At 33.6% G+C, this 72,089-nt stretch overlaps 3 protein-coding genes across 3 annotated transcripts; all 3 read left to right on the top strand.

The window, feature by feature from the left end:
* The first annotated feature begins 41,010 nt into the window (after positions 1–41,010).
* LOC127869577 (calcyphosin-like protein) lies at positions 41,011–41,424 on the top strand. Its single transcript, XM_052412231.1, has one exon. The coding sequence runs from the start codon at positions 41,011–41,013 to the stop codon at positions 41,422–41,424; it is 414 nt and encodes a 137-aa protein (XP_052268191.1).
* A 4,190-nt stretch (positions 41,425–45,614) lies between these two features.
* LOC127866190 (calcyphosin-like protein) lies at positions 45,615–49,341 on the top strand. The gene is made up of 2 exons (XM_052406615.1): positions 45,615–46,134; positions 47,528–49,341. Exons 1-2 carry the CDS (start codon positions 45,768–45,770, stop codon positions 47,770–47,772), a joined length of 612 nt encoding a protein of 203 aa, XP_052262575.1. The 5' UTR covers positions 45,615–45,767; the 3' UTR covers positions 47,773–49,341.
* Positions 49,342–54,174: 4,833 nt separating this feature from the next.
* LOC127866187 (dexamethasone-induced Ras-related protein 1-like) lies at positions 54,175–58,445 on the top strand. The gene is made up of 2 exons (XM_052406612.1): positions 54,175–54,510; positions 57,667–58,445. The coding sequence occupies exons 1-2, from the start codon at positions 54,252–54,254 to the stop codon at positions 58,215–58,217; spliced, it is 810 nt and encodes a 269-aa protein (XP_052262572.1). The 5' UTR covers positions 54,175–54,251; the 3' UTR covers positions 58,218–58,445.
* The last annotated feature ends 13,644 nt before the right edge of the window (positions 58,446–72,089 follow it).

Below are 72,089 nucleotides of genomic sequence, written 5' to 3' on the forward strand. Positions count from 1 at the left end.
AGGTTTCCAAAAATGCTCATAACTTCTATGTCCCTTGAGATATAACCTTCATATTTGGTATGCATGTGTATATGGACAAGGCCTTTCCTTACGTTTTTTTAGCCCTGTGACCTTGACCTTGAACTAAGGGGCCGCGTTTAGGTTTCAAAATCTGCGTTTAGGTTTCGAAAAATGCTCGTAACTTCTATGTTCCTTGAGATATAACTTTCATATTTGGTATGCATGTGTATATGGACAAGGCCTTTCCATACGCACACATTTTTTTTACCCCTGCGACCTTGACCTTGAACTTAGGGTCCGCGTTTGTGTTTCGAAATCTGCGTTTAGGTTTCGAAAAATGCTCATAACTTTTATGTCCCTTGAGATATAACCTTCATATTTGGTATGCATGTGTATATTGACAAGGCCTTTCCATACGCACACAATTTTTAACCCCTGTGACCTTGACCTTGAACTTAGGATCTGCGTTTAGGTTTCGAAATCTGCGTTAAGGTTTCCAAAAATGCTCATTACTTCTATGTCCCTTGAGATATAACATACATATTTGGTATGCATGTGTATATGGACAAGGACTTTTCATCTAAATCGGAGTTTAGGTTTCGAAAAATGCTCATAACTTCTATGTCCCTTGAGATATAACATACATAATTGGTATGCATGTGTATATGGACAAGGGCTTTTCATCTAAATCGGAGTTTAGGTTTCGAAAAATGCTCATAACTTCTATGTCCCTTGAGATATAAACTTCATATTTGGTATGCATGTGTATATGGACAAGGCCTTTCAATCCGCACAAAAATATTTCCCCTGTGACCTTGACCTTGAACTTAGGGTCCGTGTTTAGGTTTCAAAATCTGCGTTTAGGTTTCGAAAAATGCTCATAACTTCTATGTCCATTGAGATATAACCTTCATATTTGGTATGCATGTGTATATGGACAAGGCCTTTCCATACGCACACATTTTCTTTCCCCTGTGACCTTGACCTTGAACTTAGGGTCCGCGTTTAGGTTTCAAAATCTGCGTTTAGGTTTTGAAAAATGATCATAACTTCTATGTTCCTTGAGATATAACCTTCATATTTGGTATGCATGTGTATATGGACAAGGCCTTTGCTTACGCACATTTTTTTGTACTCATGTGACCTTGACGTTGAACTAAGGGTCCGCGTTTAGGTTTCGAAATCTGTGTTTAGGTTTCGAAAAATGCTCATAACTTCTATTTCCCTTGAGATATAACCTTCATATTTGGTATGCATGTGTATATGGACAAGGCCTTTCCTTACGTACACAATTTTTTACCCCTGTGACCTTGACCTTGAACTTAGGGTCCGCGTTTAGGTTTCGAAATCTGCGTTTAGGTTTCGAAAAATGCTCATAACTTCTATGTCCCTTGAGATATAATCTTCATATTTGGTATGCATGTGTATATGGACAAGGCCTTTCCATACGCACATAATTTTTAACCCCTGTGACCTTAACCTTGAACTTAGGGTCTGCGTTTAGGTTTCGAAATCTGCGTTAAGGTTTCGAAAAATGCTCATAACTTCTATGTCCCTTTAGATATAACCTTCATATTTGGTATGCATGTGTATATGGACAAGGCCTTTTCATCTAAATCTGATTTTAGGTTTCGAAAAATGCTCATAACTTCTCTGTCCCTTAAGATATAAACTTCATATTTGGTTTGCGTGTGTATATTGACAAGGTCTTTCCATACGCACAAAATTTTTACCCCTGTGACCTTTATCTTGAAATAGGGTCCGTGTTTAGGTTTCAAAATCTGCGTTAAGTTTCGAAAAATGCTCATAACTTCTATGTCCATTGCGATATAACCTTCATATTTGGTATGCATGTGTAAATGGACAAGGCCTTTCCATACGCACACATTTTCTTTCCCCTGTGACCTTGACCTTAAACTTAGGGTCCGCGTTTAGGTTTCAAAATTCTGCGTTTAGGTTTTGAAAAATGCTCATTACTTCTATGTTCCTTGAGATATAACCTTCATATTTGGTATGCATGTGTATATGGACAAGGCCTTTGCTTACGCACAATTTTTTTTTACTCCTGTGACCTTGACGTTGAACTAAGGGTCCGCGTTTAGGTTTCGAAATCTGTGTTTAGGTTTCGAAAAATGCTCATAACTTCTATGTCCCTTGAGATATAACCTTCATATTTGGTATGCATGTGTATATGGACAAGGCCTTTCCTTACGCACACATTTTTTTTACCCCTGTGACCTTGACCTTGAACTTAGGGTCCGCTTTTAGGTTCGAAATCTGCGTTTAGGTTTCGAAAAATGCTCATAACTTCTATGTTCCTTGAGATATACATTTCATATTTGGTATGCATGTGTATATGGACAAGGCCTTCCCATACGCACAATTTTTTTTACCCCTGTGACATTGACCTTGAACTTAGGGTCCGCGTTTAGGTTTCGAAATCTGCGTTTAGGTTTCGAAAAATGCTCATAACTTCTATGTCCCTTGAGATATAACCTTCATATTTGGTATGCATGTGTATATGGACAAGGCCTTTTCATCAAAATCTGAGTTTAGGTTTCGAAAAATGCTCATAACTTCTATGTCCCTTGAGATATAAACTTCATATTTGGTATGCATGTTTATATGGACAAGGCCTTTCCATACGTACACAAATATTTACCCCTGTGACCTTGACCTTGAAATAGGGTCCGTGTTTAGGTTTCAATATCTGCGTTTAGGTTTTGAAAAATGCTCATAACTTCTATGTCCATTGAGATATAACCTTCATATTTTGTATGCATGTGTATATGGACAAGGCCTTTCCATGCGCACACATTTTCTTTCTCCTGTGACCTTGACCTTGAACTTAGGGTCCGCGTTTAGGTATCAAAGTCTGCGTTTTGGTTTTGAAAAATGCTCATAACTTCTATGTTCCTTGAGATATAACCTTCATATTTGGTATGCATGTGTATATCGACAAGGCCTTTGCTTACGCATAATTTTTTTTACTCCTGTGACCTTGCCGTTGAACTAAGGGTCCGCGTTTAGGTTTTGAAATCTGTGTTTAGGTTTCGAAAAATGCTCATAACTTCTATGCCCCTTGAGATATAACCTTCATATTTGGTATGCATGTGTATATGGACAAGGCCTTTCCTTACGCACACATTTTTTTACCCCTGTGACCTTGACCTTGAACTTAGGGTCCGCGTTTAGGTTTCGAAATCTGCGTTTAGGTTTCGAAAAATGCTCATGACTTCTTTGTCCCTTGACATATAACCATCATATTTGGTATGCATGTGTATATGGACAAGGCCTTTCCATACGCACACAATGCTTTACCCCTGTGACCTTTACCTTGAAGTTAGGGTCCGTGTTTAGGCTTCGAAATCTGCGTTTAGGTTTCAAAAATGCTCATAACTTCTATGTCCCTTGAGATATAACCTTCATATTTAGTATGCATGTTTACATGGACAAGGCCTTTCCATACGCACACAAATTTTGTTGACCCCTGTGACCTTGACCTTGAACTAAGGGTCCGCATTTAGGTTTCGAAAACTGCGTTTTGGTTTCGAAAAATGCTATTACTTCTATCAAAGCGTTTATAGAGGGCTTATGTAATCCTATGGTGACAGCTCTTGTTTTTAGCTCGCCTGATTGCTCAGGTGAGCTTTTGTGACTGATCTTTGTCCGTCGTCCGTCCGTCCACATTTGTTCGTAAACACTCTATTATTGTCAGATCTTCATGAAACTTGGTCAGAAGATTTGTCTCAACAAAATCTCGATCGAGTTTGAAACTGGGTCAAGTTTGGTCAAAAACTAGGTCACTAGGCAAAAAAAGAGCTTGTAAACACTGTTGAAGTCACATTTAATGCCTAATCTTCATGTAACTTTGTCTATTTGTCTGTGTAAATGATATGTTGGTTGAGTTCAAAAGTGGTTCCGGTCCATTGAAAAACATGGCCGCCAGTGGGTGGGGCAGTTTTCCTTATATGGCTATAGAGAAACATTGTAAACACTCTAGAAGTCACAATATTTGCCCAATCATCATGAAAGTTAATCAAAACATTGGTTTTATTGATATGTCGGACGAGTTCGAAAATGGTCCAGATCGGTGAAAAAATATGCCCGCTATTTGGCGGGGCATTTTTCTCTATATGTAGAAAGTGAAAACATGTGAGCACTCTAGAAGTCACATTTTTTCCCAATGTTCATGAAATTTGGTTAGAACATTTGTTTCCTTGATACGAGAGTTGAGTTGGAAAATGGTTCCGGTCGGTTGAATAACATGGCTGCCGGGGGGTGGGGCAGTTTTATTATATTTATATAGTAAAAAAAGCTTGTGAACACTCTAGAAGTCACATTTTTTGCCCAATCATCTTGAAACTTGATGAATAGAGTTGTTATATATATATCAGATGAGTTTGCAAATGGTCCCGATGGGTCAATAAACATGGCTTCCAGGGGGGTGGGGCAGTTTTCCTTATGTGACTATATAGAGAGAAACCTCAAAGTTTGATGTTTGGGGGGTCACCTCAAAATAAAGGTCACCATTTCAAATCTTACACAAACAAGAACACTCCATACGCCAGAGTTTTGGTTTAATAATGACGAAACTTGACCAGAATGTTTGTCTGGTCAATATCTAGGTCATGTTTGACATTAGGCAAAGATTGAATGAACCGACTCCTCTCAGGTGAGCGTACTAGGGCCATCTTGGCCCTCATGTTAAGGTTATGCCAGGTATTCACTTATTACTACATTGCTCTACAGTTCGAATATTAACATGTAAGCCCCTTGTGTAGAAATATCTTCAGCAATACGCTGCCACATATAAATTGTAAATTAGTTGTCTACCGGTTGTTAATATGGCTAAGAATTTTGTTCTTAAACAATCGGACATATTTTAATAATATGTTTGTGTTCCTTTTTACCATAATAGAAGCATTGCCTGCAGTGTTAAGACAAGTGTGTTCACGGGAACAGGAAGTGGACATTTGGAATGGATTATGGGATTCTTCACAGACAAGTCTTTGTGCAGCGCTAATTAACGGCAGCGTTAAAACTGTTTGAGCAACATGAAGTTAACGGTTGATATCAATACGATGCACGAGTAAGCTTAACCTAGATAGAACTCAATGGCAATATCATATTAACGTTTCTTTGAGCAAATGTTGCCTAGTTTTCAACGAATTAAAAATATTGGTTGGATATGGCCTGCGTGCAAAGGTGGTTTACGATCAGAAATTTTAGTTACCCTTGACCAATCATGACGAAACTTCAGGAAAGCCAAGCTCGACGTGATACCTTACATAAAATGTGATTCAAGTCGTTTCAAGGTCAATGATACTTATCTTGGAAAATGATAACCGCTGCATAATCTCAGTGTGAATTGAGTTCATGCATTGACATTTTCTGTGTATGTAAGTTACATAGTGTTATAGCTTGGGATTTCACGCGTCGCTAGTTTGATCAAGGTCCTTTTCAATGTTTCTGAAAAACACGCACACACGCGTACCGGTATTACTAACCTACAGAGGTACACAGACCGAGGTATGTGTGTGTGTGTCCGTCTGTCTGTTAATATACATCCGAGGTCCACAAACCGATATACAGACACCATACCGAAGTATCCACCCTTACCGAGGTACGCCGGCAGATAAACGTTGTTTCGAGGTATCCCCCTACCCCGCCATAGAACACACTATATGTTTTTTACGCACGAACAGAGATACACATACCCAGGTAATGGGGAACACGTACCTCGGTAGTTTTTGGTACCACAGTAAGTGCGTGTGTTTTCCAATGAATAACCTCGGTATGTTAGGAAAACCAACGAATAAACAACAAACTCACAGTTCCCTGTTTCTAATGTTGCTTGTTTGCATAGGCAAATCGTCATGATACCTTTGATAAATTAGAGGTCATATGAATGTATCAAATTTATCAAAATAATATTTTTTGCGTACATCTAATCAAATACATAATGAAGATATTACATACAATTTAATAATGACTATTGGCCATTTATCAAATTGTGTTTAAGGGGGCCTTTTCACAGATTTTGGCATGTTTTGAAGCTTGTCATTAAATGCTTTATATTGATAAATGTAAACATTAAATTTTAAAAGCTCCAGTAAAAAATCAAAAATAAAATTTAAAAAAGGAAAAACCAAGTAGCCCTCAGCAGGGATCGAACCAGTGACCCCCGGAATCCTGAAGTAAAAACGCATTAGTCAACTGAGCTATCCTGCCAAGAATACATAAGTTGCGTATTTTGTACGTTATATAAGCAATCTTCGTACTTTCAAAAATTTAAACGACAACAACAGAACTCTCCAAATTCTTCAATCGTTTCGCGTGACAACGCTTTATAAATTTTAGGTTTTAAAATCGTCAAAAGATGCATATAATGGCTATATTAGACGATGGCAAATGTTCAGTAATACTGTTTCCTCACAAATATCATAACTAAACCGAAAATTTTCGAATCTGAAACAACTTTTTTCAATTTTGTCAATTTACCAAACCGTGAACGACCGAGTGTATGTCAATACAAACACTTTTGCTGGAATGTTTGCTGTTTCAAACATTGTGTCTCTGTTTCCTTAGAACAGATTTGCATGAAATAGCTTGTCGTACGTCATTTTTATAATATAAGTTTTCGACTATACCAAATAGTTTTTTTTAACTTCTCATAACGTAAATTTTCGGGTACCATGTCTTGACGTGAGCATTTTGTGACTGAGCGTGACCACGTTGAAATTATGTGCGTGATTATCGTCTTTGTACGAATACTAAAGAAACTTTGATATTAAAAAGGTTTGACGAGGATAGTTAAAGCCAATTTTAACATGATATAAAGAACGTCTTAGTAATCCCATTTGATGAGCACTTCTGACAAAAAATAGGTAATGTTTTAGAAAAATTGTCATATTCTCTGCTTTGCTATCAGATTTACGTTGTATTACATGATGGATCATAATTTAATATGCAAAGATACCTCTCAAATTTCTCATAATGTTTATGATAATTCAGCAATGTATATTATTATGACCTATGAATGGCAACTAGTTTGTGTTATTGGTCCGCAAATTTAAGCCGAGAAAGCCTCCTCATCGTGTAAGCGTGGCTACAATGCTGATATTAAGACGTATTAGTCGTTTTATATACCTCGTTCTCTACTGATCTGTGAACCCTCCCACTAAGCATGATGGGAACACATTACTTTTAAAGATGACTTCATGAACCCGGAAGTTACAGTCTAAAGTTGTAAATAGGCTGACTTTTATTCCAGCTATTGTTAATTTTTCTGATTATGTTCATCTTCGTTGATTGTTTATTATAAGCCGTGATTGCTGAAGACTGTTTTCTTAAAGTAATTATTTGACAATATGTTATTTTTTTAATTATAACTTTAATAGAATCTAAAACTTGTGCGGGAAATGATGAGATCTTCTAAGACGGGTCAGTCTGATTCTTGGGAGTGAAGGACGTGCGTATTTTAAGATATTTGCTTTACCCGTGTATATAGCAACGTTATGAATTAGAGAAGAACATCGTTATATGCTGTGTTTTTGTCCCCTACTGGTTTCACCGGAGGGGACTTATGGTTTGCGCTCTGTGTGTCAGTCAGTCAGTCTGTCTGTCTGTCCGTCACACTTTTCTGGATTCTGCGATAACTTTAAAAGTTCTTAATATTTTTTCATGAAACTTGCAACATGGATAGATGGCAATATGGACATTATGCACGTCATTTCTTTTTGTTCCTACTTCAGAAATTGTGTTTGCTATGGCAACAAAAAATATTCTGAAAATGGTGGAATTTCTGACAATGGTGGAGCCGGTAGCGGACCATATTGCTTTACAATAGCCTTGTTATTGTTATTGTTATTCGGATGATCGGTGTTGTTTTTTGCGTATTATTTTAGCAATGTTATCAAAGTGGTTTTTCCCGCTGATTTAACCAGATTATTACAAGATTACGTTGTTTGCGATGCAGGTAGAAAAGTTTATATATTTATCGCACGCCATCCAATTAAGTTTATGCACAAGACATAATTTAGTGTAGTCCCCATTTCAGTGTGGCCATACCACGTGGTCCGTGACGTCATTTTGGCTAGTACGCCAAGTAGAAAATTGTAAACATTGCCTCCGCTAAGAAACTTCAAATTCACATAAGTATCTTATTATTTACTCTATTTTGACGAAATAAAGCGCAGGCTATGGGAAACGTTGAGCACTATTCTCGGTTATATAAATATATAACACCAGATGAGTAGTTTGGTCTATAATTCGAGGCAAATTCCTAGTTTTTACGTTACAATGCACGCAAGCACGACAAACACATTTTAAATCTTCCAAAATATCTATTTTATATTACATTTTGCAGTGCACTAATAAATGCGGACGTAAATAATTCCATATAAAATGTGTTTTGTCCGAAAAATATCTTAAAACACTATCTAATGACATTTCTTATGAACACCAACAACTTGGCTTACACGATAAACAACGAAATTCAAGGCAAGCAGGACAAGTCGATATTCGGCTAGAACGACTAGTATTTATAAGTGCAGAATTTGTAATTTCTATGTTGTCAAATAATATACATCAATTAATGAAATCTGTGTGTCCCTTGAATAGTTCGTGTCTATTTCCTGTCTTGTGAGATTTTGTGCCCTGTCCTGTGCGCGTTCAGCCATGTATAGTGTTATGTTTAAGATTTTAAAACAGAATAAATGAACACAATCTGCACTTATAATGACTACTGAATCGAAATTCAGACATGATGTTACCATATCTGAGACTCTTCGCCCATGAGGGATGAAGGTTCGTGAATTTAATATTAATATTACCGAGAACAGTTTTTGTTAAAACGTATAAACAAGTATGCATTCATATGGAACATATTTGTGCAGTCAAAATAATGCCTTTTATAGTTTTATTGTCACTTTATGACGATATACTGAACTGCCTTTTCCCAAGTTGTTATCATATACAGAAAACATGTTGACTATATATTTGGAACAATCGCAAAAGTGTCAAATTAAAATATGCCGCCCAACCTTTTGTGTGATGTAAATAAAAACGATCAAACATTAAATAAACAAAATAAAAATGAATATTGTTAACACATTCATATTTGAACTACATGTATAATTAGAACTTAATTGTTTTGTTTGCTTACAATATTTATTTTTCCTTTGTAGGAATCATGAGACCAAAATCAACACTCAAACTCGGAAAGTGAAGCAAGCGTACACAGACGAGACGTCAGCAACACGAATGTCCAACGCGGATGTAACCTTGGATCTAAACCAAAGACGAAATATTCAATAAAGGGAAATATGAATACAAAAACACACATAATGTTAACTCATCACACAGTCCCAGTCGAAAGGCTGTTGCTAGGTGAACATTAGTAGTACGATGGGATAGTGCGAGAAGAAGCGAGAGCAAATTGTTACCTACTTATAGACTTGGACTCGACATGAAAGAAATTTAATCAGATACTCCCTTTCTGTAGAATTCCTTGTTTTAGAGGAATTGCAATCAAGTAGATCAAGTAGCTTGATTTGAGATAAAACATACATTTAAATATATATTTATTCATGTGCATAATGCGTGTTTTAATTTGTCCAGTATTAAATGTAATGGAAGTGCTGAATATTTACTTCAGTCAAATGAATGTTAATGTGTGTTTCTTGTCGCTTTTATAAATCCGATCACAATTGCTTGCAAATAATTACTTAAAGCTTTGGCCATTATTCAGTCAAACGTTGTTTGAATAACTCTTAAAATGTCGCCACGTTGGTCAAGGTTTGCACTTTTTATATGCTCTTTCCTTGTATGTTTACTGGTTTATCGATGACCCCAAAAGATTGTACATAAAACCAGGACTTTTCCCCATCCTTATAAGTGTAATTGGTCCTCTCATTTTGTAATAAAATGAGTCGCGAACTTTTCAAGATTTTGAAAAATGGGTCGAGAACTGTTTAATATTGTCAACACAACGGTTTGTCAAGCAAAGGTTAGAGACATTGAGAAGTTGTAGGCAACTTTAAAGAGAAATGTCCATAAATATCAGTTTAAGGATTATTGAACACTTTACTTTCTTCGACAACTACAGACATAAATATACCAGTCGATGACTGCAATGTACGAATCTGTATTTAACTTATCATAAAATTGTAAATGTTATCACGTGGGAATACTTTGATGATAAAGATTCTCATAAGAGCACATTCAACCACCTTATAATTTTACATATTATGATATTTGCGAAAACATTGATTATACAGTTTGTCGCATCAAACATAAACATTAATAATTGTGTACAAAATATTTATTGTCAAAATACATCCTTTTATTACATACAAACAACTTTTGCTCAATAAAAATCATGAATTGCATCAGTAATCTTTACATCTATGCTTTTCCTTTTAGACCATACCGTTTCCATTATCCCACATAATTTTGTTGCACCTTGCCGCGTGCGCGGTTGAGTTAATGATGTATGAAACTAACTAAGTTAATACATAAAGTGATAAATATGTCGATAACAAATACTTATTTAACATCTGAATCAAACATGGGAATGCCATCTAAATCTTCGGCTCCTATACTTACATTTATGTATCGTAGTGTCTTGTTGTTTGCTGGTTTATTATCAATATCAACTTCCATTCAAAGTCGTTTTATTGAGGTGTACCTTTGGAAAAAAAACGTAGCTGATTTTGACCATTTTTAGATTATCCCAGCGCATTAGTATTGGTAAAAAAAGTATATCGACTGATTTTACGCGGATTCTGCTATTAAAGCATGTTCTTTAACGACCACAGTCGAGACTTCAGCCCATGATCCTCTACGGAAAGCAATCTTGTCATATATGACGAAGACGGGTAAATACATTTCAATTCGATTGCAGAGTCAAAAATAAAAATTATACATGGAAAATTAAGAATTGAACACACCAAAGGGAGTTTATGATTAATGACGTTGATCCATGGATCTTCACGGCATTCAACGTAACGTTTGTAGTGTTTAGAGCTTTGGCCCTAATAGCTCTGAGGCGGACAAGGACAACTCCTGCAATGGCAAAGTACGCACTAAATAATTTATTTTATTCTTTAATTTGCTCTTTTATTATTACGCTTTGGGTTGTTAAATATTTTAGATTGTTATTTTATTTACACTTTAATTATAATTATAACAGTTAAGTGATACATAATATATTTTATTGTTTTATTACTGTTTCTTTGAACGAGTACTAGTTTCTTATCAGACGGATATAATATATTTATGTTTTATTTTAATTTGAATATAAAATATAAAAATCAAATCTTTTTACAGACCTTTCTAAAATACAATATGTTCAAATTGATAAACATGTAATTTGCGGAAACTTTTTGTTATATTGGACGTCATCCTGAACATTATAGAATGCTATACGTGATTGTTCTCCTACTTATACTATTTTGTTATCTAAAATAACAAACTCTTCAATCGAGTCATGTTATAAAAGATCATTCCATAATTGACTTAGAAAACAATTAGCGAATAAATCAGATTGAAAATACTATAAAGAACATTAACTGTTAAATGATATTGATGATTTTAACTGGATAAATACTTTGATAGAAAACTTTAAACAAAAATATTGATCAACTTTCTACAGCATGCAATTCATTAACACCATGTAACCCATGACCACGTAATCAAAGAAAGATTTTCTTAAGAAATAATAGGACACACTATTTCACATGAAGACAATTTATCTTGATTACTAATGCCAATGATTTCGAAAAAGCATATGAATTGTGCCTTCTGATTTCATGGAAACAACTGTTAATGTTTTATAAATGTTTACCAATGTTTCAAAAATGGATATCTTTTTTTCAATTATCATGTGGCCTCCATACAAAAACATGGATTTTAACAAAAAATATTTTGATCCGCTCTAAAAAGTATAGTACTATATGAAGAATTACACTAGATCAACAACAAAACATAAACAACATTGGGAACAACTGTTTTACACGTTCTTGTGATAGTGCTTGATTTTTACTTTTTTGTTAAAACAAAATCGAAAATATTAAACAGTTATGAATATTGTATTGTTGAGGGACCTTTTCACGTTTTGGTAAATTGAAAACAAAAGAAAAGAGTGTGTTTCTGATTTGCAACTTTACGTTTTAATTATGATATACCCCAGGAAACAGTAATACTGAGCATTTACTATGCTCGAAAATATCCATTATATGCATTGTTTGACGATTTGAAAACCTGTCAATTATAAAGCGTTTAAAACGTGAAACGATTGAATAATTTAGAGATATCTCTTGTTTTCGCTATATTTTTGACAATACGAGGATAGCTTATATAAAGCATGAAATCCACTTATCACTATATGAGCACGGATGGCCGAGTGTTCTTAGTTAAAGTGCTAGACTTTAAATCCAAGGGTCAGTGGTTTTAGCCCTGTTGAGAAATACTTTTTTCCTTTCTTTAATTTTATTTTTTATTTTTACTTTAGTAATATAGTTTAAATGTTTACATTTATCAATTAAAAGCATTTAATGACAAACATATGTACATGCCAAAATCCATGAAAAGGATCGGAAAACATGAAGAAGATAACTTGTGTCAAAGCTTGGCATTCAGCGCCAAGGCGGTTAAGGCCTTGTTGTATCATTGTACGTTTAAAGTTTGAATTTCTGAAATAAAAGTAATAGATACTAATTCTCTTCCGAAATAATTTCTGTATATCCCAGATTCCTGTCAACATGGCTTCTAACTTTCAACATATGCGCCGATGGACTGTTTACTGTGGCCAAGTTCGGTTCGAACGTCTACGTTCACAAAATTATTGAACTCCATGTGCTTCGTTCCAGCATGCGTATTTAACTGTTGGCGTCATGTCTTTGGAAAGACTCATTCTATTTTGATCGCCAATGCTTTATTTAAAGCCAATGGCAGTTATCAAGTTTAAAGTTTGTGTGTGTACCGCGTGGGTTATTTTATATCTTGTTTTCATGTTTGTTCGGTTTGTTCTTTGCTATTTACACCACAAAGATAACAACACATATTTCATCCAAACTGAATGCTATATATTTGCTAAGCTGTATTTTAGTACGGTTCTCTTTTTCACAGTTTAAGTGTCAGTAGTGTTCAGGTAAATTTCCGTATAAGGTCTTCGTAAACATCTTACGAAAACAGTGCGATATTTTAGAAACTACAAATCGACTACAATTGTATTTGCATATGCTGCTAACATATTTATAACGGCGGTCGTTCACTTTTTGTACATGTAATTACGAATATCGTTCCATTGAAGGGCATGAACATATATGTAGACATAGTGAATAAATCGAACTGCGTAATTGACCCGCTACTCTACGTGCTGTGATTCCAAGAATGCAGGATGAAAATGGTCAGAATGCTTTAAACATGTTGGCCCTGTTTAGTCTCAAAAGTGGAAAAAATGCGAATAAGCAGATATAAAGCGGAAATCGAACACACTGGTAATACGATTGGTTTTCGGTCGGTGAGCATTCGTGCGAGTGGGCGGAATAGTGTTTTCAGCTACCTAAGATTACATTGAAAAAATCATGATAAAGATTTGGATATAGCAAGATACAGTTTCGGAATATATTCAGAGCTAGTTGTAAAAAGGTGATCGTCATTGTTTTCAATACCAGAAAACTGTTTTCGTTGAACAACTTGAGTTTAGAGGTATTGCACCAAACAATGCGTTTATTGTGGTTACATGGTGCTATATCTTGTTATTGCAATTAGGGCCAGTTAACGGTTAAGGTAAAATTTTGTGGTACTATTAGGTTAAAATGTCACTGTTGCGACAAATTGTGTGTATTGGTAGCTCACATGCAGTGAATGCTAAGAATAATATTTGGGACAACATAAAGTTACCTTTGAGTCGTAATATCTGCACGTAATCTGTTGAATAAATAGATTATGGTTTGAGCTATTGCACTTAGACTGTGTGCGCTAATTTGATAGAGTCAAGCACTCCTCGCGTAAAATATCTTTAGATGCATTATGGACAAAGGTTGCGCCCCTAGTATTTTAAATTCAAATAGACTCAATTCTATAAATGCTATAAATCGTGAGTTTGAATAAAGTTATTTTACTGAAATTCTGTAAATACGCAACATGCAGACCTAGCTTAGGATTCCAAAAGGAGCCAATCAATGTCAATATTTCTTAAAATGGAAACAATGGTTTTATGTATAACTTACGTTTTGATTTGAGAGCAATGCTGACATTTTGTTAGTTTATAGCTTACTTGTAGACAATGCATGTTATTGCATTACTCGCAGATATAGAGTGGGATTACACTATTATTTATAAAACACACATTTTTTACATGGTTAATATAATTTTTTATCAACATATCCTTGTTATATTAAAAATGTACATCAAAGCTATTGTTTTTTAGTCTAATATGTTGTAATTTTTAGCTCGGCTGTTTTCGGAGAAAATCCGAGGCATTGTCATAGCCAGCTCGTCGTGTCGTGTCGTGTCCGTCGTCGTCCGCGTCGTGATAAAATCTTATTATTTTGTTAAGATTTTGAACATTGGCTCTAAAATCAAAGTGCTTCCACCTACAACTTTGAAACTTCATATGTAGCTGCACCTTGTTGTGTTCTACATGCCACACCCATATTTGGGTCACTAGATTAAAGGTCAAGGTCACTGGGACGTCCAAAAAAATAAATGCTGACAAGCTTTCATTGATTCAAAAAATGCAACCGCAGCCGAGTGTTGGCACCCGTTAAGCGGTGCTCATTTGAATAATATAAAGGTTCCGTTGTATCAGTTCATCATACTTGGAAAAGTAACACATTTGGAAAAGTAACACATATAGTGTTATGATATGCCAACGAACTTTCACAATTTGTTTAGAACTATTGTAGCAGATAGTTTGAACTTATCAAATTACAGTATTATTTGCAATATATATGTCAGCCAAGAATATGAACTAATCGATAACATGAAAAAAAAACACAATCCAAACACTGAAAGATTTGAACTGTCACTAAAGCGATGCATATATTTATGTTTAAGTAAGATCATTTAAAATATATTATAGTGTATAATGAATGTACCTTAACACGACTCTTAATGTTCGAATGAAATAGTTTGCTTTCTGACTTAAATGGACCATTAGTGAGCGAGTGCCATACTAAGGAATAACAAGAGGACCAAGATGGCCCTAGTTCGCTCACCTGAGAGGAGTCGTTTCATTCAATCTTTACCTAATGTCAAATTTGACCTAGATATTGACAAGACAAACATCCTTGTCAAGTTTAATCATTATTGAACTAAAACTCTGGCGTAGGGAGTGTTTTTGTTTTTGTAAGATTTGAAATGGTGACCTATCATCAAACTTGACTGAGATCTTTCATCAACATTGATAAAAAATGCTTGAGAAATGTGAATGCTAGAGTGTTTACAAACCAAATGTGGACGGACGGACAGCGGACAAAGACCAATCCTAAAACCTCACCTGAGCAATCAGGTGAGGTAAATAGTGTGTTTCCCCGATCTGAGCCATTTTCCAGCTTGTCAAAGAAATCAATAAAACAAATGTATTGACTAAGTTTCACGATGATTAGCCAAAATATGTGACTTCCATAGTGTTCAATCACAAGGTTTCTCTCTATATAGTCACATAAGGAAAACTGCCCCACCCCCCTGGAAGCCATGTTTATTGACCCATCGGGACCATTTGCATACTCATCTGAGATATATATAAAACCAATCTTTTCACCAAGTTTCATGATGATTGGGCAAAAAATGTGACTTCTAGAGTGTTTACAAGTTTTATTTTTATTATATAAATATGAGAAAACTGCCCCCCTCCCCGGCAGCCATGTTATTCAACTGACCGGAACCATTTTCCAACTCAACTCTCGTATCAAGGAAACAAATGTTCTGACCAAATTTCATGAAAATTGGGCAAAAAATGTGACTTCTAGAGTGTTCACATGTTTTCACTGTATACATATAGAGAAAAATGGCCTGCCCACTGGCGGCCATGTTTTTTTCACCGATCTGGACCATTTTCGAACTCGTCCTACATATCAATAAAACCAAAGTTTGGATAAACTTTCATAATGATTGGGCAAAAAATTGTGACTTCAAGAGTGTTTACAAGGTTTCTCTATAGCCATATAAGGAAAACTGCCCCGCCCACTGGCGGCCATGTTTTTCAACAGACCGGAACCACTTTTAAACTCAACCAACATATCATTAAGACAAACATTTTGACACAGTAACGTGAAGATTGGGCATGAAATGTGACTTCTACAGTGTTTACAAGTTTTTTCTTTTTTTTGACCTAGTGACCTAGTTTTTGACCCGACACGACCCAGTTTCAAACTCAACTGAGATTTTATTGGGACAAAGCTTCTGACCAAGTTTCATGAAGATCGGACAATAAATGTGGCCTCTAGAGTGTTTACGAACAAATTTTAACGGACGGACGGATAGACGTACGACGGACAAAGACCGGTCACAAAAGCTCACCTGAGCAATCAGGTGAGCTAAAAAAATGTCATCCTTGTTTCCAAACATGGGACCGTTTCAGTTACATAATGGTCGCTTAAATTTGCTTTGTGTTATATTAAAACGAGTATTAACGATTCAAATATTACCATTAATAACTATTTTATACAAGGTTCAAGTATCAAATTTCTTGTAGTTAAATGGAACTCAAAACGACTAATTTTAAGCGGAAACTGACACGTTTACTCGAATTTTGTGTGACGCAAAAATTGTTTGAATGTATGAACAAACTTGTACAGAATAGTGGCTTTGCCTAAAAGTGTAACTTTTAATATGTAAATTAATTCGTTTTAAACATCACAGAGAATATTATGTTACACTATAATTAAGTTTATTTTCTTGTACCCTGTCCTCTTAACATGTATTTTATATGTTTTCATTCACGGAGTTGTATCTTTTTAAGAAAAATATATCTTTTGCTCGTATATGCTTGCTCTGAAACCATGATAGTCAAAATTGTCCGTGTTGTGAAGATGTTCATGATTATCGTATATGTTATCAAGTAAAGATACGTCCATATTAACACGTTTTGATGGGCGGTATTTTACGAAATATTGATAACATAGATAAAGGTTACTAATTTTTATTTCCACAATACTTAGAGCTTCTGGCGTCCACACAGAGACGTAGCAGAAATGTTAAACGCTATGCTTTGCTTGTCAAAAATAGACATTGAATTACATGATTAAATTATTTCAACTGACAAATCTTTATGCATATTTTTTAAAATATGGTCGGACGAACAGTTAACACTTAAATAACGTGCACATTCCCCATATGGCTCTTTATCCACTATCAGAGTTTCAACAACACAGCCTCATTTCTTTTTGAAGAAGTTGCAGGATCCTGATCTCTGTTTTCCCTTATGTTCGTAATAACGCGTGTGTGTATGTCGAAATGTATTAGGTCCTTTTGCGCCTGAAGATGCATTATGTGTCCCAGCAATCCAACTTAATTAATTATTTTACACAGAAAAGTAACACGAGCACCTGCAGGAAACCTCACCTGTCCGATATGGTGACCACTAACCACAAACCTGCTTCCGATAACCGGGATTTACTCCGGGTCGCCCAGGTGAGGAAAGCGTATATCAAAGACTGCGCTATCCGGATAGCCATTTCAGTGAAACAGCAGCAAAATTATTTTGTCTTACTTAACAACTGAAATGACGTGCATATTTTCCATATGACCATCTATCCATGTACTGAGTGCCATCATCCTAGCTTCAGTGTACTTGAAGTTATCAAATGATACGTATTTTTCGGACCGACTTACGGTCGGACTGACGGTCGGACTGACGTACATTACTTTTAAAACGTCTACATACCTCCATCCAAATGCCAAGTTTTATCAACATATCTTTTGATTTATTGTGGCACCCAGAATTAAGTTTTAATTTTATCTATAACCATATCATCTTTGACCATAGCAACCACAACGACAAACATGTTCGACGTTGGGTCATTATTGTCATGCTTTTTAAAACTCGACACGGATAATGCTTGGAATTTGGATCGCATTGGCGCTAAAAATATAACCCGTCATCCTCCGACAAATGCAAAGTAAGTTTCTTTGTTGTAGTGAATGTCACCATACTATGCGATTTCACAACATACGAATTGTTTAAATATTTATATTCAGCTGTGAAATCTGTTTGAAATATTAGAAACATATATCATACGATTCCGTATATCGTGCGTAGCCTAATTTTGATCTCTTCGTTTACATTAAGAGCGCGGCTGTCGTGATGTCGTCAAACTCATGTTCTCCGAGTATTTTGTTTCACAAACATTACTACGCTTGAAAAAAAATACAAACCTGACTAAAATGAAGAAAAACACGTATAATTGCATATCAAAATCTTACTTCAACTGAAATAATCCAAATGTATCCACCTTCCATTCAATTTGTTCGATCCTCTTGTTGTAATTACCACATCAATTGCAAAGTGAGACAAACGACTGCGCTAGTGTTAACACAACACTTCCATTTTTTTATTTACTTAAAAGAAAATTTTGTTCCTATTTCAAGATTCTCAGAAAATGTTGCATGAAACAATTTGTGCGCGCACATCGCGATAAAAGGGGAAATGACGATAAACACAGGTTCTGTGGTCATAACACGTCCCGTTAAATTTTATCAAATCTTTTAATAGTAACGTATATGACGCAATTTTATTTGAACAAATAAAGAACGTGTGTTTTTTGCAATTCTTGAGCATTTTTACGTGCCAATGTTGCTCAAAAGATTGACCGATAAAAACTGAAACTTGTTAAATTGTAGATATAAATTATAAAAAAGGGTTAAATTAATGTTTCACTTTGTATAAATATGTTCAGTGAGTCGAATTTTCGAAGTTTAAATGCAACCTCCGCGCAGAGATTTGACTGGAACCAGCATAGCTGACTCAAATCCCTGTCTTCATAACCAACCACGTGACGATAGCCGAGCCACGTTGTATAATAATTTTACCGTTGTTATTATAATTTTTTGTTAATTAAGGTAATTTATTTTTCATAATTACCTTTTCTTATACACGATTTTCAAAATATAAAAGAAAATGATACTTCTTTTCGTAATATAATACTTAAACAAAAAAATATAATCCTACCAAATCTGGTATGATTTCCTTGTGATGGCAGAGATTGAATGTGAGACCGAGGAACGACAACTCTGCGTGTAGAGTTGCCAATTGAAATTGAGTACTCTCGCTTTCGGAGGTGACATCGATACCAGGTAAACAACGTGCGTAGTTGATGTAATATGCGGTGGTGTTATGAACTATCGGCTTTGCTTGGTTAAACACGGTGTAAATAATATTGGCATGGATATAATTAATAAATTAATTTAATAAAGCTTCAAAGGTAAATCGTTTCTTATGGCATTATTTGCATTAATTCCGAAATTATTTTACTTGTTTTCCTTACCGCTTGATACGGTAATCAGAGGATAATTACATACAATACAGCAACTTTATTTTCGATCGAGGCTGTATGACAGTTGAACCTTACGCGCAAGGCATTGGAAGGCTCATACATGTCCAAAGAAGTTATGTGTCTGCTATGATATACTTGTTTGGTGATATTTCTAGCTCAATGACCCCTTGTCAAAGAACTTAAGGACAAACAAAATGTATAATAAGTATATTATGTGAATGCATTGTAAGTAGTCTAAATGATAACTTCATGAAAAAGATGTGTTTGTGAAACACTATGTCCCCCCGTATATTTGACCTTTGACCTTGACCTTGAAGGATGACATTGACCTTTCATCACTCAAAATGTGAAGCTCAATGAGATACACATGCATGCCAAATATCAAGTTGCTATCTTCAATATTGCAAAATTTGACCTTTGACCTTTGACCTTGAAGGATGACATTGACATTAACCTTTCACCACTCAAAATGTGCAGCTTCATGAGATACACATGCATGCAAATATCAAGTTGCTATCTTCAATCTTGCAAAAGTAATGGCCAATGTTAAAGTTTGACGTAAACCAACAAACCAACAAACAGACAGGGCAAAAACAATATGTCTCCCCCCCATCATAGACTGAGGGACATACAAAAGGTATTGTAAGTCTTTTAATTTTTGTTTATTGTACACGGAAGATGTGTAATGGTCATTCATTGGCCGAGTATCCGCTTTTGTTAAATCACAGGAGTTTGAAATTATATCCATAAAACTAATTTAATGGCTTAATAATAACAATAGACCCCTATATAGTATAAAGAAAACAGGAAGGAACCGCAGCAGACCATGGTCCCGCAGTATACCCTGGCCCGCAGCATACCCCTGCCCGCCCATTTACCAGTAAACAAGGGAAATTTCTGGAAAGACAGGGTACCCTACATCGATCCATGGTCTAATAATCAAGAGACAAGTGAAATAAACTAGGAACACTGCTTACCGTAAACTACCGTCCTCTTAATTCACAATTATTTAACACTTTCATTCATTGTCGAATCCATTGCGTGTTGTTGTTGTTTTTATTCATTGCGAATCAGTTTTTTTTTCTCATTCCCGTACGGACCCGCACCATATCCGGACAGAACAGTACTGAATAGAACAGCAGATGTAAACAATGGCACAAACTAATGCTATATCAATGGCCTTGAAAGGTCATAGCTTTGTAATGACAGGGTCTTGTGGTACAGAAAAAACACACACGTTGAAGTAAGTATGGTGCAATTGAACCTTATATTTAGTTTCTTGTGTAGTTAATATTTACATGCAAATTTTGATATGCAAATAAATCCCGCCAAAATAGAATACGTACCATTATCTACTGTAAGAATATGACATTATATGTTGGATTGGCAGTATAAAAGCCATTTTATACGATTTCATACATTGGTTAACCTATATTTTCTACATGTAATAACGATTCGTCGAATACATGCATACACATATTTAGTCCAAAAACATGTGACACGATCTACGGGGGGGGGGGGCATATAAACGCAGCCCATCACGTATGTAACTAGCCGTGAATTAGGGCCGAGGGCAGGACTAAAACATATTTATCCTTTTGGTCCCTAGTTTCGACCCCTCTGGTAGTTTCGTCACCCTGGGGTTCGTCATCCTTAGTTCTGCTATAGTTAGATCTATAAAGCTATAATTACACCGAATATTACCGGAGACTGTTTGTTTCAGGGATTAATGCCCATGTAGGGCAATATAGATCAAAACATTGGCAGTTTCAAATCAGCTTTTATATATGTTCAATTCATTCACATATTTTAAGAGTATAACGGGACAGGAAAAAAGTGACGAAACTAGCAGACACATTCAAATTTTTAAAGAACTCTAGTCGCGTAGAGATTCCCGCTCAAAAAACGACAAGAGAATGTGACTTGATCCCGTCCTATAGACGAAAATGTGACTAGATGGTTATTAATATAGCTTCATTGTAGATTTTACCATATACTTGGTAGATCTTCTTTCTTTTGCAGATATACAAGAAGTCTCAGGGTGACGAAACTAGGACCAAACGGGCTTTACAATATATACTGACATTGGTTCATTTTGAAGCACACATTGATAATAAAAATCATAGCAGACCCGTTTTGTTAGGGCCTAGGTCTGTTCATGATGGTAATGGAAATACAATATCACTCAATTGAGTAAGTCAGATGTGTAACAATATGATAGTTACCTCGCGAAAATAGTCATGCTCGTAATGTACAGTCATCTATCCACGTGTTCTGTTTATATGCGTATGCTGCGTCTTTTAAGTTTGTTAATTTTATTTCTTTGAGGATTTAGTGGGAATGGCCTATGCGCGTTATATAACACTGCAGCAGAACCAGAATGTGCCATCTACCTCCAATGCTCATTCATTTTCTGAAGCTGGAAATGCTTAATTAAGGTATATCGCTGGTGTGTGTGTCCATAAAATCAGAAACAGTTTAAGTGACACTGTAGAAAGAAATCTGGGAAAAATAATAATAATAGCAAGCTAACAAGGCAAATAAAAATTATAAGAAAGAAAAAATGCTTAAAGCTCTCACAACGTCAGAGGACACTGTTGATTCAAGAGACTCTTCTTTGTCAGAAATAGAATTTAAGCAAAATAAATCTCGCGGTTTATCTATTGTTAGTGATGAACTTTTTTTTTTCAAAAATCTTCACTCCGCATTACAGACACAATTAACTGCTGAAATCTTCTCAAAAATATTGACAGAATTCAAACTATTTGCATAAATCATATTGATTATGAAAGTAATTTATTAGGTAATTGGATTGGTTTATTTACCTCAGTACAGGATGATAGCATTGAGGACGAAATACTACTTGTATACTTGTACTGTTAGCAGAGTTGTACCAGGCCATCAGCGAGCACTTCATAAAACTTTCAATTGTAGGCAGCTTGAAGCATTTGAAACGCTCTATCCCAAGAAAGAAAAAGCAAGCTTTAAGAACAAAAGATTCAAGCGTAAGGAGAGAGAGCTGCGGCTGGTAAGAAATCGGATAACATAGGAAGCCGGGAGAAAGATTGTAAAACAAGAAAAAGAAAGGTACCTGGAAAGGGGAAAAGTAAAAAAAAAGTAAAAATCACTGATGCCGGAGAAGACTTATTTATATGTCCAAGTTGTGATAATGTTTGCGAGGAGGAGCCAATAGATCGTAAAAGTGAAAGTAAAGGCTATGATAAATTTAATCAATGATATCACTACGGGTGTGTTCAGCTAACGGGTGACGAGTGATTTTTACAAAGAAGCAACAGTACCAGGTTCTGTCCGTCTTGCAGCAAGAAAGGGAAAGGGAGGGGATAAAAGCACAAATAAATGAATGTTCATTGATATTATTAATAACTTAAGGAATATTAAGTACCCAAGTGAACATTAACGTAGAATAACTCTCGAATTAAAAGAGGCATAGAGGAAAACAATGTTTATTCTACGATAAACCACACTTGTGAACTCGTTATGTCGTTTTACATAGCAGTAATCGAAGTGAGCTAGACCAGATTCTGAAGCACAGTAAACGTACTTTAACGTCAGGTGTGCATCCGTAGTTTATGGAGTAATAACCTATGACTACATGATGCTTCTTTATCTAATGCTCAGACAAATCAGATGATATTAAAAATAGTAATATCAATAAAATAACAAAAATAACATTATTTTTGGGCTAAATTGTAGCAGATAATGCCCATAATAATACCAACAACTAGACACTTAATCTATATTTATTTATTTATTATTTGTCAACTTACTTGTCTTGTCAAGAGCAAAATACTGTTGTTTAATTTTCTAAGATGACAATATGATCGTCGTAATATCTATACATATGTCACAATGTGTCATACATTTATTAACCAACTTCATTGTCGTCTGCAAAAATGTATTAAGCTTTATGTTTTAAGTTTTTTTTCCAAGTTCTCAAAATTCAGAAGAATTATTGTTGAATTGTCAAACTGCTTGGAATCTGACCAGATCCCAGGAAAGGCTATAATGATCGACCTCAGCAGTTAGTTATCAGTTTTTCTACGGCAGTTTAGATGTGCTGTTACTTTATGCCTTAAAACAGACATGTTGATTAATTAATTAGTACAATGTCCGATGATGTAGACCTTACGATTGTGTCTGGTTTAAGTGCTGGTGTAACCAAGCTGATAGATCAGCGGTTCTAGAGAAGTGTCCGATCGTGCTTGGAATTATTTCCTCCGAAAGAGGCCATATATGACAATAATTAATAACACAGGAGTAAGCCTATATAGTCTATAGAGACTATATAGGGGTATATTTGTATTACTTAGTCATTGCATAAGCCATAAAGCTTATGATATGGCTAAAAAATAAAAACTATTTTCATTATTTAGCCATTACCTTAGCTTTATAAAACGAATTTTAAACACCTTTATTAATATACATGCACTGTTTAGTGGCTAAAAACGCATTTAAAGACAAGATATACTTTATATATTTATTACGCATTATGTACACGAATACGAGTACAAGTATGTTCGCAAAATATTTGCGTGTATAGTTATCATTAAAGCTGTGGTGAATTTTACTAAGGGCGTTCGTTATTATTGACTTTTAAATATCATTTTCCAGCCACTAGTCATCAAATTTGTGGCACATCATAAGGTAAGTTAATACAGCCAAGTAAAATGTATTACGACCTAGCCGAAGTCGTCTATGAAGACATCCATGTCACTAGCGGCGGAAGGTTGGTGGTTCTAGTAGACTACCAAGGTTGCAGCCAGTCCGTGTCCGAAATTTGGGCGATTCATACCGTATGCCAAATGTGAAAATCAGGCACCCAAATAAGAAAATGAGGCCTCTCTTTTCTAAAACGGAAGCTATTCATATACCTGGGAGCGCTGAAAAAGGTGGCCATTCTCGCCGCACATCCGTAGGTCTCCTTTTGATGAGGGTCCACGCCCCCCCCCCTGAGGTCGATAAGGCCCTGACAGTGTGCCAATAATATATTTTAAGAATTCTCATGACTGTTAGCAGGAGTCTATGGATTCATGATTGAAAAAAACACCAGAATTATTTTTGTAAACAAATTGTTTTACAATGGCAATAACACGTTTCCTTGCACAGAATTTAGTCATAGAGTGTGACCCAATTATGGCATATCTTTGTGTTTCACATTGAAGTGGTCAGTTTCACACCTAACTTGACATCAAACACGGAGAAAACATACCATATCGCTATGCTTAGTTGACTGGCCATGATAAAATACCAATCGCTAGGAAATTTTCCAATTTTCAAATTTCCCGCTTCATGATTATTGGGTTACGTGCCTTTGTTTACGTCTTTACAACAACAACAACAACAACAACATCTTCTTATTAAATAAACATTGTAATTGACTGACAAATAAAAACAAACACATACTATTAATTTATAGGAATATTAATTATAACATATAGAATACAGTTCTTGCTGTTTTTGTTATCGAAGTGAAAGTACATGGCAGATTCGCAGTGAATAGAAAACAACAACATGCAATGGATTCGAGTAATTTCCCTTGTTTACTGGTAAATGGGCGGGACCGGGGTCAGCTGCGTTTCCTTCTTGTTCTCTATTAGCTATATAAGGGTCTATTTTTTATTATTTAGCCATTAAATTAGCTTTATGGATAGAATGTCATACTCCTGTGGTTAAATCAGGGTGCATTTCTTGTTTGTTTTTTTTCTTTGAAAATGTTTTTTTTTATGCGTTTATGTGGTTTTTTACCTGACAAAATGGATTGTCTACGGTTATATATTTTATTGAAGTGTTTTGTTAAATTGGGTGCGTGCTAGTGTGTTTTTTTGACGATAGATGCTTAAAGGGACGGTCAACCACGACGACGAAGAGAAGGACAGTTCTACAATACCGTATTTTTTACAATTATTAGTTTATATTCATTAAAATATCACGACTGGTATACTACATTACTAGAATAAAGTCATATTTTCAGTATATTCGGAAATTTAATTTTACTGGGTATGTCTACCAGTTCCAAACAAATCACCAGCTTCAGAAACAGGCCTGATCGTTTATTTTAAAAATCACATGTATGTCCTTGCATTCGGTTTAATTTATTTTAAATGCATTTGTACATATGTATACTTATGTTTATAAAATTGTTACAAAATGATTTATGCTCATACGAGAAGGCAGATTGAATAAAAAAAAATGAAAATTAATTAGCGAAAACATGTTAAAGTTTTCGTAGTGTAAGAGCAATGTCTGGTAACACATCAACGGAAGCGGTAGATGTCTTCGATTGTGAAAATCAGAGACATTGCAATGATTGCAGTATGCCGATGTTTATGTATTGTCGTCATTGCGCCGTGTTGCAAGTTCGGTATATAAGTACACATTTTCAAGGGCGCGACCAGGGGACAATATTTAATACCTAAAGATCATTGCGGTTACACGACGGCAGTAGGCTGCAGGCGTGTTTAAGGTCCGATCTTCGACCGATTTAATTTAAAATACCGACATCGTACCGATAACAAAGCTATATCGCTTTGATATCGGGCTGATATAATTTTAAATATATGCATCATTTTTGTAACATGATGTGCGTAATATAGTCAAAACACATACAAGAACACTCATGTACTATGCTCTAATAACATGCTCCCATTTAGCCCCAAATCTACTAAATCGCTGTGTTGGCTGTCTTTGTTTGTTTTGTTTCGGAAGAAATAAGACTTATACGCATATAAGAAATATGCCTTTACATCTTTACACCCCTTTCAAAAAACAAACGTTTATTATTAAATAAGTTTGTTAATTTGTATGTGTTTTTTATTCGTTTATTTGTGTGCTGTCATATTTTCCATGTGCTGCATGTATTGACAATTATCAAAGACAGGCTAAATTTTAGACGTTGTATATTTAAAGTTAAGTGACACATAAAGCCTACATGCACCTAGATCAAACATGTAAATCATATTCTAATTCATAAAAATCAAGCATACTAGTGTTAACAGTATCTATATTGTATTGTTCATAACTTACGAGAATATAAATAAGTTTGTTTTTTACATTGAGTTTAATCAGAATGCAGATAGCAAGTATGTCTGTATCAATTGAAATGAAATAGGATAGTGAAATCCCAAACGGCACACAACTTATAAGAGTTAGAACAAAAGGCAAAACATTTAAATGCCCGAACAAACATTTTGAAACTGTCAGATGTTATATCTGATAAGAAGCTTGAAGTGCTCATGGGTAAAAAGCATTTTTCTGATAGATTGACACTTTTTGCGCGTATAAGGCTTTAGTGTCCTACAAAGAAAAATATACCTTACAGGTTCACATTAATATGCTTTTTAAAAGATAATGTACTGTTTAACCATAGAGCAATAACAGTGCAAATTATAAATTAATTTCACACCTGAACGCTTTGACAGTGAAGTGACTTTGTTATTTTGAAATCATGACGTTATTATTCCCTCAAATCAGTAAGAGTAAAGCTTTATAATTGCACCCAATAGGAGTAAGTTCGGCGAGATTTGGTAAATTATCATCTTTAATCTAATCGTTAATAAAAAATATACATATTTTTAATTGTGGCTTTTCTTCTCGAAAAATATCAAAACCTCTTATCAATTATGAAATAAAATTAACACAGACTAACACATATCCGCTAAGCCATTTTGGATAACAAATATTAGCTACTTATTTAAAAATTTATATGTTAAGATATGTAAAATATTTAATATAACACTTGATAACAAAAGCTATATCTGTACAAAACATTGAACTTGAGAGTAGCTTTTTCAGATACATTTATCATACAATTGAAGTATTAGTATGTTAATATCACTAAGTGAATGCTGAGTTAGGCAAATTTCTATGGACATTTAGCTGTATGATAGCATACGAGATGATTCACACTAAATTGTCGTTAAAAAGGCATCAATAATAACTACTTATCCAGAATAATACAAGAAATACAAGAATAATATAAGAATAATATAAATTTCTCCAATATATCAGATGCACAGTTGTTGTATTGATAAATAATAGTTCAAAAGGAAGTAAAGACATTTATATTATGGGCTCGAAATTGCAAATTTAAATTGTTGTTGTATTATGGTTATCAGCAAGGTGTTCAGTTTATTGCAGTCGAACCAGGCCATGTTGATATACACAAAAGCAAAGTGATAGATTGTACTAGCAATTGCTTACTTATGATATCCTCACTTAAGCATGTGGCATTCGCTTACAATACATTGTAGTTATAATGTTTGGTACATTTTAAAGTGGTATCTTTGTGATTCAATCGATATTGAAAGGAATCGTCACACTAAAAGAAAGTCCTACTCTGAGAATATGTGATCTTATATAAGATTTTACCAAAACTGCCAGAGCAGCCGGATTTTTTTTCACGACAAGTATACTATAAATATTACAATCGATAAAGCTAACACATTTTTTTAAAGAGTTGACATTGCGCACAATTAAAAGTAAATAAGTGCTGTATTTACACATTTCCCATCAAATTAGACATCCGTTAACCGACTGAATATATAGAGAAAATTAGGTCGGTGCCGAATAAAGCAAAGTTTATTTTGCGAGGCTTAGACAATCCGAACCACAAGCCATGACGAGTGGTTCAGATTTTCGTGCCGAGCAAAATAAACTTTGCTTTATTCGGCACCGACCTAGTATTCGATTTATTCCATCAATTTTCTTAGTCGTAAATTATTTCTTTAAAAATAGAAAAGGGAAAATCGAACTAGACGGAAAATCCCAAAGTTATTTGAAGCAAACATTGTTCATTATTTTTATCGTGTCGAGCCTAATACATTACAAAAAGATTAGTAACTAACCTGTTTTTATGTTTTTCATACCTCTACGTCCCCGATGTTTAAGAAATAATGAAAAAAAGACTCTAAACAACTGCATCTTTAGGGTGAAACAACATGCACTGTGTCGTATGACGTGTTAATAATGACGTCACGAGTACGCGCACTTAATATTTGTAAATAAAGTTTATTTGCTTTTTGAGTTGCATTATGTGTTAAAAATATATTACATTTTGGAATCAAATTGTTTGTTTTGTTGAATCTGATTCGATTTTACTACAAATGATTACTTTATAGTTGATTCCGAGTAATATAACCGTTCTTTGCCGCGCGTGAAAGCTATATTTCAGCACTGCTGAAATAGAGGAAAAATTATTCCACAGTGGTTTATTTCGACAATGCACGTCTGATGATGGGATAAATTCCGTTTATGCCGTATTTATACGATTAGAGAAAGGAACTGTGTCATATTGATAAATGCATATATTTGAGCTGTCTACTAGCCTAAAGGATTCATTCGATCATATATATTACTGTAAAAAAACATGTATGTATTTATTACATTTAAACGCATAAACGTTAAAGATAATCGATAATCGATATGTGTATGTAATGTATACTGACGCATGGTTCCATATGCTGACGTTTCGTTCATATGTTGACACGGAACCAATAAAATTCCAAAATTAAACGGTGAATTTTAAAAGATTTAAAAAAAACCCACATAAAACATGCATTAACCTTTAATTAGTATGTATACAGAGACAAAACAACTACTTACAGTTACATTCTAATATGTATAATGCTAAATTCGTCGCGCGCCCATCGGAAGATATATAAACCTTTTTTAAGGATACGTGTTTTGATATACACCAGTTAACTATTTAACCATGCGAAGTAAAAAAAACGCTTTGAGTTTACAAATGTATAGGCGTTTAAATGATAAAATCAAATTTTATTGTGACATGTGGTAGACTGAATATGCGTTTAGAAAATTGTTTAGTTGAAGCATATTACTATATAAGACATGTTCTGTGGAAAAATATCTTTCATTTATGTTAAGGTTTTCAATATCTAAAAACAAGTCCTAGAGTGAAAAAGCCACATGTTTATAAAAACGTGTTAACGATATTAAACGTGTCAAGTATGAAATGTTTAATAAAATATCATGATTAAAGTTATAAATTGAAACATAATTAAGAAAATACATTATGTATGGAACATACATAAACAATATAGCTGCGTTTACAGAAATGTGGCTTAAAGATTACATACATGTTATGTCTATGCAACAAACTTCCATCGCGGCTTAATCGGTAATTGTAAGTGTATCTTCGAAATATTCTTAGCTAGTTCGATGATCAATTGAAGTTTAAACTGTTATGAATAAGTAAAATATTAATGTTTTGAATATTGTTTCCATATCGGGCCTAATCACCAAGGTTACGAAGGAATTTGCTGAAAGTAATAAGGTTTCATTCATAGACGAAAACAAGACAGTTGCAGGACGACTATAGTAAAATATTAAAGGTCGCTAAAACTAAAGTCGTTGCGAGAAGCAGGCATAGGGCTTAAAGTAATTTAATTTCTTTCATGATTCTTTTGCATTTAAAAAAACATACAATAACAACAACAATAACAACAACAACAGACTCACATGTGGTCATTATACGACGCTACATACAGAAACGAAAAAAGTCAGTATGTATTCAGTGCAATTATGTTTGTCGAATTTATTCTTGAAATAGTGTTAAGGCGGCAATCTTTAAAATGGGTCCTTTTAAATGTCAATTTATCAAACGATCTCTGGAAACGTCGTTTAAGACCGATAATGTCAGAACTAAACGATTAGTTAATTGATGGAAATTAAATTAACCGTGCCAGCGAGATAATAATTCCTGCTTCGCTTTTTCGGTACAATCACATGCGAGTAGAAAGAGCAGACTACTCGGCCATATTCCGTGAAACACTTTTAACGGTAAATCTATGGCCAAATATGTCATTTTGTTAAAGCAATTATCTGATCCCGTGTTTTTCCTTGAACTATGCTTCTGATTTGTCAACACTACCCATGCACCAGTGTGTAGTTTCAACCCCTATTTCGTTGATGTCAAACAAAGGGCATACTATGCATTTTTATTAGTTCTATCATTCTTCCAGATAGAATAACTAGACATCTATCATCAACAATCTTAGGCAACAAATTTAGCCGACCAATCATAGACAGTTTCCTCGGCCAAGGCAGTTAAACCATTGCTAGTATAACGAGAGCGCCGATTGCGTTAAAAGCATAGGTGCAAGATACAGGGAAGAATGGCGTCACGTGGTATAATGTAGTTCGATATCGCCATCCGCGAATTTCTCAAATCAATAATTTCAAACAATTACCGACTATTTAAATAGATAATCTTTCCATTTACATCAGTGTTTGAAACGCTTATGAAACATAATTACCCAAGCCTTTCAAAATTTGAGCACGGACAGATCTGTATCGATTCTTTTCTCTATTCTTTTCACAAATGAAAATAGACGCTACCCTATTCGTCTGCGTCAAGAATTTGTCGTAAAACTTGTGGTAAGCGTTAGATGCAGACGTGCACAACTGATTGAGTTCTGAATACAGATTTCTGAATGCAGATTTTATAGAAACTCCTCACAGCAATTACTTCCCTTGCTTCGCCCGGTCAGTAACTTCTAGTATAAGGGAGGCCACTGCGTAGGAGATTGAGATTTATAGTGCAGATAGAATTGTTTTACGAACGAAATTTGTTTTAGGTTATAAGAAGATTTTTTTGACATAAAACGGTCTTAGAAAAATTCACTAAAAATGGTGTCAGCAATATTCTTGGAAGAAAACGTTAGAAAAACGTTTCCAAAAAAAAATTGTAAGAATGACCATATACTAAATCAAATAGATATTTCGTCTGATTTTTGATCAGGTAAGGCTTCATTAAGGGCAACCGATGGATGTGGATTTTCGAAATGTGGTATATACCATAAGCATAGGTGCGTAAACGCACCTATGCTAATAATATTGATAGTGTTCGTTAGTCAACCATAGTCAACGTCAGTGGCCGCTGAGCGAAGAAGCTGTGGAAAATTATTTCTAAACGACTGGTCATGAGCAGCTTGACGGAAAATGGTATGTTCGTGTATTCTTAGAAACGATCAAAAAAGCTTAATGCTGTTATTTTATCATTTACCATTTACGAAAAATACTGTATTTTGTGAAATAATGATTGCGTTATCAAACTATAAAGACAGACAGCTCTTCGGTGAAAATGTTGGGTGCGGGGGGAAAAAGACCCTGTGTGCTGAATTATAACTATTATAAATATACTAAAGACTTCATTCAAGAGAAACTCGACCTTGCCGGGGAGCTTCAAAGAACGCGGATTATCTTGTGGGCTGAGTTGCTGATATAGCAGAAGCTCAGTCTCATTCGTTCAGACAGCGACGAAATTCTACACACGTGACTCCGACGACTACAAGAGACGGGCAATAACGATGATGATATCGTTATAATAGAAGATTCGATATCTAGTGACATGGACACTATTTTTATTCCAATTTGTATTCGTAGTATACGTTTTGAATGTTTGAATGTTTGATAACCAGTGTGTTGTTCATTTTACATTTCATGAGGATAAATTGTATTTATATTTTAAATCGATAACTAGCTGGTAATGAAAGATACAGTCATTACTAACCGGGTATATTGTTTGATATCAGGTATTTTATTGAGATTAAAAGTATATGTTGTGTGGATGTGATGCGTTGAACTCTTTTTTTTCTAATTTGAAATCAAGGATATAAAAAGATTGTGAAAATATTTAACCTTCTAAAGATATAGTTTCAAATAATAATAATAATTGATAAATTCACCATCATATAAATATCACCTTAGCCTGTCAGTTGAAACATCTTCAACATGTATTAAATGTTATTCACCCAAGTACACAAAAACTATTTTTGATAGATTCCATGCATTGTAAGGTTTTATCTTCACATTACCACAAACAGGGCAAAGTCCATATAAATTAGAACTGTAAAATTAACTGTCTGAAAAATAATTACTAATGGATGATACGTAGATCCGAATAAAGAGTCACAAACACACAATTATCTAGGTTTTGAAGTGTGGTATCAGAACTTTGGGAGTGTCGGCAAACTTACAATACTGACGGAACTTGTAAATCTAAAGGTAAAAAGAAGATTTTTAATGCTCAGGTAAACAAGTCACAGGTAATTGTCCCTTCAACATTGTTTATAGACACAATAATGTGACACGCTAAAGATCATAACACATAGTGTGTTATACGGCATGTACGGACGCGCATTGGTTGATACACATTCTTCTCACATAGGCGACCCGGATTCGATATCCGTTCTCGGCGCATGTGAGCTTGGTAAGTGGTCGCCAAACTGCACATGTACGCTTTAACCCGAGTACCCTGGCTTCCACCAAAGCATAAGACTATGCCAAAGCTCAATATTTGTCAATATCAACTGGCTGGATTTTGCAACTGTTATTAAAAATGAATCACACTTTTTATGCGTCTATTAAATAAAATTTAGTAGGAATGCTGGGATACACCTCCGGCTCCGTACATAATGCAGCCCCAGGCGCTTAAAATTCGAACTACACACACTTGCACGCACGCAGGCAGACACACGCGCGCACGCGATCAAGAGATTAAAGGTCAACCGCACATAGGCATGCAATGATAAACAATATGAATGCAAATATTAACGAGTTGGCTCAATCGATATGAATATTTTACAAACATTTTGTGTTATAAATTGCAAAGCTGTCTTTTTGCAAGTATATGACACATTCAATTTGTATTTTGTCCGCCTATAAATAGTGACTGATTATTACAATTACAATTACCCAATTATTCCTCAAATATTCGTCAAAGGCGTCAATAATTGTAAAAAAAACGGTATTTTACAACTTTTCTGTTCTTCGTCGTCGTGGTTTACAGTCCCTTTAAGGCTGTGTGTGTCAAACGAAAGAGCAGTTACGTATGCATGTTTCTATCTGCAATGTTATTTAAGTTTAATAACTTTACTTGAACAAACCAGTCTTCATCAAAATAGATGGTCTGTCGTACGGTATATTAATCATTAGTTGTGGAAATGTTTACCTTTTCTCATAAAACGATAAGTGTTTAAATTACATTAGTAAACGTTACTTTTATTGTGCAAATGTTAAATGGTTACGCATATATTTTTCTTTGCAGATACATTTATCTTACTATGAACTTAAGAAGTAATTTAAAAAACATAATTTGTTTCCAAATAATAATGATTTTCGAAACTACTTACTACGAAAAAAAAAACCACACAGTCGATAGATTGCACATATTTTTGATTTTACATGTCATTAAAATAGCAAACGTTAGAAGCCACCAACACGTACAGCATTCTCTTAAAGTTCAATATTGATTTCACACTTGAGAAAAAGCCTTTTTCATGCAATGAAAATTTTCCTCATAATAACGGCGTGCTTAATTGGTCCGTCATGTAATCATTCATGTTGTTTATTAGGAAAACATACATGAATGTAAAAGGTTAATTATCTTTTCAAAAGGTTTAGAAAAAATACTAATTCTCCCCGATGATGTTAATATTTATGCGTTATGAAATAACCTGGAATGTCAAGTGAGGTAATGGGCCCGACTGCATTTAGAATGCTCCTGGGAATTCGGCAGGAATAATCATATAGAGCTCTTGAGCATTCCACCGGCCAGGAGAAGGTATATGTCGAGGAATTCGTTCACTCGCAATTGTTGTGTGTTCCACAAGTGGCTGCTAAAATATCGGGAAAAAGTACACTTGCCGTTGTTGTGTTATCAATTGAAACAATAAAGGTAAGTTATATGTCTTCTCTTATTTTTCTAGGAAAATATGTTATGACAATGCAATTTTTCGTTAAGAACTAAATTGTATAAAAGTAAAAAACAGCCGAAACAACTGACTTTCAATGCTATCACAGCTATACATTCTTTGAAATATTTACAATAAATCCAGCATGCAAGACTCAAGTGGACACATGTAGCACAAACAGTTCAAGAAAAACAATTACACTTGTGCTAAACTGAACATCATCAAAACAATGACAAGCTGAACAAATAAGTTATTAATAAGTAATTGAATATTAAAGTCGATTTGCAATATATGTAATGTACCTTACTATTCATTGTGCCATATATTATCAAAACATAGCTGAAAAGAGTTGTTTATCTTAAGAATAGTTTGAGTAAAAATAGATATATAGAAAACACGAGCATACAATACTTGTTTACAATTCGTTGTATTCCTTAAGGCTTTCATTGACATATTTAAAGTAACATTACTACTTAAAATCAACAAAAATTTCGTAAAATATTTCGTTATATAAAGCAAAACAATTAAAAATCATTGCTCCTTATGGCAATTGCCGAATTTCAACGCCAGATGTGGACATGGTACCATTTTTGTGTTCGTGTGTCGTATGAATAGATATATTCGCAGAAAATTAACATGGAATTGATTGTGTCACAAATAAATAAAAACGAGCATTATGTATCTACAAAAATCTATGTAATCATACCACATCTAGCGTTGAAATTGTGGCTATTGCTATAAGAAACACTGATTGTTTAGGTGTTTGCTTTATTTTACGAAATACTTTACGAAATTTTCGTTGATTTTGAGCGTTATAGAACCTTCAAGGAATTAATAGCCAACAACGATTTCAAAATGTCTTACTAGCGATCTAAAGGACATTGCGACAAATATAGGCAAATTAATATGAACACATTTTTGTGTATCAGGCATATACAAGTATAGCACGAAATCGAATGCTTAAATTAGATGTAGAATAAGTCTCCAAAGTGGTGCAGCAATAAGTGAATTTCGAACCGTCAAAATATGCGTTGAATTTTATTTAACTTGCCGAATGTTATCACAACAGATCGTTTAAAACAAATGACATTATGCGTAAAGCATCATAATTGCGTTTATGAGGTCTAAGTCAAAAATTATTTAATATTGTGTCCTTGATATTAAATTTTGTAATATATTGAGTTCAACTTGCAATAAATTAGTTGCACTGTATATCATAATATTGATGGTACAATATATTGTGAGGCTAGTATTAGAATGGTGCTACTATTTTCAATAAGTATACGTCTTTATCAACAAATGTTCATTTACGAATATGGTGTGTAACAAACCCAAGAAGAATATGTAAGGTGGTGTTATCAGTCCTTGCAAAAACATGGTCCATCTTTGTGACATTATTGGAATCGCCCTGGAGGACGGCGACTAGTATGTAATACATTTTATTTCGCTTATGGGAGGAGAAGTTATTTTACGGATCAATGTATATATATTTTTTTAAAGAATATCTTGCATAGTGGTGATTTTTTTGTGTAAATTAGTGCAAATAAGTACTGCATTTGTGCCTATTACATTTATTACAACATGTATTGCCAATAATGCAACGCTAATTGCTTTAATTAATAACTATTCCACAACTGATCACAGGGGAAAGATCGCAGGGACTGGGAAAATACGCGAAACTTTCTGGTTTTGTATAAAAACAAATGATGTTTTGTATAAAAACAAAACATAATCAAAATATATTCATTTTGTGGTTTTTCTTATTTGCTTATTTAGTGGAGAATCAATGTAGTACGATATTTGACGACCTATCGCGCAAGCAAGTGTATTGGACGGCGTGGTGGTACGAACACGTACAATGTATTAGTTTGTTAATAGACATAAAATAACGATCGCTATACACAACTTCACCAAATAGCAGTACATAAGTGAATGTCAGCCGGAATAGCTCAGTTGGGAGAGCGTTAGAATGAAGTTGTTTACGCAACAGTCATCTAAAGGCCCCCGGTTCAATCCCGGGTTCCGGCACGAACGGAACAGTTCGGCGGCTGACAATTTTTTTCAGTCAGGTTAATAAATATAATAAAGCTTTAATTTATGTTGACATTTTAAAATCCATTTTACTACAATTGGACATTTTTTATTCAAATCAATGGATGCAACGTGGTGACAACTTTAATTAAAATTTCTTTCATCACCTAAATTTTTAATGAAAAATACACGTGTTTTTATATTAACAAATAAATGCAAATAACACATCTATTATCCATGTATTTTTATGGTTGTCTATCATAGGCCTATCCCTACCACATATAGAGCGCGAAGCGCGACACGTCTTATTGATTATAACAATGAGTTGCGATAAAGGAAGCAGCCGCTTATCAAGGAGGAGCTGTGTCCCGTTTTCCTAGAGTCAAGCACTCCTCGGAGTATTTAAAAAAAAAACACATATAGAGCGCGAAGCTCTATCCAGGTGGTATGGGCCTTTAAGCATTATCCGACCATTACGTCCATAGTTATCTTCCTCAGAATTTTAGAATTTTTTAAATCCTTGTTCGAAGTCCACAATTTTCATCCGATTGTTCCTAAACTTTCACAGGTTTTTTTTATCAATGAGGACCCAATCCAAACTCTATATGAGCAATTACGGACCATAAGTCCAAAATTATGTCTCTTTAAATTTAGAAATAAAAGTGAAAAACTGCTTGGTTAGGTGATTTATTTCAACATTTTTGATCAGCTTCTTTCCAAACTTACAGTGTCTTCATATCAATGATGATTTTTACCTCATTTAAAATTCTATTAAATTTGACAAAATAAACAATTTCCACTTGTTTAAAAGATTTCACAACTTCCGTCTGAATCTGTCCATACTTGTTAAGTGTTTTTATATCAGTATTACTCGAATCCTATTGAAAATGATGAATATCGGAACAATAAATCTATTATGATCTTTTACTGAATTTCAAAGTATTGTGAAATGCAGGTTCTTTATACAATTTACAGTTTTCATTCATTTTTTTTTTCAAACTTTTACAGTGTTTTCATATCAAAAGTACTCAACCCCTATCGTAAATGAGCAACGTAAGAATAAGTTCAGAATCATCTCCCCTTGAAGTAAGAAAAAATATGAAATTACGCTTACAAGATGAAGCAGATTTTTTAAAACCTGCACAGTTCTGTTCCATTAATGAAAACTGCACACGGATACCAGTAAAAAAGGAAACCAATGTAAATAAAATGAACTATGAAATATTTGGGAGTAACAGCACAAAATCATAGATAAAGGTTATTTGGGTGTTACAACACAACGTCATAAATAATGGTTATTTGGGGGTTATAACACAAAATCATTGATAATGGTTATATCAGTATATTTTTCTATTTTGTTTAAAATAATCGGACAATATATTAATATTTACAGTAGAAAAAATCGTTCCATGTAACTTCATTAATTCATTTATTCAATCATCTCTGCGCCGTCTGGTGCTTGAGGCGACGGCAAGGTGCTGTCTGCAGAGTGAGGCCTCTGTTCTGAGTGCCTTTTACACTGAAATTCCCGACTCCCTTTGATGCTTTGAATCTTGTAAAATGATTTCAAGTTTATTTCACCAGCCATTGTACTGTTCCAGCATGCGTGTAAGATTGTTTGTGAGAGTTCTGATGTTTTCTGTCTACATAGCTGTGTTTTATATATACACATAATCATTTACATAGAGTGACTGGTGAAAAATGAATCTGTCCAGTACTTACGAATGAATATAATTTTCATCAAATCATTATTTGTGAAACCTTTATTCTTTGTAAACAAAAATGACATTCATGTTTAATTTCGCTCATGTACTTTGTTATCACCTCTTTTCAGTGTTACATGATGTTTTAACATAACCTTTGACCTTTGTTTATAACCACGATGTCCAGTATGTCTTTTTTAGAGAAGACGTTTCGGCTTTTGTGAATTTGGATGCCAACGTTAAAGCTAATTGCTCATTTTATATCCGCGCTAAAAGAATAACATTTTATTGCATGTAAAACAGCAAGATTTTTTTTTATTCATTTATTCATAAACAAAAGCAAATTCGTTTAGTAAATACATTTGACAAAACGAAGAATGTGTTCCGTTATGAGCGACCAAACTGTACCTTATCAAATAGGTCTACTGTGACTCACAGTATTTGTAATATTTCTCTGTTGCTAAATGTTTAATACAATGTGCACGATTGAGCAAAGCAAGCTGTATATAAACACTTTATATCTTGCCAGTGGTTGGTGTATAGATATAATATAGAAAGATGTTCCAGTCTCCGAAAAGAACATCCCTTTGCAAGACATACCACACAAAATAATGAATAATAAGCTTCATGTTTCATAAGTATTTGTAATTATCTTGAAGTTCATGAAAAAAACGTGATGTTTAATTTGAAGCCAAATGTGTTAAATGTCATGTTAATCTACTGTTAAATCAGAGAAATCTTGATCTGTTAAGTAACGAGCTGCTTCCTCTACTCTTAATAGAAATCAATTTTTGTCTGTACTGCTGTTGTGTGTAAATATTGCGACTTTTTTGTCTTATTTTAAAGCCCCAGTTTGCGGAATAGGTTGTTGTTTTGCATATAAATCGTATAGCGAGAAATAAACTTTACATAAATTCATTGAAATATATTTTGTATCGAGGTTGACATCGAAAACCTGGTCAAAATCGGTTTTGATTCGATAAAATAGTTTATAAATGATCATAAATACATGCAATATGCGAAAAGCATTGCAGCGTTGCGAGTAATGCAGATTATATCTTTATTTAGCTTTCGCTAAACATTTTTAGCATATGGAAGATAAACACATAGATTTAGCAAAAAAGTAGCTTTGCAACTCAGTTTCCGTCAGTAACAGATGTATTTGCATTTGTTCTTACCTTCTCGCCGCTAAATTTGCCCGTATCCGCAATTTTGTTTGTTTAGGTTTGAATTAACGTGTGAAATCACGAATATTAATTAGGTCGTTTTCGTACTTTATCGTACTCGACCCCAAAATAAAAATCGCTATATTGTTTGTTTTCAGTGATATCCTCAATAAAAACTTTTTCTTGTTAATAACATTCGTGTTTTGGTTTATGGAAGTTCGACATAATCGTATATTTTGCATGCCTATGTTAAACGTTTACTTATGATACGTGTAATTTTAAGTTTTTTTTAATAATATAACTTGCTGTGTTGTTTGCTTAAAAAAATTTGGACATTATATTTTTCTTCGAACACATCCATAGAAATCGTGTTTAAATAGTTAGGCCACTCCAAATTGATCTGTTGGTCGTCGGATTTGCCGCACCTATTTGTTTTAAATGGAATTTATATACATATTTTTTTTACCGCTCTCACTCATTTTTGTGTCCTTCTGTAACCATAGCGCATGTTTTTCTTAATTTGTGAAAAATCGCGATCTAGCAGAAACGATTTTGACGCTGAATACGAATGTCAAATATAGTGTTTCGTAACCATTTTAATCGATAACTGCAGACGCTAAAAATTTCGATCGAGACGTCCAGAACAAATGGCTTCATGCGCGAGCAGTGCATATTTCGCTGTCATGACCGTTTTAACAAATTGAGGTAAAAAGTTGCTGCAGCCAACCCTTAAAAATATAAACACATCTTCTATGTTCTGTGACTTATTTGAATGTGTTGTTTTACGTTCCAACATGCAACTATCAGCAGATACCGTTGAAGCATGTTCAATTTGAAACAATATCGGGAAACACGACATGAGATTTTTTTTATACTTTTTCTTCAATAAATGGGCATATTGACGGTATTTTGCTATATATAGGCAATTTTCATATTTTAAGTGAACACAAAATAAACATAAAATCATTAAATGCTGGTTTTAAAAGTTTCACAGTGACAATGTTTTATAATTTTTAAAATACACGGAACATGTTTAACAGCTAGGTCCGTGTATTTCAGAAACACCAAATAAGTTCTTTGTAATGTTTAAATTTATTTCAGAAAAATACAATACGGTTCTAGCCATCGATATGCCCCTTTTAAAATAAGATAGCGACAATGGATTATATGCATGGCCTTTGTCCGACTGTCTGTAATTATAATTTTGATGATTGACCCTCTTCAAGTGCTATTGCAACATGGTATACCTTTTCACAGCTTGCAACATGGTATAACTTTTTCAAAGCTTTCACTGTTTAAAACTTTATTCTTTGTATAAGAATTGATTTGAATAAATTGTATATCTGTTTAAACGTGTATCTCTTGATAATGCAATATTTTTCTATCGAAATGTGATTTTTGTTATTCTTCGCTCTTCGCTCGCTCGCGAATTTTCCTATTTTCAAAAAAAATAAAATTATTTTCGTTTCGCTCGCCTCTTCAACTTTTTCATATATATATATCCGTAGACATCAATTTGGAGTGGCCTTACTTTGATTAAAAAAAGTATTACCAAAATTAGCTATACGTTATTTATTGCACAGAATGTTCTCCCAATGCGTTTGATAAAATTTGCCACATATTTATCACATACAAGTACTCATGATCTTTATGTTCTTTCTGTAAATTGCTTGAATTACATTGCCCTTAATGCACATCATGGTCCGATACTAGTCTTGGTATATACACATTCATGCAATACATATTTAATGTGTACTAGGTTTTTAAAAAGATAAATGCCCTTACGCGAGTCGTTCATGGAAAAGAGACTGCTTTGAATATCAAGCACATAATTCTAGGTTTTACATGTTACAGGCGATGTGTGCTAACCATGCCTGAGACTGTCGAATCGCTGATACGGGTTCTGCGTGAGCAATGCTTGCAGGGTGGCTGCAATGGCGTCAAAGCACTGAGCGTCGTCTTTCGTGCAATGGACATAGACTACTCCAAGCGAATCGTGTACGACGAGTTGAGAGACGCTTTGCAGCGCTTTGGAATCCAGATGTCCGAGAATTACCTCCGCACGTTGTTCGATGCTCTCGACGTTAACAAGAGTGGCGGTATTGACTTCAAGGAGTTCATAATGATGCTGCGACCTCCTATGAACCATTATAGAACAGACGTGATCAATGAGGCGTTTAACAGACTTGATGTCAATAATAATGGCGCAATATGCATCGAAGATTTAAAGGGTTGGTATTGTAGTTACCAAGTGTTAGAAGTGAAAGAAAACCATCCGTGTTAATGTTAAAATATTAATGTATTAAATATAGACTTTTTACATTTACATGTTTCTGGCAGTTTGACAACACTGGGATTTAACTCTTTTCAAAACTGTCCTCATAAATTACACATTAACAGCGTTTCGTCTGTGCAGTGTTGGTTATACACACAACAACAATCAATTATATACTAGAGTATAACTTTTTTGTTTAAGGTTTACCTTAAACGTGACAAATTTCGTAAATCAATTATTATTTTTTTACCGAAAATGACAATTATATGTCGCACATTTGAAGATTTTACTATTTAAACCGTGACATATGAAGGTTATGTTTAAAAACCTGTTAAATATTTCTGAAATGCTGTCACATCTATAAAATTTGTTTCGAATTTCTCTAAATTATTCTGTGTTTTCAGTTCATCCCTTCGTATACATCTGAAATAAATCTGTTGATATAAAAGAGTAGATTTATAAAAAACAAATTTAACTAGTATTAATTGTAGTTACATCAGTCAACAACAACAGCAAAATTAGTTTTGATAGTAGTAGATGTCGCTTACTTAAAATCACAATTTGTATTGATGTTATTTAAGTATTATTTATGTATAAAAATATAAAAGTACAAATTAAATGGGATTATTTTACTTATAGTGGTCTTTGTTTTGTCGTTGGATGTTTTGAAACACAAGAAAGCTTTATACGTCTTGATCGATGCCATTTATCTCAATAGGTCGATCTTTTATGCATACCGTAACATTCACAACCATGGCAACGCGTCGGTAAGATCGATAGCTTTGTTATATATTGATACAAACGCACAACCATTCCACAGTATGAATGTGTGCAAGTAACACAAGGACGAAACGATACAAGCTTTAATAAAATAAAGGCATAAATGATGATTAATTAATAAATGATTACTTCTGCTAATTTGAAGAAACAGACAGTGATTGTCTAAGAGCATGCCCAATCAAAATCACTTCCTAAACTTTCAATGTAAATATTCGAAGCCTTGAAATGAAGATGGCGCATGCATTTCTATCGAAAATGTGTATTACTTGTTTGAACTTAAATATGAATATATCATTTAAATTAGCTAACATTTATTTGCCATTCAAAAGTAACAATGATATCACATTTTGTAACTGATACGCTTAAATTTACACACCAGGCCTAAATGCTCAGGAACAAATAATACGAATCTAGCAGATAAAAAGTATAATATCGAAAAATAGTGTGTTTCAAAGGGAACTTGTGTACTTGTAAATAATCTTATTAATGTAAATGCTGTCAGATTAATTTTTGCTTTATGCCATTTGTACACACACTATTAGTTTCTAAAGTGCATGAATTTCGATGCGTTTCATTAGAATACACAACCTTTCTCGACTACAAGATTTCGTAGTAAGAGTGCAACTTAATATGCGTTGACTATTGCAAAAGTGTGCGAGCAAAAACTATATGAAATGAACGAATGATTGAGTTTAGATAAAAGTGCAGTTTAACGTAAAGTTTGGTTTGATTTAATAAAACATTGAAAGTCGTCAATAAAAACTTGGTGGTTCACAAAGCGCGAGTATGATGAAACATTTTATAACACGCTCAATATGTCAGTTACTTAAACATAAGATGATTGAATTGCTATCATTTTGTACTGCTCGTTTTGCGTCCATTTAACGTTGGCAGTAAATTATAGCAACGTCGTACTTATCTTTTCATATTTGATTTTGAATATCATACCTCTTGCCATGGTGCTATATATGAGAAAATTAACAAATCAAAAAAGGTATTTTCTTTGTTTAGAGGATTGCTTTTACACGATACCATGTTAACAGAAGAACTAATGTCTTGAAAATATTCAGGTTTAAAAGACATTTTAAGCCGCCAGTACTCAATCGTTTTTAAATATTTATCAAGTAAACCTTATTTGATATACTTTTATATAGAAATGCATTATATATGCATCAATTATAGTAAATAATGTAAAACAAGTAGATTTAAACAATATACGTACATTAGTGTTGATATTCCCTCGGAAATTAAGAACAATATACCAATATATGGTTACAATTCGTTTTGAAATATTATTTTTTTAACGGCTACGGGAAAAGTCAAAATTTAAACCTAGACAGTGTTATGAATAATTCCTAATTGAAAAATAGAATTATATTTTAGTTTCACAGCACACAAATTAAGTTTCAGATTCACCTTCAAGGATAACCGCGTTTACCTCGAATAAAAAGGCCATGCACGTGCTGTAGGTGAGACTTTTTGTTGTTTTCATGATGGATAGTTCATATTCAACTAAAAGTGTAAGCAAGTATATGTGTATGAATTATTTATCTAAACATAGGATTTAAAACGTTTTCAATAATAGGTTAGCCATGGAAAACAATGGAACTTTTTCTACGCTTGCGTATTGTTTATCTTTTTTTCTACATATTCAATCCCAATACTGACATATTTTCAATAATCTGAAATAAAAATGAAACATGATTGTTTTTAACTTCAACGGGAATCTAATCAAGAACATCTCGATGTAAAAGATGTGCTCAACTTCTACATCAAGAGGGATTTTACAATCAATGCTCGCGAAATAATTGTATGCAATAATTTTAGTCTTTTCCTGAGTATGGGACACATGTGTTACCATAAGGGAGATGACTTGATGTTCATCAGTCTTTTATAATCCAGTACTCCTGTAAGAAGTTTTAAAGCATACATGTAGATGAATGCACAATTGAAAATGTACCAGTTTAGTAGGATTATGTATCGCAAATTATTCATTAGCCAAATCTTCATTATTGAATCAACATTATATTTAATAATTCTAAAATGCATAATTTTCAAACTAAATGAATAGTAAACCACTGTATACTATTTATAATATTGATGATAATAAATAACAGTTATATTAATAAGTAATAATAATACTAATATACGATGTTATTTAATGACAAACTGTATATTTAACACGTTCGTGTTATTTACAAATAAATACACAGAATTTATAATAAAAAAACAACAACAAATAAATTAATAATATTATTAATAATCAACCGCCATTAATTTCAGTGAAACAGTTTTTTTTGGTTTACCTGTCATATTAGGTAGTTTTTGCCAGTATTACAAATGGCTATGAAAGTCTTTATTTAATAAGTACTCCATTTTCTTTGCTAGTTTTCTTCCTCCCAATTAAAAAATGTTTATTGTTTGCCATCGCGAAATGAATCCAGTTTCTTTTTCGTTTATGACATTTCGTAAACACCGTAAAGTTATTATCAAAAGTGGACCCTGATATGATTATATAACATTATAGTGAAATATGTGTATTACAAGTCAAAGTTCACAACTTATGAACGTTGATAGTGCTTTTGTCCTCGAATTTGTCGGCATAACGTATTGCTCTTGTTCGAACCGCATCTTCTAAAATCTTATGGCAAGGGACGGATCACGCGTTGGGTTTATCAAAGCAAAATGGCTCTTAATAGACACTATATCTATTTTACGGAGGCCTCCGGGGGAAGTCGATGTATCACAAATTGAAAAGAAACGACATCTATATACAAAGGATTCCTATTATAGTCAATATATCACACTTGAGAATAAAAAGCGGCATACCATTTTAGTTTAAGCCCAGCTAAAATAATTTTTAATCGTCAGCCTTATTCGATAAATTAGTATGCATTAATTTGTTTTTTAAACAACATAATCTTTAAAGTAAAGATATACTCATATATATATATATATATATATATATATATATATATATATATATATATATATATATATATATATATATGTAATATATATATATATATATATATATATATATATATATATATATATATATATATATATATATATATATATAATATATGTATTTTAATTGCGTCACATGTCACATATTCCACTTAAATGCAATTATAATGACACTAACATTTCGCAGTTGCCGAATCACATGTTTACATTGAACCTCGTTTTTTTTCACAAAGGTAACTAAATACCAATATTTATTTAAAATTTGGATGGCATTAAATTGATAACTATATTGCTATCAATATACTTTACTCCGCTTTTACAAATACCGTCATATTGACGTTTGTGAAAATCAATGAATACGGAGTGATCTTCCTGAAAACCAATTACGACGACCTGGTGTTTGTAATTTGCCTCTCTTTCTATATGTCATAATTTATCTAATGCAACTTTACGGCTAACATGATACTAACTTTGATTTCCGTTAATATTTGACAAATAACTTTCAAAGAAGATCTGATTTCGAAGTTCAAAATTAAAACGCCGAATAATAAAGCAAAATTTCGTTAAAGTAACGTTTACAAAGTGCGCTTCATTTTGATAAAATGGACAGAGAAACGCGCGTGAAGATGATGATAGAGGAAATACGAGGACAGTGTTTGCATAAAGGTGTTGGGGCCTTGAAGGAACTTTCCGTTGTTTTCCACCATATGGACGTAGATTTTTCCCAACGCCTGTGTATTCAAGAACTTGAGCGCGGTATGAAGAACTACGGAGTAAAAGTAGACAAAGAGGATCTCCACATGTTGTTTGATACATTTGACATAAATAAAAACAACCAGATTGACTTCGTAGAGCTTGTCTCCACACTAAGACCACCGATGTCTAAGGCAAGAGTTAACGTCGTCAAAGAAGCGTTTAAGCGATTAGACTTTAGCGCCGACGGCATAATTTCCATTGAAGATCTCAAGAGTAAGACTGTATAGTTTTGTGTACGCGATTTAATTTCATATTTAACAACATGTTGATGTTTAGTACGTATGAGTTCATGTCAAACTGAGGACCCTAACATGCCTTATAACGATTGCTATTTTTATATTCATTCGAAAGAGCCTCTGTCTATCCTAAACATCTTATGCAATGTGTTCGATCCTATTTAATAATCGAGCAAACGCTAGGATATTTTTTTTTAATTTGATGCCTGCATATTAAGCATAAAATACAAGGCCGTGATATTATCAAGGAGCGCCTGGTGATTTCGATTTTGATTTTTTTAATATTCACATAAAAAGTGAGGGGCAGCACTAGGTCAATACATAATAATTGATTCCAACAAAAATAACCAATTTTGTGTTTTATATCAAATTTGAAAAACAATATTTTGAAGTTATATGAAAATATGATTAGATTAAAACTATCGATATATTAGCAATGTAAATAAGCTCTGCAATGCCTTAATTATTGTGATGATTTGGAGTTTAAGTCTAAACTGTTGTAACATCATAAGATATGTCATTTAGTAAGATTTTTACCTATTTTAACATTCACAGTTTGCATTTTAAGCATCGTTGTGCTACCTGCTTGACTGTTGTTTACCAATATCGCTGTTTAAGTTTTGATTTGTTTACACAAATCGATTAAAATGCTTAATCTTCCTTCCCCAATACATCATGCAAGCCGTTGGTAACATAAAGCGTTCACTGATTTGAGTGATAATTTTAAAGTTGATCCCAATATCAATAGCTGTTCCCTGTAGCTGTATCCTTTGAATAGCTAACAGATATTGAAAAGCTGTAGTAAGGTAATGCCGAGCATATTGATTTCACTGCAAATTAAATATCGAAAAAAATGACACAACACGTTAAACAGTGTTGATTGCAACGTAAATATTTCATGATATTGATACCTTTTTAATTAAATGGGCTGTGTGATAGCATTAACGAAAATGGGTGTTATCGAGGATTTTAATTTAAATGGTAGTTAAATAGCCAGCTATTGGTGTTTTTCACGAGCAACCAACAAGGTCTTTAATTATGCAGTTTGATAAATGTATTTCTCGAAAGATTTTCATCTGCAAGCCTATTATCCTCGTTCGGCGTTATTCAAGGCCGACTAGTAGCAATACTAGAAGTAGTAATGGTAGTTGTAGTGCCAGTGGTAGTTGTTGTTGAAGCAGTAGTTTTAGAAATATTAGTCCACTAGAACTTGTTAGTGTTGTCAATGTTTTAGTCATATCTTTCTTGCGTCCATACTTTGTATGGTACGTTTTCTTCTGACATAGTAGTGCCTGTCTAGTACACATTTTTATATTCGAAACATCATATTTTAAGAAGATTTAAACTCAAACGTATATTTCTATATTCAGTTGTGTACTCTTCCAACGCCAAGCGACATCCAAAGTACGTTTCCGGTGAATGGACGGAGGAACAGGTGCTCCGGCACTTCTTGGACAGCATCGACACACCAGGTAATCCGGATGGCAAAGTCACGCGGGAAGAATTCATGAATTACTACGCGGGGGTCAGTTCAACGGTTGACGACGACAGCTACTTCGATCTTATGATGCGGGCATGCTACGATCTTCCTAACAAGGGCGAAGCAAAAAAGTAGTTCCTATAGAACTGTGAGATGCACCCAAACGTATACGTTTCTCAGATATATATACACACTTACACGGATCCTTGACAGCTTCAATAAAATATAATTTTACAACGCATCTGCACATCTGATTGCTTAACTTATAACGGCTGCTGTTTAAGTATTTCATGTGTTGATCGAAATTAATCAGATGGAGCAAATGTCAGAGTTACATTTTGAAGGAGAAAGTACTGTTTGTGTAGGCATTTTGAAAAATTTAAGATATTTTCCAACATACAGGTGATCAATACGCTCACTGATCTTACCTCAGTGATAATTCTCGTATCGCTTATTTACATAACTTAGCTTTTTATATATGTTGTATGTACCTTTATGTGTTGTTATGTACACGTTGTTTACCGTCATACAAGAACTACTTAAGTTCGATGTATAAATTAACCGTTCATAGTATGTGGTGCAAATGACAAACTCTGTTTATGATTGTAAACCGTTAGATATGTTCTATATTAATCAAGTGTAGTTGTATCATTATAAAATACGTATGTTAAAAGCATATTTAATATTGAACTGGATATTGTATGGTTCAATACGGATAGGCTCCAACAGTGTGTGCTTTCTGTGAAACTGCTGAATCACTTGTGTAATTCAAATGCAACGGAACAGGAATTATGGACTCAATGTTCTTGTTTAACTAAAGCAAAAATGATAGAAAGGTTATCGATATATCTTAAAGCAGATTTCAGTCTTAAAGAACATATTATGAACAATAAAGATCAGCCAGTATATTTGCCAAAATGTAAATATATTAAAAAAGAATTGAAACATTAAATATGTCGAAAGTTTGAGCATACATGATTCTTGTTCGATAATAGATTCAATACTTGCGATACGATCATTCGATTACACCGCGAGTGAGAACCAAATTCAAATTCACTACTTGCCAAAGATGGCAATGCCCAAATATATCAATGAATGCATATATTTATGGGTATTTTATTTGACGATATCGTCCGTAGAAAACTCCATCCGCGTAACCGATTGTCAATGGCATTATTTCAAAATTAAAGCGACGAACTGACTGATGATTTTGTGATGTTGGCACAGGTCCTCGCAGCCACATAAAGCATCCACAGGCCTAACTCTGTATAGATATACTGATACTTGGAAGAAGCATTTATTTCCCTTAATTTCCGACCAGACTTTGGTCATTCAATTATGTCGATCTCACGGGATGGTTATATTAAATATGTCATGTTAAATAAGCATCTAAGTTATGAAACACCATAAGGTGATTACCACTAATTGTTTCTTGCGATAGCCAATCTATGATATTATTGATCTTAAGTTAGACGGTTGAATTAAATAAAGGTGTCAGACCACGTCTTATATTTACAAAAACATTGTATTGTGCTTTTGCATTAAAGAACAATGAAAAACAAGTTAAGGGCTACCAGTGTTGTTTACTGTTAATCGGACCTTGAACAACATGTCATTATTTCAACAATCGGTTTTCTTCACACACATGAAAACAATAAGTAATAAAATAGTAGAAACAACGCATTTATCTCTATATATATGTAAACTTCCGATGAACCTTCATAACATTTACTAAACAATGTCATTAAAATGCCTGAGTGATTGTTGATTGTTTTAAGTCTAATAAACACATCGAAATTAAAGAGTTTTAATAACTAAACGAGCAGCTCGATATAACTTTTTCCGGATCGGTCGTAGCTTGTTTGGTTATTTAGTCTTAATAACATGAATGTTGTTGTACCTGGAAAAAAGGGTTGAGCTGTGATGCTTTAACTGCTGTCTTCGGTTTACCATCGGATACTTCCACCACTCGGAACATCTTATCAAAGAATGTCGTTTATGGTTAATCTTATTAAAATTATTCATTCCAAGAAGTTTGCCCCGGATTTATTAATTTTAAGTGTTTGCGTCGACGTATGCTTTTAATCAAAAGCTCTAGGCTTAGTGTGAAAATATAAAAATGATGAAAATGGGGTAACAGCGCTGCAGTTTCACTTTGTTGAAATTTGAAAAGTAAATTTTCCAAAACAGATGTATACGTAAATTTGTCAAATGACGATATCTTCTTGCAAACAACATATACACACGTCGACCCTACACTGAGCTTCGTTGTTGTTTTTGTTTGCCACCTCACTTAATTTGCGTAATGGTATTTTTGTATGGTCACACGTAGTCTGGATGCTGCATGAAAGTATGTGTTAAACGTGAAATTGGGAGGATGGTTGTAGTTTGAGTTATATAAACATAATGATCTGGAGGAAGAGCACATACACATAACGTATTCATAAATCACGGAAACACCTTAAATGTTCGTCAGAAACAACGTCAGTCAGGTGGATTGATTCGTTCTCAAACATCTTACATGCGCAAGAGGCAGACAGAAACTTCAGAGTCAACACAAGCTGAACACAAAGTTAAAGGAGCATAAGTTTATATTGCTACAGAACAAGTATATACACGTAATCGGTACCATAAGAGTTTGATGCAAACTGCAAGACACCTCGGACCAGATGACCCATTTGTGTTCTTGTACACATGTAGCTCTAGGTACCGGTACATAGACTCAACAACAAATTTAATAATTATGTAAAGTAAGCACTGACGCAATTAAGGTGTGACCAGTTTTAAGCCACTAGGACGCATAACATTGACAATTAGGGCAATACATCCTTCCGACATCTGCAACTGAAACGCACAAATAGTCAATGTTAATATTTAACCAAAAGCTAGGGTTCAAACGGTATTTTCAACACATGTAATCACTTACTTGGTATCTTAATTGAAAGACATTTAGGTGCCAGAATATAGGCATACATTTGATCATTTTTACATTTTTCAGAATATATATGCCCGAGCGACATTAATAAGTAACAACAAGAATAAAAAACTATTGGTACTGAAGTGATATTTGAAATAAAAACAAGCTCACATAAATCTTCATTTCTAGCTACAAATCACGCAGTAATTGGTTACTTTAATGTGGTGCATTATTCTCAGTTGTTTCATTACATTGTAAAAGATACTTGTTTTACTGAGTTATGGTTGAAAACTAATAAAAATATATGTATTGATGGATATTATACATGGGCACTGTTTTCTCTTTAAAACAATATAATTGCCAGTGTGGCTTTGCAGCTTAAAAACTAAACCATCACAATTGTTTTGAGCACACAGGTTCGCATCACTTTTAAACAATGAAGCGCACATGTTTCGGGGTCTGTTATCACCCGTTTGCATGCTTTTTGTACCTGAACAACCCAAGGCGCTGCCAAAGTAAACATAAACTGTTTAGTGCTATATATACCGTGGGAGGCTTCGTCAAGACTCAACCACACCTTTGTGTTTGAGTACTATATCGTATTTGTCTTTACTGATGGAATACAAGAAAAGTCTAGTATTCGCTAAATCGATAAGAAATTCGAGGATTCGAGACCATGCGATTGAACATTTCATAATAAGATTCTTCAAACATTTTAATCGAGTCGGCTATAATTTACTATAGGACGCAAAAGTGTGTATATAAATGATACAATGGCACAAATTATCAAAAACACAATAAACTCACGAAGTGTACATGTAACATAATTCGTTTTGTATAGATTTGATCTGGCGTCACCAAAAATATTTTAGTATAATCGAAATCACGTAACAGAAGAAATAGTGGCACCATACCGTGCATCTAAAGATATAAAGATCAACCGATCGGAGCGCTCAGATTTACACATCTCCTTCGGGATTACGATTCAAAGATGCCGACATCTCGGGATCGTATGCTGCTGACTATGCTAATTTCACACAAGTAAGTTGTCATTTATTTATTTTTTCATATGACCATATTTTTTCTAAAACTTCGATTGTAAGTTTATTGAAAATATACATTTTTTTCTGAAATTCAATTGGGAATGATATATAACAGAGTTACCATTCCTGAAAGAATCTTTTCAACGCCTTTGTAATCAATATTTCTTTGACTTTAAAAAAAGCTATGTATTACCGAGCATAGCGAAACTTTAGAATGTGTATTACAGTTAAGTTGGACAAGTGTAAAATTAAGTTGAACGCGCACTTCTACAGCGTATATATAACTAGGAAATCGGGAACACTGAGTTTAGAAAGAATACACGGAAGATAATTACTTAAAGTCGATTGAACGCTCATTCAAGATTCTTTAACGAATGCATTTGACTTCCTTTCTTTGCTGCCAGCTTTAAGGACACGCGATGGCTCATATTATTATTTCACGATTACGTTCAAGACACTGATCCGATACTTTAAAGGGGCATTTGCACGCTTGGGTAAATTGACAAAATTGACAAAAGTTGTTCCAGATTCGCAAAGTATCGTTTTAGTTAAGATATTTGTGAGGAAACAGTAATACTGAACATTTACCATGCTCTAAAATTGCCATTTTATGCATCTTTCGACGATTTAAAAACCCGAACATTATTAAGCGTTGCAACGCGAAACGAATTAATATGTTGGAGAGTAATGTTGTTGCCGTTATATTATGTGAAACTACTAGGATTGTTTTTATGAAATATACATTACACCTGTTACTTCATTCGAAACGATGGTGGAGTGGTCGAAATGGGAGACATTTTACTCCATGACTCCAGGGGTCCAGTGGTTCGAGTCCTGCTGAGGATTACCTTTTTTCTTTTTTAAATTTTATTCTTGATTTTTTACTAGAGCTTTTTATATCAAATGTTAACATTTATCAATATAAAGCATTTAATGACAAACTTCAAAACATGCCAAAATCTGTGAAAAGGCCCCTTTAATGACTATACCACTGACCAATAACATTCATAAACTTTGCCAACTAGCTGTGATGTATTTTGTCTAGAAATATTAGAGCTTGTGTATTTTTTATTCATATCGATATTTCCTGACTCCATAATTCTGTCTCATATTCCACTGTGTTGCATTGTAAATTGCTAACATTGTGCTTTATTTTACTTGAAGTTAAAAATATTGTCAGAACATATCAAACTGCAATACATGGTAATCACAGACCTGTCCGATGTGGCGAGTAAACGGGCATTTTTCTCCGCAATATCAGACTCGTCAGATTTTACATAACAAAAAATAAACAGCAATATTATTATTTTCTTTTTATGGATTGATCTTTAAATAAGAAAGCAGAAGACATGAACAATACAATATTTAATTTCATACAACTCCACCTTTTTGTTAATATGCGTTTTTGAACAGTATACGACTACGCATGTCTTAATGTGACGTTTAGATTAAAATTCATACTATTTTTAAATAATTAATATTGGCAGAAAATGCACGGCAAATTATTCAGCGTTGCCTAATAGCTAAAATAAGTATGGCGAATAATAGGTCCGAAACAATAGCTTTATTGGGTTGACCGGATAGTTATGTTTTTTCCAGTCATTACTTATCCATCGCACCGCAAACTCCATGGTCTAATATAAGTCTGGTTTCATTTCTCTAGGAAGTAATACTGAGTTTGGTTAAGTCATTATTTCTGAGAGCGAGCTTTTACGGCGTTTTCATAGATGTCCTCTAAGAAAGAAATGCTCTCTCAATAATGGTATTAAAGTATTTAAGCGTGTAATGATCACGACGATGGCACTACTATATGCGTCGCGAAAATTGTGTCTGAAAATACGCGGACATCCTATCAGATTTTTCTAGCAGACTTGTTTAGTGATTATCAGATTGTAATTCACACGCGAATGCGGTTGCTAACGGAACGTTAATATAAATAAAATGTGCACAAACAGAGTGAGCGTCTTCAAATACATTGTTCAATTCGTCAGAGCGTGAACTATACTTAAGTCGGATAAAGGCAATTCAATTGTATTTGTGCAGTTAATGTATTTTTCTGATGGAATTCATGTTCTAAATTAAAACTGTATTTCGATGCGCTAAGAATGATAGACATGTATTTTGCAATGTCAGCAAACTGATTCAATTTATATGCGTTTCTTCTTACCCAAATATCCTTCTCGATAAAACGCAACTTGAACTATGTGATTATAATTTATACTCTGCTGAATTCAAAAGAAAATACAACCTTTTTTTCAATAGTGTAATAGATCGGTATTTGGACTTCAGAGAAAAGATAAAATAATTCCAGTTTAATAATAAACTATTTTCCCAACAATCGAGTGCAAGCAGATTCTCGCACCATTTTCTATCATGCAATTCTAATTTTAGCTTAATATTACAAACCTAGTTGAGATGAGTGGTTATGTCGATATGGAAATAACGCACACAAACATCGTCTTCCCGCAGATAGGATAATTACAAAGAGAAGTACATGAAATCAATATATACCCAAGGATATAGTAGTCAGCAATGTTATGAATACCATGTCATTTTGCAGCCGAGCGTTGAATTTGTCGTCTGCAGACGAGAGCGCAGATACTGTTTCCACGAAGTGCTTGTGCTGGGCTACAGCTGCGCCGACCCTGCGCGGGATGGCGCTTTTGGAGCAGGGCGAAAACGCCCCCGAAGAAAACTGCAGACGACTCGTGGTGTTGGGCTCGAGCAAAGTGGGGAAAACTGCAATTGTGTCGAGATTTTTAAATAACAAGTATGATGAAATCTATACGCCAACAATTGAGGACTTCCATCGAAAGATTTACAAGATCCGAGGCGAGGCTTATCGTCTTGATATTTTGGATACGTCTGGCAATCACCCGTTTCCTGCCATGAGACGATTATCGTTCATTACAGGTAAAATATATCATATGTACGTTTCTTCTTTATATATAATATATACGAACATCCAAACGTATGATCGTGTAAATACAGGGCTTTATTATTTAGTACTTACGATTACCAGTTGTGTGAAGTTATAAATGTTTTCATTTGATTAAAGACAAATGTCGTGTGAATGGTTGAATAAATAATGTAACACAATTCAAATGTTGCAATCGCTCACTATCGAACGTCATAAACGGAGAAAGTAACATGGTTTATAACCAACTGCATGGGTATACATATGAATTAACAGCTCTATTTCATCTTTATGAAATTATAACAAATTGTAGTATGGAAACGTTGTTATTATTGCTGCATTATTGATAACTGATTTAACGCTCATGCAATGAACACACAAATACGTTGTAGGACATGCGAACATCGGAATTGGAAGTTACATATTTGTTTAGTTGACAGCAACATGGCAAATGCGACGTAGCTTTTAAACCCCATCAATGTCCCCTATAAATATAACGACACCAGCACACTATTTAAAGATGTTTTCACGTTATATAAAGATGCTGTCACTTAAACTATGCAAGTTGACTCAAACTGAAGAATATTACTCAATATATGAATGTATGTATGCCTCATTTAATGACATATTTACCTTACACAATGTAACATATGCATAATATGCTGCCCTGTTAAATATGGTTTAACATAATTTATGATAGATTGACTTTAAATAAGACGGCATCGACTTAATAAGTGTATTTTGAATATATATGCTGATGGTTTCACATAATAAATTAATAAAACAGATCTAATGAAAGCAGATACGCTTCAACTGTGGTAATATAAGCAATTTATTCTGTCCGATGGATCAATATACTTATGTTCACATTTTGTTTTTAAAAAACACGCATCGTAAAATGACATGTAGACAAAATGCAAAGGTTAGATACAATAATTGCTGTAATAACACATAAGATATATACCGAATTTCATCAAGTGAATGTATATATACTTTTCTTTTTGTTAAGAGTACTCGTAACTGTATTCAGTAATTCAAACCTTATTACATCATCCTGTTTGGATACATACGTTTTTATACACTGCGGTAAAGGTGGCGGTTTCTGGTGAATTAATAGAGCAATGAAATGTATGTAAAGGGTTACTTTTTGATGAATACACCGTTTCTTTGTGGTTGACTCGAAGTAAGTCGTTCCATAATTAATTACCCTCGTACATCGACGATTGAGTGTTTATGAAATGAAAACAGTATTAAAGGTTGCTTACAACTATGAACAACTATGAACGTAATGTGCGGATAGATAACTCATTATTAAAGCGGCTATCTCTTAAAACAAACTCGATATCACAGTCAACACTGGGTATTGCTAGTAAACTCGTGCGAGTATATTAAGAGTGTTTTTATATAATGCAATGCCTGTATGTTTTCTGGATAAAGGAATACAATACTAGCTGGATAAATCATGTCACTTCATGTTGACAAGAGATATGGATTGATATCCGTTCACCACTTTATTATGTTGTAATAAGAAACAGGATAAACAAGAAACGCACATTGTTTTTATTTTGTCAATCAGAATTCGTCAAATGGATCATCCGTCAATCGCTCTAAAATGATTAATTAAATCAAAATTATTGTGTTTTAAATAATAACGTGAAACATATTTCAGTTTAAATCAGCTTTTACTTTTAAAACACATCGACGTTTGATACGCATTTAACGTGAGCCTTCAGAGGCCAGGAGCGTTCAATTTAGACCAGAATCAGCGAAAACAACGAAAATTGCCAAGACAACCAATATCTTAGCTTACATCTTGGGGCTAATATAATCACAGTGTGATATTACAATTATGTTTCCAGAAAGTGCCAGTCTTAACCATATGTATTATAATTTAAGATCATATGAAAGTTGGCAAATTGCAGCCACGTCGATCATGCCCATTAGAATAAAATGACATATTTGCATCTAGAGAATGGCTCCAAAGTTCCTGAATAAATGCGGTCTTTGTTAGCGACGGAAAGCTGTTAGTGGAAAGCATCATATCCTGTGATTGCATTTCTTTCATTATAAACGTTGCTTTTTATTTACTAAACGAATTATTGAATAACTTAAATTTAAGTTTGTATAATCCATTTATTATGTATTATATTTTTTTATTGTTATATACAGGAACTTATCTTGCCCTTATTTCAATTATTAAATGCTGTCAGTTTTTGATTATATCAAATTCGGTAAGATTAACAGGGGTATTATACGCTTTATTAATCTTTGAGATACAATTACTGTTAATAACGTATATATAAACACAAACATTAGATGTTATTCAAGCATGTGAATGCCTAACATCGCATTTGGTGAACTATAATTATAATCTCTCATGTGTGTTACCGCCAACTTTTATGTTGAAACCAAAAGTAATTAGCATTTACTGCATTCCGAAATATACGACAAGGACTATCAATGAGAATAAGGGGTTGGATCTCGTAAACAACAGCTCTTTCACACTTTGAGAAATGGCACAAGCTTGTATTGATATGTTAAAAAAACGGTGGGGTTTAATACCGTCAACACATCATTCATTTAAGATTGCTTCTTGACATGATGGCAATGCTATACTAATGTAACATGTGACGTACTTTTAACAAAAATTATATTATTTCGAAGACAATCTTGTTAACGTCGAAATAAATTAATGTCCTACTTTTCTTATTTCCTGTGTATGTCTATATAACGAGTATGATCCCAGATAGAATGTGTCATATCCAATCAATAAACATACATGAAGATGACCACCATCAAATACAATATAACTAAATGTTGTCATGGCAATACGCTGAGACTGGAAGCTACTCGGTCACAATTAGTATCTTTGTTGTACGGCGTCTTACTGATCCCGCACGACGTGATACATCGAAGTGTATATTGAACTTATTAATATCTACAGGCCTGAAGAATAACTAAACATTTACTGCAAAGTGGCATTGCAGATGTGTGCTGATCAGCGATGGAAAATGGCCACAGCGGGATACATGTACATAGGGTTAAAGAACATACAATGTTAGCGGTCATAATGAAAAAGGCTTCACATTGGCCTTTAAATATTATTCATAAACACAGTCTACAAAAATACAAGTGTTTGTATGTGATTTCAGGTGATCTGTTCATCTTGGTGTTCAGCATCAACAGTAGGGACTCATTCGACGAGGTTGCGAGACTAAGAAAACAAATTATAGAATGTAAAAGTCAATGTAAACTGGGATCTACAAATCGCAAGACGATACATACGCCGATGGTCCTCGTCGGTAACAAATGTGATAAAGAGAAAGAACGAATTATAGACCCTTCGGAACCATTAGCGCTTATAGCTGGCCAGCAGATGTCAGACTATATAGAAACGTCTGCCAAAAAGGATATTAACATTGATGAAATTTTCCTGCGTCTGTTTCGCCTTGGAAAGCTTCCGACGGAAATGAGTCCGGCGTTACATCGTAAGGTAACACCGTCGTATATTGGATCGAGTGTAACGCACTCTGGTAAACGGAGCCTCTCCCTTCGGCGTAAGATGAGCGATGCGTGTGGTGCAATAGCTCCCAATGTTCGAAGACCAAGCATTCGTACTGATCTGCTGGTGGCACAGACTCGAACAAACCTGAATTCGCCTACAGTGAACCAAAGTCGAGACTCAAAATGTGCAATTATGTAGACTTTTCATTAATATTGATTGTTAACATTCATGGTGGTGTCATCAATGTGTTTTGTCATTCCGATATGCTCACATCTTTCTGATCGATATAACGTGTTGTCGAAATAAAACCATTACTTTCAAAAAGTACATGCAGTTTCTAAGGTCATCCTAAAATGAAGTACCCTACATTAAAAAATTACATAAAATTATGCTAGAAGATTTTGAAAAGTTATTTGAAGCATTGAATGACCAAGCGTATCGTAAGATATATGAGAAGTACATAGATATCTTACACCACAAAATAGTATTATTGCTCTTTGTTACCAGTACGTTCATGCGTGCGTGTGTGCGTGCGTGTGTGTGTGTGTGTTTGTGCTTGTGTGCGTGTGTGTGTGTGATTAACAGTTTTATTTTTGTGATAGTTAATTTAAATAATTAAGCTGGTGTAATTATGAACAAAAACGCATTACCCTTGAAAATGTGAGGCAAACATTTTGTTTTTATCAAAACCGTATTGGAGCCCATTAAACGGATACGAGTTTGAACCATAAGATTAGAGTCTTAGAAAAGTATTAAATTTTGTAGTAACTAATTAATTGTTACGTGACTCAATGACACCGATATGTGAATAGCGTACTTTTGATGTAATAGTTACGTCAATCAATCGTCATAGGAACAACGGATAACGAAGAACACATCCATTTGATTTTTATTAGAAAACTATTCTTCTTAATTACCATAAGGCTAACTGGTAAATTCATTATTCATAACATAATAATTTATTTGAAAAAAAAAATTGTGCTAATCGTTAAATATTCAGAAAAGAACAACTGTATGTGACAATCCAGGAAGGCAACGTACTTACTTAAGCAGATTCAAAATGATAAATTGATCTTAATTACCCGATTAAGTTTTCATTTTCCGATACAAGAGATTTACATTACTCCATTTTTCCACTTGCAAAAATATCATTTAAAATAACTGAGTGTGATCCAAATCAATACAACGACAACGCATTAGCAACCCACCGAGATCCTCTGTTGATAAGGAAATGATATGTGAAATCAATGGGTTTCCAGATTCAAATCGGAAACTAAAAGGATTCGAGGTTACTTTTACATCGGATCCGTTTCTTATAACATAAACTTCAGCTTCTATAGTGAAATAGAATGCACTAGTTTTTATCCATGATAATTATTTAAGTAAAAAAAGGTTAATTTCTGTTCACCAATAGGTGCGCCTAGATGTTAACGGACGACTTATGATCCAATGATCAGGGAAAAGGTGTAAAGCGCCCTTGAACGCACATCTCGAGTATGAAAAGGGCGCCATATAAATGTGGTATGAAAAAAAAATAATAATAAAAAAATTCCGCCTTAAGTAAAACATATTACACACGCATTGATACTTTAGCCCATACTGAGGATATTGATGAGTAAATGTTTAATTGTTTCACGTTATCTGTCTCTTATTCATGGAAGTAAATAATTCATAGATGGCAAGTTGAAGCTTCTGCATATAATTTATTATTGGTTTTCTTTCAACGAAAAAGAGAGTCAATTGCGCAGAATCTTTCATTATGCAATTGATGGTCATCACTACAAAAGTAAAGAACAAATGTATTTGCCTTTCTTTTCAAATTAAATAAAAATGCCTTTATATTACCTATAGTGTGCACTTTGTGATCTGTATTTACAATTCGTGTTATGAAAAAATCCAGATAATGTTTAAGAATGTCAAATCTAGATATTGTATGTATGTTGGTGTGCATCTATGTTGTAGAGCAAGTCGAGATATTCTTATAGTAGAGTTACTTATTACGAAAATGTACGCTATAACAAGATATTAATCAAGCTGTTTATAAACTACATAACAATTGACAGCATAATAGGTGCTGATTAATTTAGAGAACTGATTTTAACTGGCATCATATAATAACTTTAAGATCTACGAAGCCAATGAGACCTGACAGAGAAATAATTATCTGTTCAAACTTCAATGTTAGTGACCAGAATTTGAACATTGGATTTTCCATTTCTCTTCTTTCTTTCTACTACACTATACATCACTACAATAAGATTTTCTCCGTATCTCACAGGCCAAATACATTGAATGTTTTTCGGCAAGGGCAAATAGTAGCTGATCACATGCCAAAACAGGTATTTGTCCTGGATTAAGAAAATTGACACACTCTTTAATAATGGTCATTGAGTGCCAAATCATTGCAGCAGACTTCGCCTCTTCCTGAAACAAGGATAATACGGAACTTTTGTCCAAAAGAATGGCCTTAACCAAATCACTCTGAGATAAATTAGCAGGGAAGGCAGACCATGTCATAGTATCCTTGTGTCTATCATCACCTTTTTCGATCTCCTGGCGTACATGATTAAGCCACCTGTAAATTAGCAAGATTAAGCACAATTAAGCATACATGTAAGCATAAATATGTTCAGGTAGAAAATTTGATGCTATATCCAGAATTGCATTATCAAAGCAATGTTAAGAGCTGCATAGATATAAAATGTATTTTTGCATTTATGTGCGAAATGGCTATTAAAGTGATATTATGGGTATGTTTACTTTTGAACTGAGCTGAAAAGAATAACAGGTCAAAAGTGTAGGTTAAAATGTGTTTACTGACCAATTATCTGCAACTCCAGTTGTTTATAAAAATATATTTCATATTCGATATTTTACGTGACTCACCCAGTTCTGTAAGCCGAAATGATCCGTAAAACAAAATTGTGTCCTTGTGTCGTATAAACGAATCTGCACTAAAAATAAATTTATGTTCACATTGTACATGCGTGATCAGTTGTCAAACGAAAGTACGGTTAATTTTCGATGCATTATTTTTGTCTTTCCGGGATATTGTTTTAGCATATTGATGCTGCACTAACAAATATAAGTGTATATGAAGTGAAAACACTGAAAATAAACAACGGTTGCGATAGAGACCTATAAACTGTTAGATGCCCATAATATCACTTAAGCAAACGTGTAACTAAGAAGTATTCCGTCTCTTCTTCTAAGTTCTTTATCAAATAAGACCTTTACTAATGACGGCAAGCTGTTCCTGAAACAAGTTATAGATTCTCAGTTATTTGTATATAACGAGTATCATACCATCCGTTGGTAAATCTTATTGAATACGCGCCGAGACATTGTAAATATATCTAACCGTGTAGTAAGATAGAAATATATTAAACGAAGTAATATATTGAACTCTATCTGAAAACGGTATGTGTTATATTTAAAGAATACCATACTACATATTCTTTCAAACTTGTGTGTCGATTGAAAACGAGGATTGTGCATGCATGGAATGATACTGCGTTCTTAAACGTCTAATAAATATAACCACTTTATTATTACCATTAGTTGAGCATAGTCGATTTTATTTTCTAATAAATATTATTATTGCTACCCGCTTATTCACTTTTGTTCGACAATGGTTGATAAATCAATTATGCAAATACCTCTGTATCATACAAATCCACAATATAATGTAGTATCCAGTCTTTTTAAAAACATATATCACTACACTTGATTCAGAAATCCGACTTGTTGCGGTGTGCGGTTTTTATACCCTTCAATTAAAATCATCAATCAGCATTGACCGTTCTGAGCCCGTGACCCAACTAACAGCATGTTGATGTAATATGTCGTGTTGTATGTGATGTTTTTATTGTATTTATATGGGAATTTAGCACCTCCCATAAACAGAAAACAAGCGATGTTAATAACACTGTAACTTTGAAAAATGCTTTTCTGTGAGTGTCTTTTTTTTCCTATATATTAAATAAAATGTACAAGAAGCTGACCTATGAAGTGTCATTAGAATTCAGTATATGTTATCACTTAGATCTATTGAATGCACTAGTTAATTACTTTAAAAGGTGTATTATTATGCGTTATTATTGTATTGGTTATCAGCTATGCCCTAGTAGAAACAATGAAACGCAAATCTAAATTCATAAAATTATTACGCTTATGAGAATGTACAGAAAGATAAGATCATAAACGTTGTCTAGAAAATTCGCTTTGGCTTTGTAGTATGTTGCCTAATTGATATAATTAATTTCCTTTCTTTTTATTTATTTAATAATTAATCCACTTCGAATGAATTGTACGTTTGTGTGCAAGATCACATAAGCAAATGACCTGCGTGTTATAGATTTGTATATGCAGTATACCTGTTAGGTTACATACTTATAGTGTCATGTCGTCACACTCCAATGCTGTTTACTGAGATTCTTTTGGCCAAACGAATCCCGTCGAATGAACAGTGTGTCGAATAATATTATTGCATTGAAATCATATTGATCGTATTCGTCATCATTTTAAAAGTGTTTCAGCCAGTCAAAACGTTTCATGTTTCAGGAAATAATGTTTTTTGTGGTTTAAAAAATTGATAAGCAGATAAACGCAATCCTAAACTAGCGTCGGAAAATGGCTAATGTGCATAACAACACATCAAACGAATTATTAAAGAAAGATTAACCATGCACCATGTTATCGCTGGTAGAGGAGCTAATGCCATTATATAGTGATGTTAGGATTGAGCTACCTGATGGTGGCAGTATTCATCTTAAGCTTTAGTCAAATCTATCACTTAAGAAAAGAACAATTGCGGCAAAGTAAAATAAGGCATACCGTAAAAATTCCATACACGCATCGAGAGAGATGTTCGTAAGATCTTGCATAAAACTAATGGTATTTGCTATTGACAGGAAGCTTGTAGGTGAATTCTTCTTTTCTTGCATCGAAAGTGTTCACAATGCCATTTAATTAAGTATTGCAATCCTATATGTTATATAGAATTTACGAACATTTAATAACGGAATTGTCTTTACTTACAAATGGCTATCAATAATTTGATATTGGATATCAATGTTCAATCGAGATATTACAACACTATTTTGAGTCATTAGTTGCTGTTGGAAAACATAATCTAAATTTAGCATACAGTTTAACAAAACAGGTTAACATGTTTATTCATGTTTGCGTCTCTAAATGCCTTAGATTTAAATTGTGTTCGGTCCTCCATTCGACTTTATATTTGTATGAACGCTAATAATAAACTTAATTTCAAAGTAGTTCATATTCATTAAATGTTGACAACATTAACTTAGACCTAAGACGCGATAAATATATGTAATGTGAGCTTTTGTCCTATGTATATAATTCCAAAAATGGTGCTTATGCATGTAATTATATAATTTCATTTTTCTCTAAATGTTTTTATCCTGTTGTTCTTATTATATTTTTATAATTAAAATATTAAGAAATAAAATTGCAATTAAATAGAATAAATAGTATCCTGAATTGCTCTTTAACTTCAATAACGATTTTTTTATTTTAGGTTAATTAATAGTGTGCGTTTAATGGTTTATTCTTCGCTAAGTGTGGAGATTAGCATGTATGTCAACCGGTTTATTCAGCATTAAAAGGTTTTTGTATTGACCTTTCCATGGCGGTGATACCAAGACCAATACAAAATAATTAAAAACAGAAAATACAATGAAATGTCTAAATAAGAAAAGCTCATTATAAGCATTCAAGATTCGTCATCATTTTGCCAATAATAATTTATATTTTTATACTATTTTTACTATGTTAAACTTGGTATTAAATATATTCTGTTATTATGGGATGTGTTATACTTGAACATTGATCAATTTATATTAAATACATTCTGAAATCCTGTTATTTGATATGTATGAATATGTTTTTAATAGACTATTCTAATTTAGATATCGCATTCAGTCACATTAAGTATCCGGTATTGTGCCGATGCTTCTTTTATATGAGATTAGGATTCAAACATATAGTGTGTTCTCCTTCGAAGTTATAATTGTTGTTGTATTTGAGTATAGATTATATGCTGATATATGTATAACATATATACAACGCAGAATAATAATTTGTAAATTTGCTGTTGTTGCTTTGATTATATGTGGTTTGGCATCGAATTGAAGTATTTTGTGCTCCTCGAAATTATAATTACTGTTTTAAATTATTGATTTTAAAGACATTCATTCACTTTACCGATTCCATATTTAACTACATACACTGTTAACATGTGAATAAAAACGAGTTGTGTTCAAATAACTCATTACTATATAATATTATTCCACAAAAATCTACTTACTATATTGATGTATTTTCTATTCTGTATTTTTATTTTGTTTAACACTAGAAACTGTAAAGTTTCTCTGTAATACGATTTAGTTTTGTTCTTTTATAAATAAAGAATATGATTTAAAAAAACTTAAACTCTAAATGCATTGCATTTACAGTGCATAGCGGTGACCCAAAACTACACTTACATTGAAGCAATTTATTCTTAAACATGTAACTTTTTGTACAATTGTTTTGTCAACAATAGTTTCTTTTCATGAAAACTACACGTATGGTGAAGCTGTGAACACTTGTTAACATAAGTCTGCGTCTTAGTATTCCGTGTATTGTCCAGAACTTGTAAATGTTGTTGGTTTTCTTTTCAGATGGTATATACAATGGGGCTCCCACACAGCAAGTTGCTATTCCAATTGTTTACAAAACACGCGATACATTTACTTTTTACTTTTAATAACACTTTTCACAACTTCATAAGTTCTAACAACATGTTTGTTTCTAACAGCCCTATGGGAATTATAATATTATACGTTTGGATCATCCTTCATATTTTCACACACACATAAATATATATAATGGGCATCGTAAAAAGTTTTAACAAAATAGCAAGATAGAAATCTAATTATAGTACGAAGTCCTTTCTAAATTACCTGTTAACACTTGCTTAACAGAAAGAAACAACATAAGACACGTATAATGTGGAACTTCCGCAGCAATAGCGGAAGAACTGCAATTTTATAAAATGCGGCCCTTTATTTATAACAATTATTGGTAGTACCATACATTTTAACTGTATTCTTGGAGCTGTTGTACTCTCATTATAAAATAACAATCATATTTCTAGATATTCATAGTATTATAATTTATCATAAGACTTAGTAATCATTCGATATTGCGACACAACGAAACACTTCAATCAGGACTGTTACTGTAAAATGTAAGATAACTTTCCGTCCAAGATCCGGAATAAGAAGCCGAAGTTTAGTTGTGTAGGTAAGCTTATTTCCATAAAATATATTAGGAAAAAAAGTGTTGTTTTACTACGCAAGCCTCATTGACTGATCATATTGAGTTATACAAGTACACTAACTGCATATTTATATAGAAGTTTATCCGTACCAAACGTGATATACTTGATATAATGTTCGACACGCAAATAATGAAAAACAATCATTTGATTCGTGAGCAGCTGCACATGGTTGAGACGGTTAAACTTCCTTCCTTATGTCCACATATATGAGCTTATTGTCGTGCGTGTAACGATTTCTGTTCACGGATGTTGAATAAGTTCTTTTTTTGCCTTATATTTGTCATTGGCCTTTTATAAAATATAATCTGTAAATAATGTCTCTCCCGATTTTTTTCTGGAGTGTTATTTTCCCATACATTTAATTGTGTTGCCTCCTATGGAAACATGTGATAACTATTTTCTAAAACATTCAACACTCCGACTATGAGGCGAGGACGCATTAACAAAAGCGAAATGCACAACCTTTTGAACGTTCCAACTTGAGAAAATGTAATAATGAGCTTTCTGGTAATTTGTTAAAATAAACATTATTATGCAGTTACCTTCAACGCATTCTTTGTAAGGATTCTAAATTGTGAAAATGGCACTGTAATATTGTTTATCGGTGATAAATTTCAGAAAACAATATTACGCACGAATGTGTTAAAATTAACCCTGAAAAGAAAATAATGTAATGTTCGTCCATTGATCACTTTGTTGGATAGCTAGTGCCCATATACTGTTAAGGAGACTTTTATTTTTATCTCGTATAATGCTACGCTTTTATTAGTCCTACTACAAACGATGTAATAATACAAGAACATGCACTTTATGCCAAAATGGAATTATAGCATTTAATACTTTATGAGAATAATACAGTTGTGTATTTGATATTGCTCGTGATCTTTTCATACTCTGTTGTTCAGCGTCAACAGCAGAGCAAAGAAAATGGTAGACTATGAAACGCATAATATTCTGTATAAGGAAATAATACACTGAGACCTGAAAATCGCAAGACAGTTCATATACCAATGATTCTTTGTACTAAATGTGACAGGGAAAACATTAAATGATAGATTTATCAACTATTAGCACTTATAGCAGGCCAGCATTTATCAGACTAGATAGAAACGTGTGCCGAAAAAGATATAAATATAAATTAAATATTCTTCTTCCTAAATTGCACGGAAATGTTTCACGGTCGTATGTTACTTATAGTGTTACAGACTCAAAGGACGTTTCCATTTGGTGCAGGAAGTGCAATGCAAGTGGTGCAATAGCTCCCAATAATTGTACACATAGCGTGCAGATCCTCTCACTGGTTTCCGAGAGTCGCATTAATCGAATTCGAGACGTGAAATATTTAAGTTGATATGTATTTAAATTATGTGTATTGTTCATTGATCTACCGATTAACACATAGCAAACATTTAATTTATACTGAATATGAAGATGTCTACCTAGTTTATTGAATAAGTAGATGCCCAAAGATTGATGACAATTCGTATTTAATGTAAATATCTTATCTACTGAAACGAAGTGGAATGAAGTTGAATACATCTAATAATATCTTAATTTTGCTATCTAAGCAATCATTTTGCGACACATTTCTTCAATAATCTAATATATGAAGCATAATTTAATAATAATTTAAACTCGTCAGATTTAAGGAATAAAGGAGAACTACCAATACCAATCATAGCCGCATGTATGGGCATATTGAAGAAACTTTAAGATCTTAGTATCTTTGATGATCTACAAACAATTCGAAAATGAGTTTTTTGAAGTCTGTGACAAAGAAGGTTTTGGGATGGAATTGGGTTCATTATTTTCAGTATCATATGTTCTTAACAATCGGTGTGGTACCATTTATTGGACTTTCATTTTTGCTCGTTCACGTCTGATATGTTTTATTGCACGCAACGCCGTCATCAATCTAGGATATATGAGACCTACATCAATAGAAAATATATTTGGCCATAAACAAAACTTATAAGAAAGATACCATTCAATTACAACTGTGTACAAGCATGCTCGGGAACACACCATTTTGGCTTGTGTACGTGACGATGACATATTGCGATTATGGAAACATCAATAATAGGTAGGGGATTTTTCATGCTTAAATTATGTACATTAATAACGTTAGGATTGTTTTTGCAACATAATTGTTTTAAATCTAAAACACATATCCATCAACACAATTGAATGCTTTTCATAATAAGCGCTGAAAAGAACAAAACATACATAACCAATTGACATAAGAAATAATCATCACGTTAAATGCTTTCAGTCTTGTCAATTCAGATCTCCATTGCAAAATGCGTTGGAGTGTGTTTATTCTTCTTCAGCCTCGGTTTCGGTGGAATTTATTTCAGCAGTTTAGGTAAAGTATAGATCGCGAACTTGAAAGAATTTAATTAAAATACTGATTCGATGTGTGTTATTTTTCGAGGCATGCCCCTGGACTTAGGTACAGAATAAACGTGAAATCGATTCTTGCACTGATTCTGTGTGATTTCATATGTTTTATGCCAGTCACTGTACCACCTGTTAAGATGTACGCTGTTAACAATATTTGTTTGATATTTGTGTGCTTTCTATGTATTAATTGTACTCAGAACCATGGCATTTTAAGGCTCATAACTCTTTAAAACACTTACTAATTAACTTTCTTATATCGCCCTTTTGGTTCAAAAAGGTACCACGTGCCATCCAATTTCAATGTCAGATGGTACCTTTTTACAACATGCGGGCGAAAAAATTATATGCCTGAAAACAACTGCGTAAGAAAATCCTTGAGGATAACAAAATAAATATACAAATTCACATAAATCCCGGTAATTCAATTTAAATATCGGTACATGCACAAATGAGAAAAATAAATTTAAAAGTCTATAAAAATACTGCAACTGTTAGAACGGCCGAACGTGAACATTATTTAGGCGACGGCTATTAAAAAACGAGTGATATAATTTGTAATGTTATTTTCTATTTATAATATTTGACAAAACTTATCTTATTTTCGCTGTTTAGCATTAAAACAATGTTCTTAAACACTAACAATATGCACGTGAATAATGCATATGTTCATTCCGTATGGTCCTTTTAAGCCAATATGAAATGTGTTTTCGTATAAATGTGTAATATTGAACAGAACAGAATTTTTATTTTGACTTAAGCATAACAAGCTTATCGTCATATACAAATACATGATAATGTTACAGACATGCGTGATGAATATAAATAATAACATTGTATAAATTACATTCATCAATTCATAAATCACTCATCACTGGAGAGTGAGAGTGCTCTAATTGCAAGTTATAATGTGACATGGAATACATATAAAAACATAACCACATTTGATACATCCATGGTTAACAAACAACATGTAACAAGCAAAGTACACTCAATTGTTAGTATAAGCTATAGTTCTTCTTAACAATCATGTGATAATAAACAAAGTGTTATCTCTTTTTTTGAAACATGATATACAATAGATGGCTAACTTTCTAAGTGTCGTTTTCTTACTACTATTAAGGAGTTTAATAAATTTGAACATACTAGGTCGCTTGTAATAGAATTCTGGGATATATTTGATTCTTTCTTCTAGGTATAACGGACATATTAGTATGAAATGGTACTCATCTTCGATATCGTTACAGCTACACAAGGGGCATATTCTTTCGTTCCTGTCAATATTATGATGTCTGCCTGTTTCAATTAACAATTTATGAGATGAGAGACGCATTTTGGCAATAATCCTTCTATGTTTTTTGTTTTCAATTAAATCTAAATACGATGACCTTTCGAATGTAGGTTTCAATTCTTTATACATATATAACGATGTTGACGAATCAATGTTAGTCCTCCATTCAGCTACATACTGATCTCGCAATCTTATTTTTAATAAAGGAATGAATTTGTCGATATTAATAGATTCTGGGAATAACCATACATCTCCAAATCCTGAATGGTTAAGTATATCGCGAACTTTTGATGACCCATTCACTGTATTATTTCTTTGAACAATTTCCGATCTTTGCATATTTATAACAGTGTGTAAAATACAGTTACTTTGTTTTGTTTGATATAGTTTTAGAAAATATTTAACAATTCTTAAATAGCGTCCAATGATTAAAGGGAAACGACCGACTTCCGCATACAATGACAATGAATTAGTTGACATCTTTACATTTAATAATCTTTTACAGAATTTTCTGTGAACACGTTCAATATTATCGGCAGTTATAAACCCCCATACTTCACAATTATAATTCAAAATTGACGCAACATATGAATCGAATAACTTGAACATGATATTTATTGGGACTACCATCTCTTTTGTTATAGAAAACAATCTATTCATTGCTCTTGACGCTTTACCATTCAAGGTGTTTGTGGCTGGTATGTATGATCCGCCACTAGATAAGACGATACCTAAATAGTTAAAGTTACTAACTATTTCAATTTCATTGCCTTTGAATGTCCATTTATAATTTTTGTTCAAGACACCACCCTTTCGAAAAACCATTATCTTTGTTTTATCAATATTTACAGTTAAGTTCCACTTATTACAATAAATTTCTAGGTTGTCTAAAGATTGCTGTAAGCCTTCTTTGGTTTCGGAGAAAATAACTGCATCGTCCGCAAATAGGAGTAGATAAACCGATAATTGATCAAGTGTTATACCAGCGTTTAAACCGTTTTGAAGACTGAATTCTATATCATTCACAAAAAGTGAGAACATGATCGGCGATGTTATTTCCCCTTGCAATAGTCCAACGTTGCTACTAAATAAGTCAGAAAGGGAACTCATGTGTTTAACTTGCAGTTTCACATCATTGTACATCGAACGAATAATAGCCATTAGCTTGCCATCAACTCCTGATCGAATCATTTTGTACCAGAGCTGCCCCCTATTTATGACGTCATATGCTTTCCGGTAATCGATATAGCAACAAAAGAGTTTATGTTTATTATGCAGCTGTTTTTCGATTAAGGCATTGAGAATAAAAATTGCGTCGGCTGTGCTACAATTCGGTTTAAAACCAAATTGTGCATCCGTTATGATATCATATGATTCTGCCCAAGATTTTAAACGTTCATTTATTATTCCAGTGAACAGTTTAGCAAAGCAGCTTATCAGCGTGATGCCCCTGTAATTGTTAGGGTCGGAAACATTTCCGCGTTTATAAATTGGTAAAATCACTCCGGACGACCAGCTTTTTGGGAATAGTTTAGTATCTAAAATGTAGTTAAATAATATTTCTAAAGGTCTGGCTATAAAATCGATTGTTTCTTTGAAATATTCTTAAATAATATTGTCATGTGAGGCCGCTTTGTTAGAATTAAGACGCTTTATCCCTTTTTTAATTTCTTCTAATGAAAAAGGTTTATCAAGTTCCGGATATGAGCTGGACTTGTTTTCAATACGATCGAATTCTTGTAAGAATTCGTCATATTCATTACTGTTAGCATTGACATCAGTGTCAGAAGATAGAGTTCTAAAGTATTCATAAAATTCGTGAATCGATAAATTTTCCGCGTTCGAAGATGGTGATTTCTGCTTAAATAATTTCCAAAATTCGCGTGGCGCTTTACGACTCAAGTCATTCATTTGCCTGCCTTGTGCATGTTTATACCTTGATTTAGTTTGTCTACAAAAATACTTATAATCTTTCTTCGAAGCAAGCATTGCAGCCCTCGAATTTTCATTTTTTTGTAAATTATATTCATAAACTGTTCTTAAATAGTCCGCCCGCTTTTGTTTGCATTCATCATTAAACCAGCGTTGTTTGATCTTGTCTTCTGATAAGAAACACTGATTTTTGGTATTACTAACTCGTTTGAAATACGGTTCACCGCGTGTATTAATAAAGTTAGTGAATATCGATACCAATAGATCTGGGTCGCAGCGTGAGTTAACGCCTGATTGCAAACTGTGCTCTAAATCTTGGACCCCACCCGCTATATCTTGTAAAAACTGGTCTTTAAACTCCGATTTCCACGCAAAATGTATGCGCGGATTATTTTCACCGTTATCACTCAAATTGTTCGCGTTCAGAGCAAATGTCAGTGGGGCATGGTTGGAAAATTCGTTAAAATCGTGGACTTTAAAGTCGCCTATATCTTTAAAATGCTTGTATGATGTTAAAAGGTAGTCGACTGTACTTTCCCCATTATTTGTATAGCAAGTTAATTTACCGATGCCTTTATCTTTAAAAAGTCTACCATTTACTATTCTGATATTAGTAGATTTACATAAATCTAGTAGATAGTCACCGAATCTGTTTGAGCCTCGGTCACAGGCTGACCGTTGGAGTGGAGTGTCTATTTCTAAAAAATCAATATCACAAAGGTTTCGATCATTGACAATAAAATCGGCCGTATGTCCGGTCCTGGCGTTTGCATCGCCAGTAATAAATACTTTGCCTCTATTATTGAAAAAAGTAACATCTTATTCTAATTTTGAGAATAAATCTCCCTCATACATATCATGAACAATTGAATTTTCTGGTGGAATATATATAACTGCTAAATATATATCGGAATCATTTTTAAAATATGTAATATTAACACCTGTATACAAGTGTTGCGTGTAATTGCGAGTAAGTTTAATTCTATGGCTGGATTTGACGTGAGAGTTATTGTATCATGTCCATTTCAAAAGGACATCGTCAGAGATTTGCAAAAAAACCTCATTTGAAAATTGCAAGAGTTTTAGCAAAGTATAT

Source organism: Dreissena polymorpha, chromosome 2 (assembly GCF_020536995.1).
Source record: "Dreissena polymorpha isolate Duluth1 chromosome 2, UMN_Dpol_1.0, whole genome shotgun sequence".
Taxonomy (NCBI): domain Eukaryota; kingdom Metazoa; phylum Mollusca; class Bivalvia; order Myida; family Dreissenidae; genus Dreissena; species Dreissena polymorpha.

Coding starts and splice junctions, on each gene's coding strand:
- LOC127866187 (XM_052406612.1), top strand. CDS start 54,252: ATGGCGCTTTTGGAGCAGGGCGAAAACGCCCCCGAAGAAAACTGCAGA. Junction 54,511..57,666: donor ACGATTATCGTTCATTACAG/GTAAAATATATC, acceptor ATGTGATTTCAG/GTGATCTGTTCATCTTGGTG.
- LOC127866190 (XM_052406615.1), top strand. CDS start 45,768: ATGGACAGAGAAACGCGCGTGAAGATGATGATAGAGGAAATACGAGGA. Junction 46,135..47,527: donor TTCCATTGAAGATCTCAAGA/GTAAGACTGTAT, acceptor TTCTATATTCAG/TTGTGTACTCTTCCAACGCC.
- LOC127869577 (XM_052412231.1), top strand. CDS start 41,011: ATGCCTGAGACTGTCGAATCGCTGATACGGGTTCTGCGTGAGCAATGC.